This window comes from Puma concolor, chromosome C1 (genome assembly GCF_028749965.1).
Source record: "Puma concolor isolate L17-30 chromosome C1, mPumCon1.1.hap2, whole genome shotgun sequence".
In the NCBI taxonomy this organism is placed as follows: Eukaryota; Metazoa; Chordata; class Mammalia; order Carnivora; family Felidae; genus Puma; species Puma concolor.
Genome location: NC_141674.1, coordinates 49380848 through 49452936, shown reverse-complemented (window position 1 = coordinate 49452936; position 72089 = coordinate 49380848). Strand labels below are relative to the sequence as shown.

The window sequence follows — 72089 nt, the reverse complement described above, 5'->3', positions numbered from 1 at the left end:
AGTTTTGGAAGATACTATGTTCCTAGTATTTTACCCATTTCTTTTAGATTGTCCAATTTGTTATCGTAGGGTTTTTCATAGTATTTTCTTATAATCCTTTGTATTTATGTGGTGTCAGTTAATTCTCTTTCGTTTCTGATTTTACTAACTTGGATCATACTCCTTTTTCTTTTTTTAAAATTTTTATTTAAATCTAAGTTAACCTATAGTGTAATAATGGTTTCAGGAGTAACTTCCTTCAGAAGTTAGTGATTCGTTGTTTCCACATAATACCCAGGGCTCATCCCAACAAGTGCCCTCCTTAATACTGTATTTACATTTTAACATATTTCTTCTTTAATTTTTACAAAAGACTGCCATGAAGTTATATGGGTGCATCTGTCAGCTTACAATGGCTATTGTATGTCAGCTAGAGAGAGAGACTACTGTCTTAGGAGGATAGAGATGTGTTTTCTAGTCCTTGGCCTATTCTGATTAGTTTTGTACTTCAGTCAAGTCACAACATTTACCTAATGACGAGCATGAATCCAGGACAGCTTTTTTCCTCAAAGCTGTGAGGTTTTGAACAAGAAACATCCATCCTCACTTATTCGAAGAGGCTTCAAAGTAAAAGACCAGAAGAAGGAAAGACTATGAAAGCAGTGGTAATTCAAAAAGCAACCAGTTGGCCTCATTTGATGATAAATTACTCAAAGGAGGTACCATATCAACCAATCATTAATCTGATTCTAAGTTTTCCCTTTTGACGTTGAGCTCTTTTTTTCTTTTTTTTTTTAAATAAATTTTTGACGTAGTATGGTGAAATGGAAAAGGCACTAAAATAGAAATCAGAAGGTACACTTCCTTGTTGGACTCAAGTTTATCATTTCCTTCAGCAAGTGTCTCTCTGATTTTTTAAAGTCTGACTTTTTTTTTTTATACATGAAAATAATATTCAGCCCTAATTTATGTGTCTTTTGTGAAAACCTAATTTAATTGGACTTAACAAGTATTTGTTTGCTGCTATTGGGTACCAGGTACTGTTCCTTTATGCATTTTCTTACATTCAACAACAAATTCTTGAGCAACCACCATTTATTAGATGCTCTGCTGAGTTCTACCCTACTGTCATAGAAGCTACAATCTTGTGAGGGATGATGCATGAAATCTGTTGATGTGTTTAATACTGTGCAAAAAGAATGACTATATTACTATAGGAAAACAGAAGGGGATGATTAACTCTGCCTTGGGTAGTGGCAAGGTCACAAAAAGCCTTAGAGAGGGAGTAACAAATGAGTTTGGTCTTGAAGCATAAACAGGATTTCTCTAGGTGAAAGGATTAGCAAAATGGAGAATAGATATAGAAATACTTGGCAAAATGGAAAATTATGACAGATTACTGCTATTATTTGTAGCACCCTTATATAGTATGCTGCTGCAGACGTTGCAAATAACAGAGACTGTAAATATATCTTAATTAATCAACTGGTCAGGAACACAAATGAGACAAGCCAGCTCCTGTGGCTATTTCTTCTATCTTCTCTGTTGAGTGTCCATGTGTGATCACTAGTTTATAATTTGTTAAACTGATGGCTTCACCACTGCTTGTACCAACTGATTGCACCATTGTTTCCTTAACATTTATGAAGCACCTACTACAGGCTATATGCCAAGTGCTTTGCATACATCTTTTTACTTACCCAGTGATAAGTCATGACCTAATGATAGAGATATTGTTATTACATTCACAGAAATAAAATCGGACACCATGTGGATTGATGTGACATGTCTGGTGACAAAGAATTCATCAGTGGTGGGATTTCAAAACTGATGTGTCTGAGTTCAGTTCTCATGCAGCTTCCATATGCTGATTCCCTAATGTATAAGTTATATGGGATTACAGCATAAAACCTTGGATATATTTAAATCCACATGTATATTTATATATATATATATAAATATGACCTATAAAGTCTGGTGCATTAGATACCTCTTTAGTAGCTGATTGGTATGCAATGATTCCTCTATTCTCTTAGAGTAGTTCCATTCACAGAAGTGGGACCCATGGTCATATTTGCGTTGTATGATTATGTCCCTTTGCTCAAGGCTGACAGTCTTGGAATGGACTCCTGATCAAATATGGGGCAGTAATACTTTCTTCTCCCTTTAGATGTGTTTTGCGCCGTTGGAACTGGATATGGATGAGTCAGCTTTTGGTTGTGAGAACCACAATATGACACTTGGAAGTTGCCAGAGGCTATTTACCTCAACCTGGAAAGGAAACTATTGTCTTTTTTTTTTTTAATAACAGCTTTATTTTTAATTCACATACCATAAATTCCACATTTTAAAGTATACAATTCAGGGGGTTTTTGGTAGATTCAGCATTATACAGCCATCACCATGAATTCTAGAATATTTTTATCACTCCAAAATGAAAACTCATATGCATTAGCAGTCCATTTCTTTTCCATGTAAACCACTAATGTACTTTCTGCCTCTGTGATTTGGCTTATTCTAGACATTTCATGTAAGTAGAATCATACGAAGTAGCCAATCTTTAGTAGAAGTGACTAAAATCAGCACATAAATAGAAGACAAGATAAGAAATAGGTTGGGAATATATATAACTAAACATCTCATATATTCTTTTATATATACATATATAATATATATGTAATGAGAGAAATATAAATGAGAGAGAGAATCTTAAAAGAATTTGTATTCTTAAATTTCAGTTCTAAATTACAGTTTCATTCCTGTCCTTTCTACAATTTTGTTGTTAAAACATTTCTTTGCATTTAACTCAGATGTGTAGATAGTTATTTTGTCTATAAGTAATTTAAACATCTTCCCTAGAGTCTCACCCACTAATCAGGAGGGAAAAAACCTGTCCAGTATATTTTATTTTTTTAATTTATTTATTTTGAGACAGAACGCATGCATGCAAGCAGGGGAGGGGCAGAGAGAGAGGGAGAGAGAGAATCCCAAGCAGGCTCCACATTGTCAGCACAGAGCCTGATATGAGACTCGAACCCATGAACCATGAGATCATGACCTGAGCTGAAACTAAGACTCAGATGCTTAAGTGACTGAGCCACCCAGGTGCCCTCCAATATATTTTAAAGCACAATACAATCCAATAATGTAAAGCTTCAATTCAACTACAACTCAGATTTTTTCGACGACATAGGCAAATCCTAGCAATGTAAATTCTCCTTTGGTTCAATGGATAGAGGGTGTGCTTTGTAATCAGACTGTACTAGATTTAAATCTATGTTCTGTCAAACCAACCAGCTACATCACCTTGGGCTAGTCCTATCCACACCCACCCCCCACCCCCCCGCCCCAACTCAATTTCTTTTTCTAATAAGTCAGGATAATAATTCACAGAGCTTTCAGAGAGATTAAGTGGGATAACATATGAGAAGAATATAATACAATTCTTGGAACAGGTGGTAACTTCAACTGTCCCTTTGGAGTCTAGATATATGCAGGGAATATAGGACTGGAGAGTCTACCAGAAATTAGTATTTCCCCTTCGGTAGTTTGGAGTTATTATTAGGGAAGCTTCCTGTCTCCCCCCTTCTCCAGCAGGGACTATATTTTTTCAACTTTCCTTGTGTGACCTGGCCATGATCTATATCTGTCTAGTGGTATGTGAGTGAAAAGGATGTGTATTGCTCTGAGCCAGGGTTTTAAAGAAGCTTTAAAGGTTTATCTTTCCTCTCACTCTTCCTCATCTGACCCTGAAGCCATTTTGGGGGCCAGAGCTGCAAAACTATAGGGACTGTGTCCTTGAACTACTACATGGAGGAAAACTGTACATTGAACAGGAGGAGAGGTGCTGGACTCTTACACAAATGAGGAGTAAACTTTTATTGGGTTAAGTTATTGAAATTTGGAATGTATTGATTACAGCAGCTAGCATTACTCTAATACAATATACAATAAGGCTCTATCCTTGGGATCTCACTGAGAAAACACAAATTATACTATAGTGGGGTTCATTGCTTTGTTTCTTTGAAGAATATCAAATCTCATTCATTTGAATCCAATGCCATTTATGTTGCCTTTATGAGAGTATTTTTCAAAAAGATCAATGAAATAAAACTGTGAAATACATGAGGCTATTCCATGACCCCTGAATTATTTTTTTCTACCCTCATTCAACATTCATTCAACAAATATTTATTGAGTGCCTTGGTTGGAAGAGAGGGACTAGTGAAGATATATTTTAAAAATAGATAGAAATACCGGACTGGGTAATTGGAAGGTAGTGCTCAAGGCAAGCTGTAGATCATGGGTGTATTACAACAGCCTTCATGAAAACCTGCTGACTTTTCAAAGCATGTTTGATGATTGTGTCTACCTTTAATTCTTTAGCTGTTGCTTATCAGATATAATATACCTAATTTAAAAAAATGTTTTTCTCTCCTACATTTTAAGCCTATGAAAGCCTATTGCCAGAGGAACTTCTAAGCATTACAACTGATACTGTTGTTACAGAGTCTCTGGTACAGAGACTGTACCCAGTAGCGGGGTTTTGTAGAAAAAGTGAGGCTTTGGGGCCATTGAAATTTACATTCAAATCCTGTCTTCAACCTCTGAGACTCATTTTCTTTAAAGTGAGAAATTTAATGGCTTTTTCTCAGGGTTTTAAAGAGAATTTTAAGTCATTTATATATAGTGAGTAGTAGCCTAGTAATTGACTAATAAAACATAACAGATATGACAATTGCCCCTTAAAGTTTCCATGTAATTAACAAATTCCGATATCTTATGACCTTTGGACTGATAAGCACACTGTGTGATTACAGAGTGATTTAGCTCCTCTCCCTCTTTAACATACACAAAGAGCTCTCTGACCAAGTCTGACTTCAGTATGTGGATGCATCCATTCATATATGCATGATCACACATGTATACCCACATGTGCGTTGCTAACATGAATGCTCACATGCATACATGTACTTACACATTTTTCTTCTGTCCAAGCATTTGTGATGGGCAGCCCAATTTCCTCAGCCTGAAGATTCTAGAGATTTTTTAAATTTCTGCTTACATTTTAAAGTCTCTGATCCATGAATGAAATTTGTTAATTTATATCACGATTACATGCTTTAGGTTGCCTTTTACTATTGTCCAGTCCCACCAAAGAGTGAAAACTCAGGGCATCACACCCACTGCATCCACTGCATCCACTGATGCACCCGGTGCATCAGGAACAAATGAAATCCTAGAATTTTTAAAAAGTCATCCTGAGAAATAATCTTACAAATAAGCTAAATTAGAATTCTAAAATGATTTGATGTTTCTGGAAATTTTAAAAGCCCTAGTGCGAATTGAATGTGATGAAGTGTTTTTCTTTGTGGGGAGGGGTTATTCATGTTTTGTTTTTGTTTTTTGTGTTTTTTTTTTGTTTTGTTTTGTTTTGTTTTTTGGTAAAAACATTTGACCTGTGAAGTACTTTGCAGGGGAACCCTCTTGCACTGTTGGTGGCAATGCAGACTGGTGCAGCCACTCTGGAAAACAGTATGGAAGTACCTCAAAAAGTTAAAAATAGAACTAGACTGCAATCCACTACAATTGCACTATTAGGTATTTGCCCAAAGGATACTAAAATACTGATTTGAAGGGGCACATGCATGCCAATGTTTATAGCAGCATTATCAACAATAGCCAAACTATGGAGAGAGCCCAAATGTCCATCAAATGATGAGTGGATAAAAAGATGTGGTGTAAGTATGTGATGGAATATTACTCAGCCATCAAAAAGAATGCTTGCTATTTGCAACAAAGTGGATGGAGCTATAATGTATTATGCTAAACGAAATAAGTCAATGGAGAAAGACAAATACCATATGATTTCATTCATATGTGGAATTTAAGAAACAAAACAGATGAACATATGGGAAAGGGGGAAGGAGGAGAGAGGGAAACAAACCATAAGAGACTCTTAGTGATAGAGAATAAACTGAGGGTTGATAGAGGGAAGTAGGTGGAAGATGGGCTAGATGGGTGATGGGTACTAAGGAGGGCACTTGTGATGAGCACCGGGTGTTGTATGTAAATGATGAGTCACTGAATTTTTTCTACTCCTGAAAACAATACTGTGTGGTGTGTTAACTACAATTTAAATTTGAAAAAAAAGAATATGCCTAAATTTTTTTGTAAAATCACTTGACCTCGTGAGGTGCTTAATAAACTGACAGTATGTATCTGCCCAGGTGTGCTCATTACTGAGAGTGAAAACCAAACATGGAGTAGATTTAGTGGGAATTTTTTTTTAGTGGTTTTTAGGTGGGAAGGACAGATTTTAGTCACAAAATGGTAGGGACAGCACTAATTGACTCTCTCCCTAACTGCTTCTATAAACTGAGTCTGATGTTCCTTTCAGATTTAGGAAGGTTAATAATTCAGTCCCTGAGACATGCAGGAAAGAAAACATCTTCTCTATTCTGGTTTTTACCCCTGCCAACAGGGCCATCACCAAAACCTGTTTCAAAGAAGTGAAAAATCATTGCCCCAAGAAACAGGTCTAGCATTTACTAAGTGAGTATCTAGATATTCTGAGCATTTTGTTAATTCATGATATTCTCAACAGTGCTCTGAGTAAGGTACTATTATTATTATCCGTGTTTGTGGGGAAAGAAACAGAGACACAGGCTAAATACATTGTCAAGTAGCAGGGGCAAGACTTGAACCCAGGCAATCTGGCTTTTGACATCTTGGCTCTGTTGGCCCAGTAGAGCATGTGCCCAGAGGTAGTCTGTGATGGGACACTGTGTAATCCTAGCTAAACATGTGGGTTATTGTGTTGCATATCTATAAATTTTGATCCTACGTGTGAGCTGTGTGTGACTTTGAGCAAATTATCCAATCTACTTGAGGTTTCTCATTGTTAGATAATACCATCTATCTGATAAGATTCCTTAGGTGTTTAATGGAGTTCAGATGCTGAGCGCTCAATACATGTTAGCTATTAGGATTATTTCTCTCCCAATAGCTTGCAAGGGAGGGCATATTGTCCTGGTCACCACTAGATTTCTCAGTGCCCAGCACTATGTCTGGTAAATGATCAAGAGAGGTGGAGTGATTGAAGAAAAAAGCACTTCTGTTTTGAAGGGCATTCACTGTTATCTGAATGTGTGCCTCCTGTCCCAGAGGGTCTCCTGTGTTTGTCTTTGAGAACAAGGCCATTGTGAACCTGAAGATATAGGAGGCTGCAGGCAAAAATAGGCCCTTTGCATAAGTAGCTCAGGTTATTTTCCCTCCATTATACCCCACACACTGACAAAGTTCCTTTCAGCCAGATTCTCACGAAAAGTGGTACCCTGCTTAGGAACAGAGTCATCAGACAAAAATATACATGGATCTCTGTGGGTCATTCATTCATTCAACAAGTATGCATGGCATAACTTATGTGTTGCTGGCTCTGTAAACACAAGGAGTCTGAAATCAAGTGACGTCAGTTCTCTGCCACAAGCCTGGAAACTGGGTTAAAAATGGCGAATGTGTGTTCCCCATGCCCTTAGTAACCATGCCCACAACAAGGAATGATAGCTTGCCTTCATGCTGCTATGCCAGGACAAGCAGTTACTAAAATGAAGCTCCTTAGCAGCAGGTTCTCTGGTTTATGCACTGTGCCATTCCCAGGGTGTGGTCATAATAGATGTTCATTATATATTTGTTGAATGAAGGGATTAAACATAATTGGCACCAAGGGTGTAATCTGTTAGATTTCTCAGACTTTGGGAAGATGTATTTCTTATTCTAGGAATTAACAGCTTAGTCAGGGAAAGCTAGTCTTACCCTCTGGACTTGTAATTGGTAAACCCTTCCAATGAAGTACTTCACATGGTTTAGAAAGGGCATATCCTTTTCCCCTTTCCACATGCTCCTAGGGACATATATTACAGATGGTGTATGCTACTGCCCTTGAACAGAAAAGCGTCTCAGTGTGTGACAAGCATAGAAACTTCAAGGAAAATTTGAATATAATCTGGCACCTATAGTCGCTAAGTGGTCACTAAAGTGGCAGAGACCCCATAGACTATGCTAGGTGAGCAATGGCCCACAAGTAGATTGTTGTAAAATGGAATGACTCTGAGAAACTGGAAAGAAGAAGCTTCAGAGTCAGACTGAGGTGTGTGTCCAGCTGTTGGTATGTGGTCTTGAGGAAGTTACTGAACCTCTCTGGGTTTTGCTTTCTTAAGTTGAAAAATACCCATGTGATCCAGCAATCCCAATTCTGGGTTTATATCCACAGGAAATAAAATCAGTATTTTGAAGAGATATCTACACTCCCATATTCATCGAAGCATTATTCACAACTAGAAAGACATGGAAACAACCTAAATGTCCATCAGCAGATAAATGGATAAACATATGCATACATACAATGGAATATTATTCAGTTATAAAAAAAGAAATTCTGCCATTTGTGACAGCATGATGAATCTGGAGGACATTATGCTAAGTGAAATAATTCAGACACAGAAAGACAACTGCATTTTTTCCTTACATGTAGAATCTAAAAAAAAAAAAAAAAAATTACACTCACAGAAGCAGAGAGTAGAATGGTGGTCACCAGGGTCTGAGGAGTGAAGGAAATGGGGAGAAGTTAGTCAAAAGATATAAACTTTCAGTAAAAGACGAATAAGTTCTGGGAGTCTAATGTAAGGCATTCTGACTATTACTATATACTTAAAATTTGCTGAGAGTAAATATTAAGTGTTCTCACCACACACCCATGAAAAGATCACTATGTAAGGTGATAGAAGTAGTTAGCTTGATTGTGGTAATTATTTCACAATGTACAGGTAGATCAAATCGTCACATTGTGTGTCATAATGTTTGTCAATTATATCTCAATGTAGCTGGAAAAAAATGGAAAGCTGAAAAAAAAATAGGATTAATACTACATACTTCATAAAGTTCTTGTGATATTTATGAGATCATGCAAACTGAGAGACTAATTTAGCGAAAGCCAAAATTATTAACCTTTAGTCATAGCCATTGTTGATTCCTCTTTTACATCACAATGCAGCCAGTAAAGGACAATGTGCTTAATGTATGTACCACTTTTCTAATTGTCTGCTGGTATGTGATGCCAGTCAAAGGAGTTTCGATTATGCTGCACTTGAATTAAAGGAGGGTTGGAGGACTGAATTCTAATCAGTGAAAGTCCATTCCAACAAGTGTGTGTGTGTCCTGTGATCCCCTGTGCTTGTTATTTTAGGTGTTTCAACTGGCCAGAGTTGATTTCCTTTGCTTTGAACCCCTTGAGCTAAAACTTAGCCATCTTAGTATTCTTTCAGCCATGGGGTAAAAGACATCGTAATATAATGAAAGAGCCCAGGTTTTTAAAAAAATTTTTAAACGTTTATTTATTTTTGAGACAGAGAAAGCATGAGTGGGGGAGGGGTAGACACAGAATCCGAAGCAGGCTCCAGGCTCTGAGCTGTCGGCACAGAGCCTGACGTGGGGCTCGAACTCACTAACTGTGATATCATGACCCAAGTCGAAGTCAGATGCTTAACCGACTTGAGCCACCCAGGCATTCTAAGCCCAGGTTTTGAAATGAGAAAGACCTTCTTTTAAATTCTGCCTCTGTAACCAGCTATACTGATTTGGGGAAGTCACTTAACCTCTCTAAACATCAGTTTCTCATCACAAATGTATAGTAATAAATGATTACTTAAGAGGATATCCTTGGCTTCAGTCCATCCTCTTTCAAATTTGTATTCTAGCTTATTACTGGAATGATCTATCTAAAATCTAAATCAGACCATGTTCCTTCCTTGCTAAAACTCTTTAAAAGACCTGCTACATCTGTATTAGCTGGAGGTAGGGGGTGTTTTTGAAAATATAGGTTCTCTGCTTCCACCCCAGACTTAGTAAATTATAATATACTGGCATGAGGTTCTCCTGTGAATCACAAGGTTTACATTCATTGGCCTAACCTTTCTATGATTTGACCCCAGCCTCTTTTTAGCATTATGTCACACCCGACATGTCACAGGCTATCTGTAGCTACACCAATTGCTGATAGCTTTCCTAACGTGTTATGTGTCTGCACTTGCTCATGTAGCTTTCTCTGCTGGAATGACTTTCATATCCCATTTTTCTACTAGGTAATCTCATCCACATTTAATAACATTCAGATAAACCATACCTCCTCTCTGAACATTTTTCCTGCCCCACTTCCAGAAAGAACTGAATACTCTGTTTAGGCACCCAAATGTGCGATACCAACTTGAAAATCAAGTGGATGACTAGGATGAACATTAATTTCCTTGCCTGTAAGCCTCTAAATGGCTAGATAGGAGTTGTCTTATTTGTCTTTGTATCATCAGCACATAGGACATGGGCAGCAAGAATATTTGATAAAGAAAGGAAGCCCATCTTTTGAAAATATGAACTCTGGTACAGAGATGTGTAGCTTTGATGAATGAGGGCATAGAGCTACAAGTTGTAAGTGATTTCTTTGCCTTTGATATTGTTAGAAACAAATCAGTCTCTCTCTTTGGATCATTAAACTGGGACCATTTCATTTGGAGCTTTGGAGAAGCTGTTCCTCCTGAAGACTGCCTTCTATTTTTTAGAGCAGTGAGTGGTTTCAGTGGTTTCAGACGTTGGTCTGCAGCTGTGGGATTAATACAGATGCTGACATGTCAGTACACCCAAGGAGCAAAGCTTTTTGGGTGTAAAGATTACCAAAGATTTTCATTTCAGTCCAACTCAGAAGTTCAGGGATGATATAAACAGCATGCTGTTTTATCCATCCGTGATTACCCAGGGAAGTATGCTGTATTTTATGGGCAACCTGGTGGCAGGAGATATATTGTCCAGTGGGTTTTCTACCTGCTGTTTGATTTATGATTGAAGGTCAGCTATATTATGGCTCACCTGCCAATGCTAACTACCTTTTATAAAATTATGGTCCTTCTGAATGGATGAATGCCTCTTAGTTCACACTTTCCATCAGAGTTTTTTAGGTAACAGTTACTGATGCCAGTTGGTTCTTGGCAATAGCATTAAACTTCAAGCCATAGACAGTGAGGACCCTTGGACCTTCTGATGTGTGGCGCAGGCCTTAAAATCTTTACAGGGAATACAAATGGTGATTCTAAATCAGGTTGATCTTTCTCCTGCTCTCCTTAAACTTCCTTTCCTCTCTAGTGTCATGTCCTGCCGCTGTAAAGAAGTTAAAGGTCTGTCAAACTGGTATTTATTCTCTGCTGAGTCAGGAACTCACTTTATAGCTGCATATTTTTTATTCCTTTCCATCTAAGAGCAGTGATTTTGGGCTCCAGTCAGGTGATGAATTCTGTTGAGAAATCCTTATAGGAAGAGGGTACATCCACATAATATTCTGAAGTACCCAGTTGGCTATTACTCAGAAAATGAGGTTTATAGGTTTGCAGCCTGACAACTCTTATATTCCTACAGTTCTTGACCTCCGATAAGATATTCCCACTTACAGTCTCAAGGTGGTGCAGTAGAATGTTGAGAGAATGTACTCCAAAGCTAGATAGAACAATGTTTGAGTCCTGCTGATATCATTATGTGATTGGCCTTGAGTTTTTCTCTGTGCTCTCCAGAGATAATGATGACAAAGTGTCATATACAGCATGTAGTAAGCATCCAGTAAATATTTTATAGTTTTTATTCGCATTTTCAGCTAGTGACTTCATCAAGGCCCATCTTCTCTTGTGATCATTAATAATATTAACCTCAGTGTATGTCTCTGCTTCAACTTTATAACAAGGTAAGAATTCTCTAAAGGGCATTTCATCCACAGTTCTCCAAAAATATTTGTATTGGGATTTTATAAAAAATATTTACCTTTTAATACCTTTAATATATTAATATATTTAATACCTTTAATATATTTTGAGAACTACAAATTTCCTAGAAATGGTTTCTCCAGACATGTTATCTGAAAAAGTATGTCATTTTAATAATTTAATAATTTCCTACTAAAAAGACTTTGTACTGAGCATAAGGTATAGTAGGAGAGATTGAAAGCATGTGTATAGGGAAAGCAAGACATAACAAGGCCATACTTTAACTCCTTAGATTACATGCTATGTAAATTCGCATCAATTCCCTACCTTAGTTTTCCTTCTTTTTCTTCCTTTCTTTCTCTCTCTCTCCTTTCTTTATCTTTCTTTCTTTCATAAAATGATAGTAACAAAATATATGAATATGAACAGCAAAATTCATAGGAATTTTATGGCAATAGATTAAGATGACAAACACAGGTAAAACACTTAGAATAGTGTTGGGCCCATACTTAGCACTTAGAAATGCAAGCTCCCATCCCAATAGCAGACTTTACCTGAATATGTCCAAAATCTAGTACCTACAGTGATAGACAAAATAGGAACAAAAACATTCTTAGCAACAAGTAGGGATTTATAGTAAGTACTCCCTATGTCTGCTATAATTTCAATGAACTTCTGTTCACCAAACAGTGATACTGGGAAATGCCATTTGGAGGATGTCCAGGAAACTGTATCCATAATACAATATACAACCTTTTGAAACATTTTTTGTTCATAGCCTCCCTAATAGTGACACCCAGGGGGAAAGTGAGGCAGCACAGCTCAACACTACAGTCATCTGATCTCCATGGTCACTGCTGACTGAGAAAGAAACAAGAACTATACTGTCATAACTGACAGAAGTTCTTTCCAAGGCATATTGAAAAAAAAAAAAAAGGTTGTCTGGTTGAGACTTTTTGACATAACCAAGTTGCAATATTGAGAATAAGTAGTCCCACATTTTTAGTCTAGTGAGACTAACGATTGAGTCCCGTAGTACAGAGATGATCTCTTCTTTGGCTTTGCATAGCAGAACACAGGCTCAAGATCTCAAAAACTGCTGTTGAATTAACAGATAGATAAATGAATGAAGTTTGAAGATATTTAATAAAAGCTGCATTTACCACTTGCCTTGCATAAGATTGGAGCCCAAGAAATAGTTAGTTAATTGGAAATATAGTAGGAGGGTAGGTGACTCTTGAGCCCCTGTGACTCAGGCATAATTGTAATTTTTCTTCAACATCTCAAAGCATTTTAAGTAGCATCTGCTTTTCCTAATGAATGATTTTGAAATTTTTCCAAATACTTACTAGCCAAAACCAGTCAGCATATTTTCTATAACTTGGCCAGAATTATAATGTGTAGAAAAAAAGACAGGCTAATTTTTAAATGGAGTAGAAGAGGTTCTGTGTGGGGGACTGGGTTGCCCCCAAAGCTCTTAACTCTTAGTGATTGGTCTAAAAAGCATTTGAAAATAAATAACACTTCATTTATTTTATGGTTCTCACTCAAGCTACTAACCACAGCAATATGCCTAATTCTCTCCTACTTATAAGCCAGTAAGAAAAGTTTTCTTATCTGAAATAGACCAATAATATATTGACTCATTACTCGTCCCCTTTATAGCTCTCTATTGTATTGAAGATTGGAGCTTCACTGTACAGACCTTAGGCCAACTTTAAGACATGATATTCTTTCAGCTATTAGAAATGGTCATGAAACTTTTGAGTTATATTCAAATATAAGTCCAAATGAAAACATGGACTATTTCATCTCAAAGTGAAGTCCAAATTTTACCAAAGTCTCATCTATCTATCTCATCAGTAGTCTGAAAATAATTAAAGGAACACAACATAGAACTAAAATACTGGCCATCCCATGGACACTAACTCCCAAAGAAGCCTATTTTTTTTTCAGTTAAAATCACTGTAATCATAAAGCCATCTGAGTCTAATTGATTTCCATACAATAGGCAGTAATACTTTCTAAGAGATTATTCTATTACTAAATGAAAACTGCTGAAACTTTAGCTTGGTTTGTTATTGGATTTTGGTATATATTCTTGATTCAATTAGGTTTATCCAACCTTATTAAGACAGTTCTATGGGCTAAGTTTTTTAATGCTAGGGATTTATCCATGCTGCATGATAAAGGTCCTATATATTTTAATAGTTAACTAAAACACAAAGCATGCTATAGCTGTTTCATCACTGTAGGATCTAGAGCTGCACTGTCCAATGTAGTGGCCACTAACCAAATGTAGCTATTCAAATTTAAAATTTAGTTAAAACTAAACAAAATTGAAAATTCCATTTATCTGTCACTGTAGTCATGTTTCAAGTACTCTTATAGCTGCATATGGCTAGTGTATTGAGCAGCACATATATATAGGACATTCCCATCATTGCTGAATGTTCTACTGGACAGCACTGATCTAGGGCAACCAACAAAGATATCCCAATTACAGCAGCCTTAATTAATGTCTGCAGGGTAAGCCACACGGTATTGCACTTATCTCTATTAGCTCTGTAAATCAGAAGGAAATGTGTTTATCCTGGGTGACATGGAGTCCTCCATTGTCAATTATTTGATTTGAGTTTCAGGATTCTGAAATTCCATGTCACTATTTTTTTTTTTTTTTTGTCTGCTGTTCTCCTACCATTTTTCCACTTAACTCTTTGTTTCTCACATATTTCTTTAAGAATGGCGGCACAGTGTCTGGCAAGGGGTAAGGAGAGAAAGGAAAAAGGATTAGAGGGCACACTGATGTCTAAGCAATAAAACCCTGGTGTTCTGGGTTTAGACGTTTTCACATTGTAAGAAGTTCTAAAGTTTCACTTTAGAAAAAGAAGGAGCCTTTAAAGGGTTGATTTCTGCTTTTTCTGGCAAACCTTAACTTCCTGGTTCAAAGAAAAGACATGTATAAATGAGACCCACAAGGCTTCTTTGACATCAAATCACTCCTACAGCACAACATTTTGATGAGTTAAGTGTAAATGAACCAGAAACATATGGATTAAATTTCTCCCATGATAGTAAGAGGTTAGAAAAATGGAAGGGGAAATATGCCTGGGAAAATGCATTTGGGGGCTTGCTGGGCCTTCAGTGCTTAAAACTCAGAGCATATTCTTTTGCTGAAAGCAAAATGTAAAGTGGAAGCCGTCATCTCAGCTATGTTTCTTATGCAAACTTCCAGGGGACATTGGAAAAGACATTTGGGTTTCCCTTCAAGTTGATAAGACTATAGTCTAGATTGAGAGAAGACTGTGGCCATATGTGGCACCATGGTGGGAAAAAAGGAAGTGTGTGTGCATTGGGGTGGGGTGGTGATGCTCCCTTCCCTATACCAGTGTGCAGAGTCAGCTGATTCAGTGGGATGGCCCTGGTCCATCAAGGTGTCTTAGAAGAAACAGCATTTTGTGGAAGGCAGGCCTCTTTGTATTTGAATATACCAAGAGACACTAATCTGCCTTTTTGGGAGTCACTGAAAGATATGAAGTGGAAGAAGATACATGATCAAATCATTCTGGCAGCCCTGTGCAGGGTGGATGCAAAGGAAGAATGATATAGCTGGAGGAGAGTAGATGAGAGATGATGAGGCCCAGAACTCAAAGGAAAATGTAAGTATTTATGAGAAAGAACGTTAGGGCTTGGTGATCCACTTGATAGGGAAGATGAAATGAGGTAATTAGGTAGGAGTGAAATAATTTGTCCAAGGTCACATAAGTTTTTTCATATCCAGCTCCTTTTTTTACCCCAAAGTTGATGAAAACATACACCAGGCAACCAAGGGTATTAACCCAATCACTGATAAGTATTTATTGAGCACATGTCCTGGCAAGACATTATTAGATGCTTGAGATAATGATGCTGAGTTTAGAGACAATTACTGCTGTATCAGGGAATTAGCTCACTAGTATCTTAGATTATTCTCCAAAATCATTCCTGGAAACAGACCAGATAATCCAAGGAAAACTAAATCATTCATACTCCAGCTGGATTCCTTCAGAATGGTTGCTGTCATACTTTGGTGTAAAGGTTTTGAAACAATTTTGAGTTAAGGGAGAGCTGCCTGCTTTCTCTAAATCAGTTTGTCTGTAACAAGCCCTTGGCCAGTCTTACTTGGCAGGCAGCAATATGCTGCATTAGAGAAAATTGCCACTATTAATACTTACGGGCATTATAAATCACTACCTCCATCCAGGGTTTTAGACTAAGATGCACCTTAGGCCATTTCCCCAAAGAAGCAACCCATTCCTTCAAAAGAACAATACATACCCTTATATTGTCAATGGAAGTGATAGCCTTTCTGTCCACGGCTGGTCGTGGTCAAGAAACAAAGCATCTCTGTTTTTCCTTCACTCAAGACTATACGGTTCTATGAGTTCCCACTTGATGAATCCTTGTGTAACATAAGGGATGAAAGAGGGAAATGGTAGGATCACTTCCCAGAACTCATTGCACTGACCAGTGCACATCTACAGCAAGAAAAGTAGTAGAGCTGAGATTTAGATGGGGTCTGTCCACCTCCTAACCCATGTTCTTTCCACACCACCACCAGATGTAGAGTTGAAGGTAAGCAAATTGAATGAATCAAGTTAATCATCTCTCCCCCAAATTGCCTCTACTAACAGATGCCACAGAGAAAAAGGATAGGGAGAGGGCACACTGCAGACCAAGGAATAAATAAGCCAAACTTTGTCACCCCCACCCACATTCACTATAGTATTTCTAACATAAGCTTAGATGTAAAAGACACGATGGTCTCCAAATACACAATATAGTGACTGATAAATACATGATGATGTGGAGATACATGTATTCTTGACTGGGACTTACCATATTTGCTGTGCTTTGTGAAAGATTATTACTTTCATGTTATTGTCAACTATCAATTGCTGAGTTCAACTATGCCAGTTCAAGTTTACCTATATGCCTTCTGTGAAAAGAATAAACTTTTTTCTTTACACACACTAAAAGGAATGTAGTGAACATTAAACATTTATTTACTTTAATGAGGATTTGATACTTCTAAAACTTCAAAGGACCGTCTATTGTTTTCAGAAAAAAAAGTTTAAGCCCCTTAGAGTGGCATGGCTTCTCATGAATGGCCCATATAAAGTAGACCCTAGTGGTTAAGAGAACGATCTGAAAATAGTGTGAGTTTGAGCCTGGGCTCTACCAGTTCCCTGCTGTGTAAACTTGGCCAAGTCATATGATCTCTCTCCATGTCAGTTTTTTCATCTTGATCATGAAAAGAGTAATTCTACCACTTAAGGTTGTTGGAAAATTATTATATGTAAGGTCTTAGAACAGTGCCTGACATATAATTAATACTCAATAAATATCAGCTATTAATTGTTTTGCTCTTGTATTAACTCAGAGCTGTCTTACCTAGTATTTGTGTCTAAGCCTAAAGTGATTGAATTAATGCTAGTCATTTCTAGAAATTGCCATTTATTTTTGATAACATGTGAATTACTTTTAGACTCAAAGTATAGACTTTTTTCAAGAAAAGGTTTGGTTACATCTTCCTGTCTGTAAGAGAAATGTTCTTGTATTTTTGGAGCGTTGTGTCTTTTCTATACTTTTAACCTTTTGGAATAAAATAAAATTTTCTGATACTGCTCTTTGCTCCATTACTATTATCTCTACTCTCATAACATTGTTGCTGCTGTTGGCTACCATTTCTTGGCACCTTATTATGTTAGGCACTGTACCAAGTGCGTTCTCTGCATTGTCCACTTTAAGTCTCACATTAAACAAAAAAAGAAAACCTGAAGAGTAAGAACTATTAATTCATTCAATTCATATTGGCTTTCTTTGTGCATGTTAACATTCTAGGCACTGAGAATGCAATATTTTAGTAAAAAACAAATAAAAATTCCTGCCTTCACGGAGCCTACATTCTGATAACTTCTGATCCCTCATTTTAAGAAGGTATCTGTTTCCTCCACCGTTCAGAGTAAGCAACCAGACCCAAGGTAATTGGATTCTAAATCCTGTGCAAAGCCCCTTTTCAAGGCGCCATTGAGAGTTTTTGGTTTTCCTTCAGTTTCTATTTCTTCCTTTTCCCTTCCTAATACCCTCCATTTCCTGCTTAGAGATCCCTAGAATCTATGCTTTCAGCTTTTCAGACTGGAGAGATTGGTTCAGGACTGGGGAGGTGATCCAAACTGGTCAAATAGGAGTGAATTCTGGCATCTTTCCTTTATATGCAGGAATAAAATTCCTCTCTCTCTTTGTGGACAGCATAATGTGTATACATGAAGCCTGAAAATGCTTTAGCCATTTTTGCCTCCATGAGAGAATTAAGGGTGAGAATGAAATCAACTGCTCAATCAGTTGAAATCAATTCCAAGAGAAATTTAGAGAAAAACTGGAGTCCCAATGAGCCACGAGCCTCTAGTTGAAACTATGCCTGATGCTGCCTTATTTCAGAACCCATAAGATTTGCAAGGCAAGGAATTCTCTTTATTTTTTACCAGTTTGATTTTGGTCATACATGTTTTTACTGCTGTTTTGTTTACTCTGAAAGAATCTCAAACAATAGATAAAGCAAAGTGCCAGTTCTTCTCCATCCCCACCCTTATCACTTTCATCTCTCATCATCTTATCCTTTTTTTTTTAACTCTTCCTTTTTAACTTCTCTTTCTTACTTCCCTGCTATTTCGCCCTCCCAAAATTCATATGGCTCCTATCAACACTACTGGTGGAAACATTAACAGACATAATAATGAACTCCTGAAATATTTATTTCATAGAAAAATATGTTAGGACTGGAAGGGACTTTGAGAGATAATGTGTTCCAGCCCCTTCCTTCAGGCAGATAAGCTATTATTATTCTCAGGAGGCAAATGAAGTCCAGAAATACTAACTGACTTGCTCAAGCTAGTTTATGTCAGACTAGGGAATAAACTCCAAATCAAAGGGATCAGAGAATCTCAGCACTCAGTAGCTATAAGGATTTTAGACATCATCTGGATCCAACTCACTTATTTTGCAACTGGGGAAACTGAGTATTGATGAGGGCTAGTGACATGCCCAAGGTCACCTTGCTAATCTGTAGCAGACCTAGGACAAACACATAAACTTGCTGAATTTCTCTCTAGTGCTATTTCCACTAAGTTAAACTGCTTCTGCCTTCTTAATTTGTTTTTTAAAGTGTTGGCTAATTATTGAAAATAATATGCAAATACATGAGGTTCAATGCTCATTCCAATTGGCTTGTTAAGTGCTCTATATTTCCTTGATCTCTGTGGGAACTGCATCTATTGATAACAGTGGACCCCAGGACTCAGAAACAACTTCAGTCACAAATTCATAAATACTTTCTTCCTCTTTGCTTACACATAAAGTATCCCTAGTTATTTTTTAATACAATATTTTCTTTTCTTCCTCTCAAAGTTAATTCTCCAGCATTCATGGTGGGAGGGGTGTTAGACACTAAAAGCTTGCCTCTCCACCACTGCACTTACATGGAGCAGAGTGGATTTTTATTATAAGCATACTTCTCTATCAACAACTACTTGGATGAGATTGTCTCTGGACTTTAAAGCTAAAAGAAACTGAGGCAGGGTTTTAATTTCTATAATGACAGGAAATTTCCCACGTTGCTCATCCAAACAAGTATTGTTTTTCAGCCCAGTGGGCTAGAGCTGGTGCCACCAACCTGAAGATGTCTTGAAGTGCTTACATTGTTTAAGTTCAGACTTAAAGGCTCTTCTCTCCACTCTTCATCAGAGACTAACACAGCCAGAGGTCAAAGACCTATCCAATCTTACTCCTAAGTCCACAATTCACAATACTCTGGTCAGAGTGGGAGGGAGAATGCTTCCCTCCCTAGCCTTCCTAAATTTTTTTCGTACTTAACAATGTTCCCTAAGGAAGCAAGTTTTAATATCTACAATTGTATCAGCCAGGATCTTTATATTTAAAACAACTCCAAACTCTCAATTGGATAAAACAAAGTTTTTTTGGTCTTTCATTCCCCTCCCCGAGCCCCAATTATTCATGCGGCATGTGTGATGTGGGTCACCCAGAGATACCCCTTTGTGTCCTCATTGTACTTATTCACTACCCAGGCAAAAATGGGAAACTTAGTATCGCTGTGACAGAAAGGAAAGAGAGTTCCAGAGGGTTTAACACAGCAAATAGATACTCTAGTCCCAAAGTGATACATATATTGTGTTCAAAGTCATTGGTCAAGAAATGGCCACATCTAATTACTGGCAGAGCTAAAGAAAAAGATACAGTATGTGTGCATAGTCCTAAAGACCACCACTACACCATTTAAATTATATCATCTCTTGAAATACTAAGTTTAACTGAGGAAGAAGGAGGAGGAGGAAGTTGAGAAGGACAAAGGGGAAGGGCATAAGGGCTAGTGAACTTTAATCATTTACTTACAAGGCTTAGATGTTGGTGTTTTCTTTACCTTGTTAATAGAATATAGACTTTTTTCTTTTTCATTGGGAGATGGAGAGAGTCTGGGAACGCACAGGATACGTTCCCCAAACATCATTAAGTAGCCAGTAAGGATATGTATGACATATGTCCTGCCGATCTCTTTTTTCTATTCTTTGCTATATTCTATCCAAATAAAAATTCTTGAGTTCTTTATTCTTCATTACTATTCAATATTTTCAATAGCAATTTTACTTAATAAGCTTAGTTAATATTTTTACATCAACTGAACGATTACATTAAAATCAGCCTACAAATTCTACTGAAGTTGTCTTTTCTAATCTAATGCTTTCTTGCTTCATAAGGCTACAACTAATGAAACACTTTAGACCTTGCTAGATTATTTTTAATCTATCAAATATACTGTTTGGAATAATTTTGGAATATTATTATTTTGAATTAGAACAGACCTAAAGCTTATAGATAAAACCTGATACCTTTCCATCTGCAGTAAGGCTAACAATTTTAAAAAAGCTTTTTTTCTGGCACTTTCTTGCCCTAATATAGACCTTTTCATCTTTGGAGATCTGTTAAAAATTAAAAATAGCTGCACAAATCATAACTTTAGAGACAAATGATCTTATGTCAGTGAGTTATTCTCTTTAGGTGGTGCTTGGTTTTCTTGTCTATGATTACGGTTGGTGTCCAACTTTTCTAGTAGAATTACTGCTTTTATTTTATCTGAGCTTTAACACTGAAAATTTATTCATGAGTTCAATTCTTAGTTTTAAAAACTAGAAGCCATTTGATATGGAGTCATGGATTGGAAGCAAACTTGTTACTTACCTCTTTCAATGTCTCATTCATGCAGAAACAACCTCTCTAGTATGAAAGAGAAATAAACACCCAGCCTCTTTAAAACTCTTGTAGTAACAGAGAACTTACTACATGAAGCATCCAGCCCATTCTTTTTAGGAAGCACTAGGGTAGGGGTGGATTGGGGTCGATCATAGTGTTGGAATGGGTTGAAATGCCATAATACTTACATTTAAACAAACCCATGTTTATGTGCTTCCATGCATTTATCTTATTTCTGTTGTTTTTGTACATATAGAACAAATCTGAAGCCCTCTTTTTGTATCAGTCTTCGCATATTTGAAGTTAGCTGCCATAGCTCCTAAGCTTTTTATTTTCTTAAGCTTGTGTCAGATGTTCTTTATATGAGATGGGTCACAGTTTTTATTATTCTCCTTTGGGCACGGTCATTTGTCACTGTCACTCCTTAGGGCACAGTGCTGCATGTGTGAATCTTCTTTTATTGGGATCTCTTAAGGTGCTGCATGATGAGTTACTCCCTGTCATGTTTGGAGTAAATGTGCCTTAGATAAGCGAAGTAAATGTACCTTAGGTAAATTTTTATGGCCAATTAGGAAATAGTCTCGTTTGTTTTAAAAGTTGGTGTGAATGTAGAATCATTTTGTGTATAAGTACACAAATGGAATATAGATAATAAGAATCAGTCCTATGGTCAAGCCTCATAAAGATGGGACCATTTTTAAAACAGAATAATAACTTCAGTAGTCAAAGGACACCTCTGGTAATTCAATGGGCCCTTAAAAGCAGGCATTCATTCACTCTTACGTTGAGGCTCTCTGTCACCAATGTAACTCAGTTCTTCTCCTGGGTCTACTCTTCATGATGTATTCCCTTTTCTTCTACCAGAATCAACTAAACAACCATCACCTCATATCTACAGTTCATGTCCCCAAAGGGATCTATTTGGTCTATGAAATCATCATTCTCTATTGGATAGAGCTCTTGTACCAGTGTATATTATAAGCTATGGTTTAACCTATCAATTGTCTTTCTTTAGGTTAGATGGCCACCCCTGGACCAATAAGGCATGGTCAGGAAAGAATTGGAACATGTGATATAAAATGTGACTTCCTTTTAATAAGGAAATACCTATGGTTGTCACCTTGTCAAGAGCACCGGGCACTGTGACATGGAGAGCCTTATGGATTCCTTTTGGGGATCAAAGGAGAATGAGAAGAAAAGAACACAACTCTACACCTGGATCAACTCATTGACTGTAAGTGAGATTAAGACAACTCTTCAGGGTCTTTTCTGAGGACAACCTCCTTAGGTCTTAAAATTCAGGAACATACTGTTGGTAACTAATTTCTAATCAATTAGAAATGCTCCAGATAAGGGAAGAGAAGGTGAAACCACTGCAGGGTATATGAAAAGCTTCATGAAGGCAGGTACACCTAGATACTTACCTTTAAAAGAAACCAAACCTAATACTAAGCAGACAGTAGGTCTCAATAAATGTAGATTGGTAAAAATCCCTTAAATGAACATGCAAGGACACCCCAGGATTGCCTTAAATATATATCTCTTAAAGGGGAAGTCTCTTCATTGTCCAAATGGATAGCAGGAGATAAAATTCTATGGTGCCTGATTACTAAATCAACATTTTGATTACATAATGATTTCCTATGTTTTGAAAGAGAAAAGTCAGATAATTCAATTACTTCTGAGCATATTCTATGGATATTATTTCACCTTAAAGATTTAGCTTTTTCTGTATCATCAAAACAACTTGAGACAATAGACTAAGGTTAAAATAAGTCTGCTTTCCCCTTAGTTTAAAGAAGAATTTTCTAATGATAGTTGTTCAAATATGAAATCAGCTTTTTAAGAGAAACACCTTTATTTTCAGAGGACTCTAGGGGATGTCCATCTGACATGCATGTTGTGAAATGAATCCCACCATCAAATGACTTATAAGATCCTTCCTGAGTTTCAGTGATTGATTTGATTCTATCTATATTTATATTGTTTTTCTCCACATCAGCAACGGCAAATATGTGACCCAAGTACTATCAATCGCTCTCCCATGCCCATGGCAGACATCACTAATCAATACAGCTACTGCTAGCAAAGTGGAGTTAGCACTGTAGATGAAACTTCTTTGATGATGACCTTAGACTTCGCTTGTATTTGATTCTGTAGCCTCATTGTCTTAAACTGAGAATGTGGTGGCAATGTGGTTGAGTATTTGTCAGGTTTGCTGTAGATTCCAATACCCCTACTTACAGCTTTTCCTGAGTACAACTCAAATTAACATTTAACATGAAATCATCAGTCTTGGTCAGTTTCCAAATGCATTTATTTTGCTTTTTGCCCTGTTTTTCCCTACCTATGCAAGGAAATTTTTTTTTTGTTTTTTTTATCCCTTTCAGGACTAACTTAGAACTTTCCTGAAGTAAATTAAAATTCATGTCCAAACCTCTGAAACCGAGATTTATTTCCCAGATTGTAGAGTTTTTCATAGAGCAGGAATCTAAGCAGTATAGTTGAAAATCTCTTTTAGTCAATGTACTAAAGGAGTATTTCTGTCTAGAAATCAACTAAGCGGGGGAAAAGAAAATTCACTTGACCAATGAGGAATTGCGTTCTGATTTCAGTGATCATCAGTAAAGAACAGATCTACCTATATAAAAGGTATCTACTTATTGGAGAATTTTAATTAATTCTGACCTGCTCCTCCCTGTTGACCACATACATGCACACCTGCTATTATCCCCATCTGCATATTTCATAGGAATTTGCAATCCTGTATGAGTAATCCTCCCAATATGAGTTTCATCATTTTCCTCTCTTTAAACCATCTCATCATCCTGCATTTTATATTATTCACTAACTTAGCAAACAGTGAGCATCCATACATGCTAGGAATTGTGAAATGCTGTAAATAGCAAGGGATGAGCATATCTAGTTCCTGCTATTATGAAGTTTATGATAGAGTAGATCTAGAATAAGTAATTACATAAGTGATTGGGCACTAAAGCTAGAAACAGAAATGTGCACACTCCTGTCTTTTGCTCAATCCTAACATTTAATAACTCACTATATTCCTCCAGATTATATTGTCTAAATGTCCTTTGAATTAGAATCTTCTGATGCATTCCTACTTTGACTGCCAGCATTCTCTCTCTTATCTCTCTCATTCTGCACCAATAAAATAACCACTGCTGTGTTCTTCCTCAAATGCACTTTTCACATAACCATCACCAAATAATCTTTCTAAAGTGCAAAACCCACTTATTAAAAAGCTGTATTTTTATTTTATTGAAAAAAATTTTAAGTTTATTTTTGAAGAAGAGACAGTGTGAGCAGGGGAGGAACAGAGAGAGAGGGAGACAGAATCCAAAGCAGGCTCCAGGCTCTGAGCTGTCAGCACACAGCCTGATGCGGGGCTCCAACTCATGGACCCTGAGATCATGATTGAGTTGAAGTCAGACACTTAACTGACTGAGCCACCCAGGCACCCCTAAAAAGCTGTATTTTTAGAATCTAGTTTCCAAGATCCTTTGCCCAGTCTGTAAAGCCCTCTGAGATTGCCTGATAGAACTACTCCTGTACCTATCACTCTTTACCCCTTATATTTATGTTCTCACAACAACAAACATTTTCCACACACACATATTATATGCCACTGTGATTTTGCTCACAGTGTCCTCTCTGCCGGGAATGCCTTTTCTCTCTGTTTGGCTTCCCTAACTCTTTACTATCTTCTGACTCAAGATTTAGTTTTGAAATTTTTTACAACCCACCAAGAATTGAATCAGGAATTACATTATGCTGCCAAAATACCTGGACATGTCTCATCATTGCCCCCACCTTTTTGTAGTGCACTTGTATGTTTATAAATCTGACACTCAAGGTAAATGTGTGGCTCAATCCGTTAAGCGTCTGACAGGCTCAGGTCATGATCTCATGGTTCAAAAGTTCGAGCCCCACTTTGGGCTCTGTGCTGACAGCTCACAGCCTGGAGGCTGCTTCAGGTTCTGTGTCTCCCTCTCTCTCTGCCCCTCCCCTGCTTGCACTCTGTCTCTCCTTCAAAAATAAATAAACGTTAAAAAAAATTTTTTTTAAGTCTCTTTATAAAAAAAAATAAAAAATAAGTCTGACACTCTGACATGACTGTGGGATCCTTCATGACAAGGACTCCATCTTCTTTATCTTGGGGCCCTCAGAACTCATTTTAGAGTTTAACACAGACACCCTAGAAATACTTGTTTGATGTATGAATGAATTAATAATCTACAAACAAGACATCCACGTCTGCAGAATACAGTATTTGTTCATAAAAATCTATACACTTTTTATATAATATCTGTCCTGCATAATGAACCAAGACTTGATAGTTAGATTGCATCTAATTCAACCAATAGTAGCTATGCAGGCAGGGCTGCTTTTTGGTTAATGCAAACACTATCTGGCTAAATAATTCTGGTTGATGTTTTTTAAAACAGAAAAGAAAAACCCACTTTTACAGCTGTTTTAATGTACCATCAAAGCTCCAGGCTATCCTACATGTTGCACTGACTGACTTGATCCATCCTGCACCCTGCTTTAAGTCCAAACCCTGTCCTGCTTTGCATGTCTTCACTAACCAGTCCAAGCTGCTCTCCACTCCTGAGTTGACTTTAAGATCTATTTTGCCAGGGCGCCTGGGTGGTGCAGTCGGTTAAGTGGCCGACTTCAGCCAGGTCACGATCTCACGCTCCGTGAGTTTGAGCCCCGCGTCAGGCTCTGGGCTGATGGCTCAGAGCCTGGAGCCTGTTTCCGATTCTGTGTCTCCCTCTCTCTCTGCCCCTCCCCCGTTCAAGCTCTGTCTCTCCCTGTCCCCCCCAAAAAATAAATAAACGTTAAAAAAAAAATTAAAAAAAAAAAGATCTATTTTGCCACTGACACATACACTATTTTGCTATTTATATATAAATCAATCTATCATAGGTGGAATAGACCAAGTAAGAAGATCAGAGACAGCTGTTAGTGTCCGCTTTATTCCAGGTTCTTCACAAGGATTATTTCCAAATTTCCCAACAACACTAGAAAATAGGCTCACATTAAGTCCCATTAAGAGATAATGAATCTAAGAGTTAGCCAAGTGAAACCAATTTCTTAGTAATCTGAGGCTGGTAATGTGGTGCCAGGATTTGAACACACATATATCTGACTAGGAAGTTCCCATCTTTGCCCATTTCATTGTGTGTATGTGGTTTGGTTTCCTTTTTTATAGCACACAGGTATACAGTAGAGGTGTGGGACCAGGTATAAAGCTGAGTTGCTAGGAGCCAGATTATTGGAAGCTAAAGGCAATTTGATGTGTGTGAATGAAAGGAGATAGTAGTTTCTTCCCTTAAACTAATCCTATCAAGTCAGCCACTATGTGCAGGAGACCATATATATTTTAATGTATATCTTATCAAATGAATCTTCATGAAATTGAACAGTGTTATCTCCCTTTTTTAGATGAGGAAAGTATCTTGATTTAAATCAAAAAGAACATAGCGGAAGGGGAGGAAAAATAAGATAAACAGAGGGAGAGAAAAACCATAAGGGACTCTTACATATAGAGAACAAACAGAGGATTGCTAGAGGTGAGGTGAGGTGGGTGGGAGGATGGACTAAATGAGTGATGGGCATTAAGGAGGGCACTTGTTGGGATGAGCACTGGGTTATATGGAAGTGATGACTCACTAAATTCTCCTGAAATCATTATTACACTAAATGTTAACCAACTTGGATTTAAATAAAATTTAAAAGTGAAAAAAAGATCAAACAGGTAATATGGTATAATGAACTAAGATTTGTACCCAAGTTACTCTGACCCAAATTCCATGTTGTTCAGCACTTATGACCCTCAGTAAACACTCTGTACATGTAGCCATAGAGATTTTGGTTGACAAACTGTACATAAACACAAACGGCAGTGTTAGCTCATTTTTCCTCCTGAGAATCACTCTGCAACCCACCTAATTGCCTTTGGATCTTTCCACCTCTAATTGTGCCTTTAGAAGATTGATCTTTAGACCAGTACATAAGCCTTTTATTTTTTTTAATGTTTTGTTTATTTTGAGGGAGGGAGGGAGGGAGGGAGGGAATATCTCAAACAGGATCCACACTGTCAGCACAGAGCCTGACCCAGGGCTTGATCTCACATATCATGAGATCATGACCTGAACCAAAATCAAGAGGACCCTCAACCAACCATGTGCCCCAATAAGTAGCCCTTTTAAAGACAAAATTAAAAAAAAAAAACTATGCAGAGGAGTCACTAGACCGCCCCCTAGTATCCACTCACCTTTAACTTTGAGATGTAAATATATTCTTATTTACATTTTCCTAAGTAAACAGCAAAATGATTGAAATGATTGGAACCAAACTATTTGCTTAAAGAAAACAATAGTTTCCATTTCATTCACTTTTTAAAATTTTGCTTATTAGTGTGATCAGAATTTCACATGGATTATCTCATAACCACTTAAATGTTATGTTTTTTTTAATTTTTAAAGTATAATTGATATAATAGTTTGAGGAATACAACACATTGATTAAATAATTTTACATTATGGTACCCACCATCTGTCAGATTATAATATTATCAACTATATTTGTGCTGTACTTTTCATCTCCACAGTTTATTTTATAACTAGAAGCTTGTAACTCTTAATCCCTGTCATTGATTTTGCCCATCCCATTCCCCTCTGGCAACCATCAGTTCTGTGTACTTAAGGGTCTATTTGTTTGTTTGTTCATTTTATTTTTATATTCCACACATAAGTGAAGTCACATGGTATTTGGTTTTGTCTGATTTATTTCACTTAGCATAATATCCTCAGGGTCCATCCGTGTTGTCACAAATGACAAAATCTCATTCCTCTTTATGGGTAATATTCTATTGTGTATATATTTATATGTACACATATATATGTACACAAAACATACACATTTATACACATATATACATATAGGTGCACATACATACATATGTATACACACATATATATAATCTTTTATCCATTCATCTGTTGATGGAAACTTGGGTTGCTTCCATATCTTGGCTATTGTTGTTAATTCTACAAAGGATAGGGGTACATATATCTTTTCCAAATAGTGGTTTTTATTTTCTTTGGGTAAATACTGACTATTAAATTTACTGGATCATATCGTATTTCTATTTTTAATTTTTTGAGAAATGTCTATACTATGTTCTACAATGGTTGCATCAATTTACATTCCCAACAAAAGTGCATGAGGGTCCCCTTTTCTCCACTTCCTTATCAACACTTGTTATTTCTTGTATTTTTTTTAATGTTTATTTTTGACAGAGACAAAGCACCAGTGGAGGAGGGGCAGAGAGAAGGAGACAGAATCTGAAGCAGGCTCTGAACTGCTAGCAAAGATCCCAATGCAGGGCTAGAACTCATGAACCATGAGATCATGACCTGAGCCAGAGTTGGACACTTAACTGACTGAGCAGCCCAGGTGCCGCTCTTGTATTTCTTACACTAAGGATTGTGAATGGGGTGAGGTGATATCACATTGTGGTTTTGATTTGCCTTTTCTCAATGATTAGTGATGTTGGGCATCTTTTGTGTGTCTGTTTGTCATCTATATGCCTTCTTTGGAAAAATGTCTTTTCAGGTCCTCTGCCCGTTTTAATGAGATTATTTGGGGATGTTCTTTTTGGTATTGGGCTTAAAGTTATTTATATATATATATATATATATATATATATATATATATATATATATATATATATATATACATATATTTATATATATATATACACACACACATATACACACATATATATGTATATATATAATATATATATTACATATGTATATTTTATATATAATATATATAATATATAATATATATTTTTTAACCCTTTTTTGGATATATCAGTTGCACATACTTTTGCCATTCAGTGCATTGCCTTCTGGTTTTGTTGATGATTTCCTTTGCTGGGCAAAACTTTTGATGTAATCCCAATAATTTATTTTTGTTTCCCTTGCCTGAGGAAACATATCCATAAATATGCTGCCAATGCTTGTGTCTAAGAGATTACGGTCTATGTTTTCTTTTAGGAGTTTGACGGTGTCAGGTCTGACATACAGGTCTTTGACCCATTTTGAGGTTTTGAGGTGTGTGTGTGTGTGTGTGTGTGTGTGTGTGCACGTGCTGTAAGAAAGTTGTCTAGTTTCATTTTTACATAGCTCTCCAGTTTTCCCAATACTATTTGTTAAAAAGACTTTCTTCATTGCATGTTCATGCCTCCTTTATCATATATTAATTGACTGTATAAATTTATTTCTAGGCTCTCTATCCTGTTCCATTGATCCTTGTGTCTGTTTTGGTGCCAGTACCATACATACCATTTTGATAACTGTAGCTTTGTAGTGTATCTTCAAATCTGGGAAGGTGATGCCTCCAGCTTTGCTGTTCTTTCTCAAAATTGCTTTTTGAGAAAGACCTTATTTAGGGTCTTTGGTAGTTCTATACAAATTTTAAGATTTGTTCTGGTTCTATAAAAGTGGCACTGGCATTTTGATAGGGATTACATTGAATTTCCTTTTTTGCAAATGTTTTTGAGAGGGAGCATGAGCAGAGGAGTGGAAGGAGAAGGAGAGAAAGAATCTTAAGCAGTCTCCATAATCAGTTGGAGGCTGACACAGGGCTCTATCCCACGACCTGGGGTCATGACCTGAGCTTAAATCAAGAGTTGGGCACTCAACCATCTGAGCCACCCAGGAACCCCTGAATTGATTTTCTAAAAGGCCTGGGGTGGTATGAACATTTTAATAATATTAATTCTCCCAATCGGTGTGGATGGTACATCTTTCCATGTGCATTTTCCTCAATTTCTTTCATCAGCATCTTACAGTTTTCAGAGTATAGGTCTTTCACCTACTTGGTTAAAATTATCCCAGTATTTTATTCGTTTTGGTGCAATTGTAAATGGGATTGTTTTCTCAATTTATCTTTCAGCTACTGTGTTATTAGTGTATATAAATGAAACAGATTTCTGTATGTACTAATTTTTTATCCTACAGTTTTACTGAATTCATTTATTACTTCTAATAGTGTTTTGGTAGAGTCTTTAGGATTTTCTATATATATAGCATGATGTCACCTGCAAATAGGGACAGTTTTTCTTCCTTACAAATTTGGATGTTTTTCTTTCTTCTTGTCTGATTCCTACAGCTGGGACTTTGAGTACTATGTTGAATAAAAGTGGTGAAAGAGAACATACTTGGGGCACCTGTGAGGCTCATTTGGTCACGTGTCCGACTTCAGCTCAGGTCATGGTCTCAGTTTGTGAGTTCAAACCCCACTTTGGGCTCTGTGTTGACAGCTCAGAACCCGGAGCCTGCTTCAGATTCTGTGTCTCCCTCTCTCTCTCTGCCCCTCCCTTGCTCATGCTGTCTCTCTCTCTCTCTTTAAACATTAAAAAAAACAAAAAACAAAAAAACAAAACAGAGAACATACTTGTCTTGTTCCTGGTGTTAGAAGTAAACCTTCAGTTTTTAATCATTGAGTATGATGTTAGGTGTAGTTTTGTTGTTATATGACCTTTATTATGTTGAAGTAGGTTCCCTCTAAACTTTGAGTTTTTATCATGAATGAACACTGTATTTGTCAAATGCTTTTTCTGCATCTATTGAGATAGTTATATGGTTTCTATCCCCCCCCCATCTTTTTTTTGTTTGTTTTTTGGTTAATGTGTTGTATCACCATAGATGTGTGAATATTGAACCACACTTACATTCCCTGGAATACATCCCACTTGATCATGGTGAATGATTTTTTTAATGTATTGTTCAGTTTGGTTCGTTAATATTTTGTTGAGAATTTTTGCTTCTATGTTCATCAGGCATATTGGCCTGTAGCTTCCTTTTTCTGAAGTGTCTTTGTCTGGTTTTGACATCTGAATAATGTCCTTATAGAATGAAGTTGGAAATTTTTCTTCCATTTTTGGGGAATTGTTTGCAAAGAATATGGATTAACTATTCATTAAATGTTTTATAGAATTCATCTACCTGTGAAACCATCTGGTCCTGGACTTGTATTTGTTGGGAACTTTTTGATTAATGATACAATTATGTTAGTAGTAAGCAGTCTCTTAATTCTTCCTAGTTCAGTTTCTAGGAATTTATCCATTTCTTCTAGATTGTCCAATTTATTAACATATAATTTGTCATAATGGTCTCATAATTCTTTGTATTTCTATGGTATTAGTTATTCCTCCATCTCTGATTTGATTCTTGTTTTTAAGTCTAGCTAAAGATGTATTAATTTTATCTTTTCAAATAACTAGTACTTGGTTTCATTGATCTCATCTTGTTAATTTTTTCTCCAATATTCATTATTTCATTCCTCTACCAACTTTGGGTTGCTTGTTCTTTTTCCAGTTCATTTAGGTGTAAGGTTGGTCTGATACAGATTATTCTTTTTTCTTATAATAGGTCTGCATCACTACAAATCTCCCTCTAAGAACTGCTTTTGCTGGGTCCTGTAGATTGTGAAACATTGTTGTTTTGTTTTTTAATATTTATTTTTGGGAGGGGGAGGGGCAGAGAGAGAGAGAGGGAAACAGAGGATCCAAAGTGGGCTCCACGCTGATAGCTGAGAGCCAGATGCAGGGCTCAAATTCATGAACCGTGACATCATGACCTAAGCCAAAGTTGGACGCTTAACCAACTGAGCCACCAAGGTAACTCTGTTGTTTTTTTTAATGTTCTTTGGTCTCCGTGTATTCTAAAATCCTATAGAACATGTGGTTTAGCCTCCTCATGTTTGTGTTTTTTTCCATTTTCTTTCTTGTAATTGATTTTTAGTTTCATGCCATTGTGCTTGGAAAAGATGCTTGATGTGGTTTCAGTCTTGTTAAATTTATTGAGATTTGTTCCATGGCCTAACATGTGATCTATCCTGGAAAATGTTACATGTGCACTTGAAAAGATGTGTATTTTGCTGGTTTTGATGGAATATTGCATCTGTTAGTCTATCTGGTCTGATGTGTCATTCAAGGCCACGGTTTCCTTGTTGATTTTTCTGTCTGGAAGATCTATTGATAGTGGGATATTAAATTCCTCTAATGGTCATTGTATTACTGTCAATTTCTTCTTTTGTTAATATTTTATGTATTTAGGTGTTCTTATGTTGGGTACATAAATATTTACAATTGTTACATCCTCTTACAATGATCCATCTACCATTTCTGTGGTATCAGTTATTTCTCCTCCATCTCTGATTTGAGTCCTTTGAGTCTGGCTAAAGGTTTATCAAAGAACCAGCTCTTGGTTTCACTGATCTTTTCTACCGTTTGTTTTTAGTCTATTTTATTGTTTTGTTTCTTTACTAACTTTGGGGTTTGTGGTTCTTTTTCTAGTTCATTTAGATGTGAAGTACCCTTCTTTGTCTCTCGCTGCAATCTTTGCTTTAAAGTATGTTGTGTCTGGGGGCACCTGGGTGGCTCAGTCAGTTGAATGTCCAACTCCTGATTTCAGTTCATGATCCAGGGTCGTGGGATGGAGCCCCACATTGGGCTCCATGCTGAGCATGGAGCCTGCTTAATATTCTCTCTTTTCTCTGCCACTTGTGTGTTCATTCGTGCTCTCTAAAATAAAAAATAAAAAATTTAAAAATAAAGCATATTTTTTTCTGATACAGGTATTGCTAACCTGTTACCCACCCCCCCACTTCCATTGGCATAGACTATCTTTTTCCATCCCTTCACTTTGTGTCTTATGTCTAAAGTGAGTCTTTTTTTTTTTTTTTTAATCCATTCTGCTACCCTGTGTCTTTTGATTGGAGCATTTAGTCCATTTACAGTTAAAGTAATTATTGATACATATATGCTTAGGACATTTTGTTAATTGTTTTCTGGTTGGCTTTGTATTTCTTCTTTCTTCTCTTGTGGTTTGATGGCTTTAATGGTATTTTTTAAACTTCTTGTGGATCTATTAAAGGTTTTTGATTTGTGATTACTGTTGGGTTTGTATGTGGCATCTTAATCACTTAATTCAAACACATTCTGAAAGCATTAAATTTTTACCCACTTGTTTTATGTGTATAATCTCGTATTTTACATCCTTTTATTTTGTGTATTAGTTTTGTAGATATAATTGATTTTAGCACTTTAGTGTTTTCACCTCTGTACTGTAATAAATCTACTACATTTAGTGTATGTTTGCTTTTACCTCTGAAATTTTTTCCTTTAATAATTTTCTTCTAGTTATAACCTCTTTGTATTTAAAGAATTCCCTTTAGGGGTGCCTCATTCGGTTAAGTCTCTGACTTCATCTCAGGTCATGATCTCTCACTGCTGGTGAGTTCGAGCCCATGTTGGGCTCTGTGCTGACAGCTCAGAGCCTGGAGCCTGCTTCAGATTCTGTGTCTCCCTCTCTCTGCCCCCTCCCCTGCTTGCACTTTGTCTCCCTCCAAAAAATAAACATTAAAAAAGAATTCCTTTTAATATTGTTTAAAAGGCTGGTCTAATTGTGATAAAAATCCTTTAACTTTTGTCTGCAAAATTCTTTGTTTCAGTTCTGAATGATAACCTTGCCAGGTAGGGTATTCTTGGTTGTGGGTTTGTTAGTTCTCCCATCACTTTGAATATATCATGCTACTCCCAATTTGGCCTAAAAAAATTCTGCTGAAAAAGCAGCTGATAGCTTTTTGGGGTATCAGTGTATGTAATGGTTTCCCTTTATCTTTCTGCATTTAAAATGCACTCTTTGTCATGAATCCTGGTGTGGACCTCCTTGGTATCATCTTATTTGGGCCTCTCTTGACTTCCTGGACCTAGGTGTCTATTTTCCTTTCCCACATTAATTTCTTCAAATACGTTTTCTGCTGCTCTTCTATTTCTGGAATCCCTGTAATGTAAATGTTATTATGTTTGATGTATCAAAGTTCTTAATTTTATTATTGTTCTTTTTGCTATTCAGCTTTGTTGCTCTTTATTACCCTTTCTCCAAGATTGCTGATCTTTTCTTCTACAACTCCTAATCCACTGATTCCCTTTAGTCTGTTTTTCATTTTGGTTACTGTAGTCTTCAGTTCTGACTAGTTCTTTTGTTATTTTCTATTGCTTTGTTGAAGTTCTCACTGAGTTCATTTACTCTTTATTTATTTCTGATGAGTATCTCTATGACCACTCCTTTGAGTTCTTTATCAGGCATATTGCTGATCCTTGTTTCATTTAGCTCCTTTACTGTGATTTTGCCTTATTCTTTCATTTGGGGCATATTCCTGTCTCCTCATTTTGTGTTTGTTTCTGTGTAGGTCAACTATGTCTTTGCCCTCCTACCCTTTTTGATGTGGCTGTCTACACATCAGCTGCAGAAGATCTGTTCCGTGTATTCAGGTAATTTTCAGATGTAGCTGTTATCTCAGTGTATCCTTTGGATGATTTTACTATCGGCCATGTTCCTGCTTTCAATGCTATATTTTATATATTATTTATGTACTCATTTTATGAATGAGAAAACTAAGCCTTTGCATAGTTAATATATTTTGCAGCTGGTATACAGCTGATGAATCAGAGGCTTAGCTAAAGAGAAACAGTACAACCCTAGTCATGTTAAATGAAAAAGAAACAAATATGAATCAAACATCTACTTGTTCAATAGACATTTTTAAAACCAGGTTAATATCTAGCATCTATAAGAATTTGGACACTAAATGGGTAAGTGGCATTAATGAAGACACTTGTTGGGATGAGCACTGGGTGTTCTACATAAGGGATGAATCACTGGAAACTACTCCTGAAATCATTATTGCACGAATAGGCATATATATAAAATAAAAGCAAACTTTGGGATTAAAAAAAAAAAAGAATTCAGACATAGACAAGGAAAATGTAATAAATAGAAAATATTCTCTGATACAGCAAAATGAATGGATTATTATAATCTAGTTTAGCAAAACATTACATTCTAGCCATTGAGACTTCCCAAGTTGGTGTGGCAGGGGATCTGCCTCTGTGAAAATCAAATGAGTTTTTATGTTAAAGCACATTGTAATAGGTTGTAACCTGACACAAATTAAAAAAAATTGTCAGATATATATGTGCACCATAGTTGACCTGATGAGACCTTGAATTTCCTTTTTTTTTATTTCTTTTTATGAAAGATTATATTTAGAAAAGCTATCAGACATTTGGAAAATAGAAGTTATATAATTGATATAAAAATGTATTAAGTAATTGATTCTAGTAGGAATTTTATGAACGATCAGGCAGTGAGCAGAGAATCTTACCAAAATTACCTAACTTATTATGATTTTACTTTAAGCCTGTTACTGATCTGTCAAAGAAAATCACTTCAATCATATATGTCTATACATCCCTTTCTCTATTACACATCAATCTATCAGCTAGTGGTATTTACATATTAGGGGAGCCTTCTAATATTATTTAACAACAGATAGAGAAGTATCATATTTGTATTTAGTATTTTTGTTATTACTAATAATACCTTTCCAACAGAATTTTACCAATTATGGTCTTAAGTGCAATTTCCTTTTGAGTAGTAATAGGTTTATCATATTGTTTCAATACAAGTACTGCTCTACCCAGGTCAGCCATGGAAGATGAGGAAACAAGATGGGATTTAAAGACTCAAAGCCAGGTTGACAGAAGTATCAGAAACTATGGTCATGAACCAGAGAGTTTCTAGTTTTAGTCTAGTCTCAAATTGACACAATTGAGACCAGCTTTTCTTTTATTCCCCAGTTTGAGATAAAATTGACATAAATTTATACAGCATTAAGGCTTTTCCAAAATATGTTCTCTATTTGAAGTCTATTATATATAGTAGACTCATATATAACATTAATACATTGCACACAGACACTAGATACCATATTATAAATTCTACATGGACAAAGACTATATTTTGTTCACTTTTTTACTTATTCACTCAACAAAGCTTTGTTATCTTCTCTGCATCAGGCTTCAAATGATTTGCACTCTAGTGGGAGAATGCTTAAAAGTAAATAGACCCAATACAAAGTGATCCATGCTCAGGTCAGAGCAGCATGGTGGAGAGGGCACACAGGAGACAAAGTCAGTATGAAAACTGTGCTGAAGAAAGGGCTTTCCAGGCAGGCAAGAGTACGATATTGGGAAATGAGGTTTAAATATTTCAGTAGAACCCAAAGGATAGGGTGTATATAAGAAAATGTGGTCAGAAATTAGACTGGAGAGTCAGCAGCTAGACCCTGAACAGATATAGATGTCATATTAAGAGTTTGTGCTTTATCCTAGATGAGCTAGAGAAATAGAAAATAGAAGTCAGAGACTGACAAAGTTTTATTATGGTCTCTTTTATAATGGAAGGCATATTAGAAACATACAAAACAAAGAATGAGGGTTTATGGTAGGGATTTAAGAGGGGAGGAATAAAATCTTAAAATATTTAGGATTAGAACTGATGTACCTTGGATGTAGTAGTAGGTTGAAAGAAGAGGATGAATAATTCAATTACTTGCTCAAGGTCTAACCTCATGCTTGACACATTGAAATCACTCAATAAGATGTTCACGGAATGAATGAGTAGAAAAGTAAATGAAGCCTAAACACCATCATTACTATCTCATTATCATCAATATCATTGACTGGATGCTTATTAGGCACCATGCTCTTGTTAACTTATTCAGCTATATTAACACAGTGGATACTCACAATAACCCTAAGTGATGGGTTCTATTAGATTTCCATTTTATAGATGGGAGAACTGAAGTTTGCTGAAGTTAGTAAGGAGAGAGTTCATGCCTTGGGTCTCATAAGTCTAAGTGGATAATTTTATCTCCTATAGTATTTTAGAAAGTTGACCTATAGCCACTGTTTTTTTAATTTAACCATGCTATTAAAAAAAATAGTCTTAAATTTTTAAGAAGATTGCCTTCTATATTTTATAGAATATTCCAGACTTCGTCATGGAAAATGGATGGAACTGTATTCCAAGCCTAGAAACTTGGGAATATACAACCTGCCTGAAAGAGAGCAAGGTTTCTTTTCATCACAGAAACAAAAACTAGGAGAAAGGTAACATGGTGCTTTGCATTCACTTGCTTCACTGTCACTAAAAATAACAGAAGTGATGCTGCATTTTTCTTCTCTCTATAATGAATGGCCTAATTGCATTTGGTAATTGCATATGACTGAGAATAATTTAATTGAAAATGAACTGTGGCTTTGCTTTTTGCAAATGCAGGCATCTTGAGTTTCTCACTGGTTTATTATGTCTTACCAGGCCTTGCCCCTATGAAGAGAGGAAGTCCCCCCTCAACACTGGAGACCCCATGGATTTTCATGGAGGGCATCTTGATTGACACCATAAATGTCGATAAGTCAGGGGCAATTTGATGTTATCCCTTGAGCTTTTTCACCTCCCTGTTACTGAAAAACATCTCATCATCATTATCATTACCATATTATCATTATCACAATTCCTGTATGTGTATGTTTGAGAATCAACAAAGCAGTTTCATTTACAGGTGGAAAAAAAAAAACCAGGTATTTCTTTATTGCTTATGAAAAACCAAAATTCAGAGAAGAGACTTGCCTAGATCACATACTTGAGGAACCACAGTTTGTACCTAAGAATCTAAACAAAGTGTTTTCCTACTATTAAGTGCCTACCTAAAGACCTAAAAAAAAAAAAATCACAATATACATGACTTTAAAACACCTGAGGAAGGGAGCCAACAGGAATGTGATTTTAATTCAAGAATATTTTAAATTAAATAAGAATGTTTAATATGTAATGCCTAATAAGTCAGCAGCAAGCAATAATACGAAGAAGAAACTACAAATCAAAAGGTGGTGGGACGGGTGCCTGGGTGGCTCCTTCAGTTAAACATAAACATGTGACTCTTGATATCAGCTCAGGTCTTGATCTCAGGGTTGTGAGTTCAAGCCCTGCACTGGGTGTGAAGCCTACTTAAAAAAAAAAAAAAGTGGTGGTGGGCAAGGGAAGATACAGAGGATTCACCACAGCAGGCTAACTGGTATGGCTTCTTACCTGTACCCAGACATTAGGAGCAGTACTGAAGACAGAAGCTGAGCAGATTCAATCCCAAGGATTAACACTATATGCCTCCAAACTGGAAAGAGTGCTGATCAGGAACTGGTGATCAGGCAGTCCTAGAAGATGTAAAGTAATATTCCATTAAGGTATAGTATATAGGTTTTCCTTTCCAATTTTTTATTGTGGTAAATAAACACAACAAAATTTACCATCATAACCATTAAATACAAAGGTCAGTAGTGTTAAGTACATTCATATCGTAGTGTAACCATCACTACCCTCCATCTCCAGATTGCTTTTCATCTTGTAAAACTGAAGCTCTGTACCCATTAAATAATAACTCCCAGTTCCCCCTCTCCCATCTCCTGAAACCACCTTCTGTCTCAATGATTTTGACTAATCTAGGTACCTCCTTAAAATTTAATCCTAGTTTGTCTTTTTGTGACTGACTTGTTTCACTTAGCACTATGTCCTCCAGTTTTAGCCTATTGTAGTATATTCCAGAATTTTCTTTTCAAGGCTGAGTAATATTTCATTGTACATATATACCACATTTTGCTTCTCTGTCAAATGGACACTTGGGTTTCTTCCACATTTTAGCTATTGTGAATAATACTGCTATGAATGTGGGTACCTTAGCTTGGGTTGCTGCAACAAAATACCACAAACTGAGGGGCGCCTGGGTGGCGCAGTCGGTTAAGCGTCCGACTTCAGCCAGGTCACGATCTCGCGGTCCGGGAGTTCGAGCCCCGCGTCAGGCTCTGGGCTGATGGCTCGGAGCCTGGAGCCTGTTTCCGATTCTGTGTCTCCCTCTCTCTCTGCCCCTCCCCCGTTCATGCTCTGTCTCTCTCTGTCCCAAAAATAAATAAAAACGTTGAAAAAAAAATTAAAAAAAAAAAAATACCACAAACTGGGTGGTTTAAACAATGGAAGTTTATTTTTCACAGTGCTAGACGTGGGAAAGTCAGAAATCAAGGTGCTTGGGAACCTCTTCCTTGCATGCTATAAGCTCACATGACCTTTCCTTATTACATGTGCAGGGACAAAGTCTTGTCTCCTCCTCTTCATATAAGGGCATAAATTCCATCATGAAGTCACCACCCACCTGACCTCATCTAAACCTAGACACTGATTTTACTTCTTTTGAGTATATACACAGAAGTAAAAATGCTGAATTTTTTTCCACAGGGGCTGTACCATTTTACATTCCCACTGAATTCTCCACATCCTTCCAACATTTGTTTTCAGTTTCTTTGACAGTATCCATTCTAATGGGTATGAAGTGGTATTTCATCAAAGTTTTGATTTGCTTTGTCCTGATGATTAGTGATGTTGAATACCTTCATGTGCTTAGTGGCCATCCCTATACTTTTTTTGGAGCAATGTCTATTCCTTTGCCCATTTTTAAATTGGGTTGTTTTTAAGATTTCTATGTATTCTGGATATCAATCCCTTCTTGGATATATTATTTGTAAACAGTTGATCCTATTCTATATGTTGTCTGTTCACTGTTGGTAGTGTCCATTGATGCACATAATTTCCAAGAATCCAAATTTTCGTTATCTGTGCTTTTGGTGTCATATAGAAATAATTACTGGTCATGAAGCTTTGCCCTGTTGTCTTCTAAGAATTGCTAGATTTTGAGTTAATTTTTATATATGATGCTAGGTAAGGATCCAACTTCATCCTTTTATTGTGAATACCTAATTTTCCTAGCACCATTTATTAGAGACCATCCTTTCCCCCATTAAATGTGCCTTGGCACCTTTGTCAAAAGTTATTTATTTCTAGGCTCTCCATTCTTTTCCATTGGCTTTTATACCACTATAACACTGTTTTCATTACTAGTTTTGAAATCAAGACATACAAGCTTGCTTTGTTCTTAGGATATAAGGGGAGAAGGTTGCAAAAATGTCTGCCTGTTTCTGTGTCTGATCAGAAGCAGCAATCAGTGATCAGTACATAGATCCCTGATTTTTGGAGAATGTGACCCTTCTTGCCCGCCCTGGCTCCCACAGGTTGCATGCAATGTACTCCTGGAACATGTACATTGCCTACTACAGGGCTGGAGCACTGCTGCTGAGCCAAGAGCTGAATTTGGCTGAAACTAATCACAATTTACTGGCTCAAGCCTTTTCCTGGAAGTTACAAGCCTTCAACAGACTACAAAGTCCCCAAATAGTTACATCATTTCTTCTAGTACAATTATTGTTTAGGTGGGAAGGCAGAGTCCTCGAGCTTCTTATTCTGCCATCTTCCTAGAATACTTCTATAACATAGTTTTGTTAATGGTCATGTTGATGGTTTACAAATTTATAGCTATCAGGGATAAGACTGTTATGAATATTCTTGGATACAACTTCATAAGAGGCCCTATTTTCATTTATCTTGGTTAAACAACTAGGAGCATAATTATTGCATTAGGTCTTGTGCATTTAACTCTGTGATTGTATATACTCACCAATAGAGTATAAGAAGTCTACTTGCTCCAAAAATTGGTATGTTTTAATTTTCATTCATTCAAAAATATTTTCTATTTTATCTTGTGATGTTTTGACTTAAGATATCTTACTGCTAATCTTTAATTTAAATTCCAGTTAACGTACAATGTAATACTCATTTCAGGTATGCAATATAGTGACTCAACACTGCCATACAACATCCAGTGCAATCCTTAATCCCTTCACCCATTCTCCCCTCTCCCTCCATTCTGGAAACCATCAGTTTGTTCTCTAAGGTTAAGAGTCTGTTTCTTGGTTTGCTTCTCTCTTTTTTCCCCCTTTGCTCATTTATTTTTTTCTTAAATCCATATATAAGGGAGAATTGATGCTGCAAATAACTCAGCTTCATATCTGTACCTCCAGTAAGTTGGAGGATTGTGACCTAACCTAGAAACCCAATCTTACTAGTAATGCCAGGGAGTTCAGGAGAGTGAAACAGGACCTATATTCCCTTTTAAATGCAGTGACTTCAGTGTGATTCAATGAATGTCAGGTTCTCACCTAATGTCTTGTCTGATGTGATGTGTTCCCAGTCAGATCTATTTCTCCCCTTTTCTTACAGAGAAGCAAATAAGGAGTAGAGAGCCCCAGACTGAGATTTGAACTAAAATAAGATTCTCCTCCAGTGTGTTCTAGTGCTGTTAATTGTCTAGGTTTTTTGTGTTTGTTTGTTTTTAATGCTCAGTTAAAACCCTGTCTCCTTCATAAATCTTACATTGCACAACCCAATGATTTTCTTCCTTTGTTGTTTAATGTACTTTAAATACAAGGTCTAGAAAGCAACAAAAGGCGAGGGAACTGACTATATTCAGTAAAAGATATTCTTCTAAAATAAAGGCAAGAATAAAAAGTCATTTCAAGACAAGTCAAAGTTGAAGGAATTTGTCTTTTAAGACCTGCACTAAAAGAAAATCTCAAAGATATTTATTAGGCAGAGAAGAAATAACACCAAGTAGATGTCCCAAACTTCAGGGAGAATGGTAAGAAATATATTTTAAATTTCTGTAAGAGAACTTGTAACCTAAGGTAATAATACTAACAAATGGTATTGTTTACAGTCCATGCAAAAGTGAAATACATGATAAAACTAGCACAAATGGTAAAGCATTGTTGGAAATAAATGACATAATACTGTAGATCTTTAATTAGGAAGAAACATACCTCAAAACAGATAAGCTAAAATTTTGTAATGAATCTATAAGGCATTACCAAAAAAAGTATAAATGCAAGAAAAAAGATAAATTGAAATGCTAAAAATATATGATTTGACCACAAGCAGATGGACATAAAATAGGCCAACAGAAAAACAAAATTCCCAAGCACTAGACTCAAACTCAGCCATACAGATAATTATACTGAGTGTAAAAATACTAAACATTAAAAAGAGATGGTCAGTTTGAATAGAAAAAAAGACCCAAATATTTGCTTCCTTTAAATCACAGATCAGTTGAAAATTAAAGGGCAGGGAACAATATACATTACAAGCATTATAGGTAAAATGGTTGATGTGGGTTTGAAGTAGAATGGTAAGGGTTGCTTTTTTTGGCTTCACTACTTAATCCACTTCTACCAGGAACCAATGGAGACAAAAAGTGATCAATTTCTCTATAAGGGTGATAATTTGTTTTCTATTTCCCTCTTAACATCTCTCTACTTGTTGTAATTCAATTTACAGGTGAGAGATTGAGAGGTATAGTTTTACCCCCCAACATCTATGGAAAAGTACAAGAGAAGAAAGAGACCCACACATTTCATAGATAGCAATGCAGAAAGATGAAGGACAGGTGAGAGGAATTTCAGGCCCTACATATATCTGATCTCTTATATATTGAAAGGTAAAGTGGTTTCATAATGTAAGACCATAAAAAACATAGAACCTCCTTGGCTACTATTCTTTGGTGTCATTCAGTGAGAAGCAAGGTACCTGCAAGGATGTTCTGCATTCTTCCCACCCTCCCCACCCCCCCGTAGAAATGCAGAGCTCTCTAATGAATAATGTTACATCCTCTGGAATTACACTTCCAAACTTTGAATATGAGCTCAACCACTTGCTATATAAATTTCAGTTTATTTCTCCTTTATAGTTTAGTTCATATATATAATGAGATAATCCATATAAAATACTTGGCCTAGATGGTGTTAAATAAATGGTAACTTAAATAAAAATAAGATTGACCATTCATTCCTTTATTCTGTTGAACTTCTGCAATACAGCATATAAAATGTGAGAATTATAAGGAGGATCAGACTTCCACAAAATTACAGGGCAAGCTACTGGCAGAGCTGGCTAGAGGACTATGGTATACACTGGGAGGAGCCAATATGAAGTTATTATGTTTTATATCAGTGACCAATCCAAAAGTCTGGTACATGGTAACTGTTGAATAAGTGATTGCAAAAGTAGACATAAGAGTGGAGTGTTCAGAATACAAATAGAATATAAATAAGACACAAAAACTAGACACAGTGGTGTCATTCCTGAAATGAAGAGAGCCCCTTTTGAGAAGTTTTATCGTTGACTGTATACTTTCAACTCTGGTTGTACTACCCAGGATTTATGAAGAGAGGAACAACTAACTCAGACTTCATTCAGTGAAAAAGGTCATTCAATTTCAAAAATCCTAAGTTATCCAGCTGGCTACTCAGGAACCATGAACTGAATCAAAAACCATTTTGAGAAGAGTCAAGAGGTAGTCATGCCAACAGAGGGTGCATCCAAATTGGTAAAAAAAAAAAAAAGACCAAGGACAACTACATGCAAAAGAATATGATACTGGACTATTTTGTTTTACCAAATGCAAAAAATAAACTCTAAATGGTTAAAGTCCTAAATATGAGACATAAAGCCAGAAAACTTCTAAAAGAAAACATAGGCAACAATTTCTTTGATATTAGCCATAGAAACGTTTTTCTGCATATGTATCCTCAGGCAAGGGAAACAAAAGCAAAATTAAACTATTAAGAAGATTTTTCTTTTGGTATAGTCCTCACAGTAAACTAACCAAAAAGGCAGCATAGCGAATGGGAGAATATATTTGTAAATGATGTACCCAATAAGGGGTAATAGCCAAAATATATTAACTACTCAACAAAAATAAGCCGATTATTCAGGTCCTCTGACCGTTTTAAAAACACTTTTCCAAAGAGGACATACAAATGGCTAATACACACATTAAAAAAAAATGCTCTACATTATCAAGAAAAATGCAAAATGAAGCCACGAGATATCACCTTATACCTGTGAGAATAGCGAGAATAAAAAAGATGAGAAATAACACATGTTGGCAAGAATGAGGACAAAAAAGAATCCTAGTGCATTGTCGGTGGGAATGTAAATTGGTGTAGCTACTGTGGAAAAGAGTATGGAGGTTTCTTTAAAATAGAAATGCCATTTGATCCATTCATTCTACCTCTGGGTATTTACCCAAAGAAAATTAAAACACTAATTTGAGATGATATATGCATCCCCATATTTATTGCAGCATTGTTTATAATATGCAAGATAAGGAATCAACTCAAGTGTCCATCTGTAGATCTATGGTTCGAGAAGATGTGATATGTATAAAAAATAGAATATTACTCAACCATAAAAAAAAATGAGATTCTGCTATTTGAAACCATGGGGATGGGCCTCTAGAAAGTATGATGTTAAGTGAAATAAATCAGACAAACACCATACAATTTCAATCAACTGTGAATTTAAGAAACAAAAATGAACAAAGACCTAAATACAGAGAACTGAAGATTGCCAGAGGGAAGGTGTGTGGGTGATAAAGGGGATTTTTTTGCTGAGTAATGTACAGAATTACTGAAACCTATTATACACCTAAAAGTAATACAATAGTATTAGAATAGAAAGTAATACAACTGTTACATATACTACAATTAAAAAGTTTTAAAAATATTGTCACTTTTTGCAGATGGCATTATTTACATATAGAAAACCCTAAGACTCCATCAAAAACTCTAGGAAGTAATAACTTTCTAATCTGAAAATTCAGTACAGGGGCACCTGGGTGGCTCAGTCAGTTAAGTGACTGACTTAACTGTTAAGTGTTAACTCAACTAGCAGCAGTTCCTGAGTTGAATCCCCATATGAGGCTCTGTGCTGACAGCTCAGAGCCTGGAGCCTGCCTCTGATTCTTTGTCTCCCTCTTTCTCTGCTCCTTTCCCCACCTGCTGTCTCTGTCTATCAAAAATAAATAAACATTAAAAAAATTAATACAGAAACTGAAAGTGAGGGAAGATGGCGGTGTGAGAGGATGCTGGGCTCACTGTGTCCTGATCGCTTAGATTCCACCCACATCTGCCTAAATAGTCCAGAAAACCACCAGAAGACTAGCAGAACGGACTCTCCAGAGCCAAGCGTAGACAAGAGGCCCACGGAAGAGGGTAGGAAGGGCGGTGTGCACTACACAGACTGGCGGGAGGGAGCTGGGGCAGTGGAGGGGCAGCCTCCTAACAAGGCAGAGTCTCCAAGTCTGACTTGCAAAAGCAGAGGGGCTGAATGGAGTGTGTTCTGACAGCCAGAGGGACTTAACATCTGGAATGTTGTAAGTCAACACCTCTGTTTAGAGAATGGGAGGGCTAGAGGACAATGGGAAAGAGAGTTGTCGAGCCCCAGAAGACAGAGCTCAGCTTGGCAGGGAACAAAGGAGCTGGTCAGCGCCATCTCCCTCTTCCATACACCGGCTGAAATCCCAAAGGGAACCAGTTCCTGTCACCAAACTTGCTTGCACAAACACCCAATGCTGTGCTTCTGTGGATCCATCCCTCCGACGGGTTGGCCTCCCTCCTGGTGCTGCAGGGACCCTCCTGCAGGGGACCACTGATGGCAAAGTGAGTTAAGCCTGCCCCTCCCACCACTGTGCCCCTTGCAGATCCACCCCGGCTAATATGCCAGATCCCATCAAAGCAGCACCACACCACTCCACAGTGAGTCCTGCCCCTGGGAGAGGGGAAGATAAGGTACACACCAATCTGACTGTGGCCCCGCCCACCAACACGTTACTCCAGACAGCACAGGGGAAGTGCCCTGCAGTTGGGAGCCACCCCAGGGACACCCCAAAATGACAAAACAGAAGTACTCTCCTCAAAAGAAACTCCAGGAAGTAGTGACAGCTAATGAATTGATCAAAAACAATTTAAGCAATATAAAGGAACAAGAATTTAGAATAATAGTCATAACATTAATCACTGGGCTTGAAAAAAGCATAAAGGATAGCAGAGAATATCCTGCTATAGAGATTAAGGGACTAAGAAACAGGAGGAGTATGGCCAACTAATCTTTGACAAAGCAGGAAAGAATATACAATGGAAAAAAGACAGTCTCTTTAATAAATGGTGCTGGGAGAATTGGACAGCAACATGCAGAAGGATGAAACTAGACCACTTTCTTACACCATTCACAAAAATAAACTCAAAATAGATGACCTGAAAGTGAGACAGGAAACCATCAAAACCCTAGAGGAGACAGCAGGAAAAAACCTCTCTGACTTCAGCCACAGCAATTGCTTCTTTGACACATCTCCAAAGGCAAGAGAATTAAAAGCAAAAATGAACTATTGGGACCTCATGAAGACAAAAAGCTTCTGCTCTGCAAAGGAAACAGTCAACAAAACTAAAAGGCAACCAACAGAATGGGAAAAGATATTTGCAAATGACATATCAGACAAAGGGTAGTATCCAAAATCTATAAAAAGCTCACCAAACTCCACACCTGAAAAACAAATAATCCAGTGAAGAAATGGGCAGAAAACATGAATAGACACTTCTCTAAAGAAGACATCCAGATGGCCAATAGGCACATGAAAAGATGCTCAACGTCGCTCCTCATCAGGGAAATACAAATCAAAACCACACTCAGTTACCACCTCACGCCAGTCAGAGTGGCTAAAATGAACAAGTCAGGAGACTATAGATGCTGGAGAGGATGTGGAGAAACAGGAACCCTCTTGCACTGTTGGTAGGAATGCAAACTGGTGCAGCCGCTCTGGAAAACAGTGTGGAGGTTCCTCAAAAAATTAAAAATAGATCTACCCTATTACCCAGCAATGGCACTGCTAGGAATTTACCCAAGAGATACAGGAGTGCTGATGCATAGGGGCACTTGTACCCCAATGTTTATAGCAGCACTCTTAACAATAGCTAAAATATGAAAAGAGCCTAAATGTCCATCCACTGATGAACGGATAAAGAAATTGTGGTTTATATACACAATGGAATACTATGTGGCAATGAAAAAGAATGAAATATGGCCTTTTGTAGCAACATGGATGGAACTGGAGAGTGTTATGCTAAGTGAAGTAAGTCATACAGAGAAGGACAGATTCCATGTTTTGACTGCTATGTGGATCCTGAGAAACTTAACAGAAGACCATGGGGGTGGGGGGGGGGAGAGGAAAAAAACTGGTTAGAGATGGAGGGAGCCAAAACATAAGAGACTCCTAAAAACTGAGAACAAACTGAGGGTTTATGGGGGGTGAGAGGGAGGGGTGGGTGGGTGATGGGTATTGAGGAGGGCACCTTTTGGGATGAGCACTGGGTGCTGTATGGAAACCAATTTGACAATAAATTTCATATTAAAAAAAAAAAACAGGAGGAGCTAAAAATGCTATAAATGAGCTGCAAAATAAAATGGAGGCAACCACAGCTCAGATGGAAGAGGCAGAGGAGAGAATAGGTGAATTAGAAGATAAAATTATGGAAAAAGAGGAAGCTGAGTAAAACAGAGAGCAAAAAACATCCAGGAGTATGAGGGGAGAATTAGAGACTAAGTGATGCAATCAAATGGAACAATCTCTGTATCATAGGAATTCCAGAAGAAGAAGAAGAGAGAAAGGGGCTGAAGGTATACTTGAACAAATCATAGCTGAGAACTTCCCTGATATGGAGAAGGAAAAAGGCATTGAAATCCAAGAGGCACAGAGAACTCCCTTCAGATGTAACTTAAATCGATCTTCTACCCAACATATCACAGTGAAACTGGAAAAATACAAGGATAAAGAGAAAATTCTAAAAGCAGCTAGGGATAAACAGGCTCTAACTTACAAAGGGAGACCCATTAAACTAGTGGCAGACCTATCTACTGAAACTTGGCAGGCCAGAAAGGAATGGCAGGAAATCTTCAATGTGATGAACAGAAAAAATATGCAGCCGAGAAACCTTAATCCAGCAAGTCTGTCATTCAGAATAGAGATAAAGGTTTGCCCAAACAAAAACTGAAGGAATTCATCACCACTGAACCAGCCCTACAAGAGATCCTAAGGGGTATTCTGTGAGTGAAATGTTGCAAGGACCACAAAGGACCAGAGACATCACTACAAGCATGAAACCTATAGATAACACAATGACTCTAAACCCATATCTTTCAATAATAACACTCAATGTTAATAGACTAAATGCTCCAACCAAAAGACATAGGGTATCAAAATGGATAAAAAAACAAGACCCATCTATTTGCTGTCTACAAGAGATTCATTTTAGACCTGAGGGCACCTTCAGATTGAAAGTGAGGGGAAGGAGAACTATCACCCTACTGGAAGTCAAAAGAAAGCTGGAGTAGCCATGCTTATATCAGACAAACTAGACTTTAAATTAAAGGCTGTAACAAGAGATGAAGAAGGGCATTATATAATAATTACAGGGTGTATCCATCAGGAAGAGCTAACAATTATAAAACAATCACAAACATAAGCAACCTTATTGATAAGAATGTGGTAATTGCAGGGGACTTTAATACCCCACTTACAACAATGGATAGATCATCTGGACACAGGATCAATAAAGAAGGGCCCAAAATGATACATTGGATCAGATGGACTTGACAGATATATATAGAACTCTACATCCCAAAGATGCAGAATATACTTTCTTCTCGAGTGCACATGGAACATTCTCCAAGATCACATATTGGGTCACAAAACAGCCCTTAATAAGTATAAAAGAATTGAGATCATACCATACACACTTTCAGACCATAATGCTATGGAGCTTGAAAAAGTCAGGAAAAAGTCTGGAAAACCTCCAAAAGCATGGAGGTTAAAGAACACCCTACTAAAGAGTGAATGGGTCAACCATGCAATTAGAGAAGACATTTAAAAATATATGGAAACAAATGAAAATGAAAACACAACAATCCAAGTGCTTTGGGATGCAGCAAAGGCAGTCCTGAGAGGAAAATACATTGCAATCCAGGCCTATCTCAAGAAACAAGAAAAATCCCAAATACAAAATCTAACAGCACACCTAAAGGAAATAGAAGCAGAACAGCAAAGACACCCCAAAGCCAGCAGAAGAGAAATAATAAAGATCAGAGCAGAAATAAACAATAAAGAATCTAAAAAAACTGTAGAGCAGATCAATAAAGCCAATTGTTGGTGTTTTGAAAAAATAAAATTGATAAACCTCTAGCCAGCCTTCTCAAAAAGAAAAGATGACCCAAATAGATAAAATCATGAGTGAAAATGGAATATTACAACCAATCCCTCAGAAATACAAGCAATTATCAGGGAATACTATGAAAAATTATATGCCAACAAACTGGACATCCTGGAAGAAATGGACAAATTCCTAAGCACCCCCACACTTCCAAAACCCAAACAGGATGAAATAGAAAACTTTAACAGACCCATAACCAGTGAAGAAATTGAATCAGTTATCAAAAATCTCCCAACAAATAAGAGTCCAGGACCAGATGGCTTCCCCAGGAAATTCTATGAGAGACATTTAAAGCAAAGATAATACCTATATTTCTCAAGCTATTCCAAAAAATAGAAAGGGAAGGAAAACTTCCAGACTCATTCTATGAAGTCAGCATTACTTTGATTCCTAAACCAGACAGAGACCCAGTAAAAAAAAAAAAAAGAGAACTACAGGCCAATATCCCTGATGAACATGAATGCAAAAATTCTCAATAAGATGCTAGCAAATCGAATTCAACAGCATATAAAAAGAATTATTCAGTATGATCAAGTGGGATTCATTCCTGGGCTGCAGGGCTGCTTCGACATTCACAAAGCAATCACTGTGATACATCACATTAATAAAAGAAAAGAACCATATGATCCTGTCAATTGATGCAGAAAAAGCATTTGACAAAATTCAGCATCATTTCTTAATGAAAACCCTCGAGAAAGTCAGGATAGAAGGAACATAAACATCATAAAAGCCATTTATGAAAAGCCCACAGCTAATATCATCCTCAATGGGGAAACACTGAGAGCTTTCCCCCTGAGATCAGGAACACGACAGGGATGTCCACTCTCAATGTTGCTGTTTAACATAGTGTTGGAAGTTCTAGCATCAGCAATCAGACAACAAAAGGAAATCAAAGGCATCAAAATTGGCAAAGATGAAGTCAAGCTTTCACTTTGTTGCAGATGACATGATATTATACATGGAAAACCCGATAGACTCCACCAAAAGTCTGCTAGAAATGATACATGAATTCAGCAAAGTCGCAGGATACAAAATTTGTGTACAGAAATCGGTTGCATTTTTATACACCAATAATGAAGCAACAGAAAGAGAAATAGAGAAACTGATCCCATTCACAACTGCACCGAGAATCATAAAATACCTAGGAATAAATGTAACCAAAGATGTAAAAGATCTGTATGCTGAAAACTATAGACAGCTTATGAAGGTAGTTGAAGAAGATATAAAAAAATGGAAAAACATTCCATGCTCATGGATTGGAAGAATAAATATCGTTAAAATGTCAATACTACTCAAAGCTATCTACACATTCAATGCAATCCCAATCAAAATTGCACCAGCATTCTTCTCGAAGCTAGAACAGCAATCCTAAAATTTGTATGAAACCACAAAAGATCCCAAATAGCCAAAGTAATTTTGAAGAAGAAGACCAAAGCCGGAGGCATCACAATCCCGGACTTTAGCCTCTACTACAAAGCTGTAATCATCAAGACAGCATGGTATTGGCACAAAAACAGACACATAGACCAATGGAATAGAATAGAGACTCCAGAATTGGTCCCAAAAAAGTATGGCCAGCTAATCTTTGACAAAGCAGGAAAGAATATACAATGGAAAAAGTCTTTAAGAAATGGTGCTGGGAGAACTGGACAGCAACATAGAGAAGAAGGATACTAGACCACTTTCTGACACCATTCACAAAAATAAACTCAAAATGTATGAAGGACCTGAATGTGAGACAGGAAACCATCAAAACTCTAGAGGAGAAAGCAGGAAAAGACCTCTCTGACCTCAGCCGCAGCAATTTCTTACTTGACACATCTCCAAAGGCAAGGGAATTAAAAGCAAAAATGAACTATTGGGACCTCATGATGACAAAAAGCTTCTGCTCTGCAAAGGAAACAGTCAACAAAACTAAAAGGCAACCAACAGAATGGGAAAAGATATTTGCAAATGACATATCAGACAAAGGGTAGTATCCAAAACTATAAAGAGCTCACCAAACTCCACACCTGAAAAACAAATAATCCAGTGAAGAAATGGGCAGAAAACATGAATAGACACTTCTCTAAAGAAGACATCCAGATGGCCAATAGGCACATGAAAAGATGCTCAACGTCGCTCCTCATCAGGGAAATACAAATCAAAACCACACTCAGTTACCACCTCACGCCAGTCAGAGTGGCTAAAATGAACAAGTCAGGAGACTATAGATGCTGGAGAGGATGTGGAGAAACAGGAACCCTCTTGCACTGTTGGTAGGAATGCAAACTGGTGCAGCCGCTCTGGAAAACAGTGTGGAGGTTCCTCAAAAAATTAAAAATAGATCTACCCTATTACCCAGCAATGGCACTGCTAGGAATTTACCCAAGAGATACAGGAGTGCTGAGGCATAGGGGCACTTGTACCCCAATGTTTATAGCAGCACTCTCAACAATAGCCAAATGATGGAAAGAGCCTAAATGTCCATCAACTGATGAATGGATAAAGAAATTGTGGTTTATATACACAATGGAATACTACTTGGCAATGAAAAAGAATGAAATATGGCCTTTTGTAGCAACGAGGATGGAACTGGAGAGTGTGATGCTAAGTGAAATAAGTCATGCAGAGAAAGACATACCATATGTTTTCACTCTTATGTGGATCCTGAGAAACTTAACAGAAGACCATAGGAGAGGGGAAGGAAAACAAAAGTTAGGGAGAGAGCCAAAGAATAAGACACTCCTAAAAACTGAGAATAAACTGAGGGTCAATGGGGAGGTGGGAGAGAGGGGAGGGTGGGTGATGGGTATTGAGGAGGGCACCTTTTGGGATGAGCACTGGGTGTTGTATGGATACCAATTTGACAATAAATTTCATATTAAAAAAATTAATACAAAGAAGTCAGTTGTGCTTCTATACACTAATAACAAGTAGACATTTAAAAAATTCCATTTATAATTCTGTCAAAAATAAAATACTCAGGAGTAACTTACCAAGGAGGTAATATACCTGTACTCCAAAAACTATAAAATATGGAAAAAATTAAAGATGACACAAATGGAAAGGTGTTCCATGTGCTTACAGATTGGAAGGATTAATATTAGAAGAATTAAAATGTCCATACTACTCAAAGCAATCTACAGATTCAGTGCAATTCCTATCAGCATTCCAACATTTTCACAGACCTAGAAGAAACAACCCAAAAGTTCATGTGGAAGCACAAAAGACCCCAAATAGCCAAGACATCCTTAGAAAAACAAAACCAAACAAAGCTTGAGGTAGCATAATCCAAGATTGAAGATGTACTACAAAGCTCTAGTAATCAGGATACAATGGTACTGCACAGCAATAGACACATAGATCAATGCAAGAGAACAGTGATCCCAGAAATAAACCCATACTTACATGGTCCATTAATCTACAACAAAGGAGGCAAGAATATTTAGCAGGGAAAAGACCATCTTTTCAATAAATAGTGCTAGGAAAGATGGACACCCACATGCAAAAAAAATGAAATTGGACCACTTTATTAGACCATACACAAAAATAAACTCAAAAGGGATTAAAGACCTAAATAGACACGAAACCATAAACTCCTAGAAGAAACATAGGCAGGAATTAGACATTGGTCACAGAAATATTATTCTACATGTCTCTTCAGTCAAGGAAAAGCAAAATTAAACTACTGGGACTAAACCAAAATAAAAAGCTTTCACAGAGCAAATGAAACCATCAATAAAACCTAAAGGCAGTGTACTGAATGGGAAAAGTTATTCACAAATAATATATACAATAAGGGGTTATTTTCTAAAATATAAAAGCAAATTACTCAACACCAAAAAATAATCTGACTAAAAAGTGGGCCAAAGACCAGAATAGACATTTTTCCAAAGATGATCTACAGATGCTTAACAGACACATGCGAAGTTGCTCAACATCACTAATCATCAGGGAAATGAAAATTAAAACCACAATGAGTTACCACCACACACCTGGCAGAATGGTCAGAAAAAAAGACAAGATATAGCATGTGTTGGCAAGGATGTGGAGACAAAATAACCTTCATGCACCATCAATGGGAATGTAAAATGGTACAACCACTGTGGAAAATAGCATGGAGTTTCTTCAAAAAAAATTTATAATAGAAAAACCATATGATTCAGTAATTCCACTCCTAGCTATTTACTCGAAACAAAAAACACTAATTCAAAGTGATACATGTTCATTGCAGGATTATGTACAATAAGCAAGATATAGAAGCAACCCAAGTGTCCCTTGATGAATGGAGATGATATGGTATGCACACACACTGGAATATTACTCAGCTATAAAAACAACAACAATAACAAAAAGAATGAGATCTTGCCTTTTACAACAACCCTATAGATGTACCTACAGAGTATTACACTAAGTGAAATAAGTCAGATAGAGGAAGTCAAACATACATGAAATCTAAAAACAAACTGCAGCAACAGACCTATAAATACAGAGGAAAAACTTGGTTACCAGAAGGTTGGGGGATGGGCAAATCGGTAAAGGAGAGTGGGAGATACAGGCTTTCAGTCATAGAATGAATATGTCAAGGCAATAAAAGTTACAGCATAGAGAATATAGCCAATAGTATTTTAATAGGGTTATATATTTACATGTAGTAGTTACACTTGCTGTGAGTATAGCTTAACATTTAGACTTGTCAAATCACTGTATTGCATACCTGAAACTAATGTAACATTGTGTGTCAACCCTACTTTAATAAAAAATTATCTTTAAAACGTTCCAACCATTGGACTTATAAAACTTCAAATAAGCTATTTTAAATGTGTTAAATATGTTAGACATAGATTGCCTTAACTTTAAGTATTAGAATCATATGTAACCAACTAAAGAATGTGAAAGGTATACAAATTATTTTTTTAAGAATCATAGAAATTCTGAAGTTGAAAAATAGAATAATTGAAATAAAATTATTAACAGAACTCAACAGTTTTGGGCTGGCCAAGGTAGGAATCCATGAATTAAAAAAAAAAACAAAAAACAACCAAAATTATCCAGCCAAAAATAAAAAGAAATATGAATGAATAAGGAACAGAGCTTCAGAGACCTGGGGAACACCATCAAGCAAACCAACATACATGTAAATAAGACTCCCAGAAAGGAGAGGTGAGAAAGAGGCAGCAAGAATATTTTAAGAACTAATGGCTCCAAACTTTCTCAATTTGATGAGACATTTACCTAGATACATCATAAGCAAACTGCTGGGAGACAAAACAGAGACTTGGAAGCAGCAAGAGGAAAGAGAGAAAAAAATGAGAGCTCTTCAAATAATATTAACACCTGACTTCTGAAGACCTACCATGATATATTCAAAGTGTGGAAAAGAGGGGCGCCTGGGTGGCGCAGTCGGTTAAGCGTCCGACTTCAGCCAGGTCACGATCTCGCGGTCCGTGAGTTCAAGCCCCGCGTCGGGCTCTGGGCTGATGGCTCAGAGCCTGGAGCCTGTTTCCGATTCTGTGTCTCCCTCTCTCTCTGCCCCTCCCCTGTTCATGCTCTGTCTCTCTCTGTCCCAAAAATAAATAAACGTTGAAAAAAAAAATTTCAAAAAAAAACCAAAGTGTGGAAAAGATAAAAACTTACAACTAAGAATATTTTATGTGTCCTGTTGTGAATGATAACCTTGCTGGGCAAAGAGTTTCTCAAACAAATGTTAAGGGATTTCATCATGACTAATAGAGGCTTATAAAAAAATGTTAAAGTGAATCCTTTAAATGGTTAAAAAAACCCTAATTGGAATAAAATTATTAAAGGAAAAAGTTTACAGATAAGAGCAAACACATAGTACAAGTAGACCAATCACTTATAAAGGTAGTATGGAAGTTAAAAGACAATAGTAGTAAAATATGACAACATATATATAAAACAGGAAGCATGGAGTAAAATTTTAGAAGGTATGAGAAGTGCTTTTAGAAGATATTAGAACTTAAGCAACCAAAAACTTGATACAGACTGCTATACACATAAGATGCTATCATAACCAAATGGTAACCACAGACCAAAAACCTATAATACACACAAAAAAGGGAAAGAGAATAAGAGACTAAAGAACAGAGAAAAACAACAAAAATAACCAGAAATCTTAACAAAATGGCAATTGTACATACCTATCAATAATTGCTTTAAATGTAAATGGTCTAAATAATCCAATCAAAAGACAGAGTGATTAAATGGATTTAAAAAGAAAAAAGATCATTTCTGTGCTGCCTGAGAGAGATTGATTTCAGGGCCACCTGGGTGGCTCAGTAGGTTTAACATCTGACTTTGGCTGAGGGTCATGATCATGAGTTTGAGCCCCACATCAGGTTACATGCTGACAGTATGGAGCCTGCTTGGATTTTCTCTCTCTCTCTCTCTCAAAACTAAAAATAAATTTTTAAAAAGAGAGAAAGAGATGCATTTCACTCCTATAGTCACACACAGACTGAAAATTAAGGGTGTAAACATATATACCAGGCAAGTGGAAGAGAAAAAAGTTGAAGTATCACAACTTATAGCAGATAAACAAAGACTCTAAGAAGAGACCAGGGATGGTGCTACCTTTACCTAATGATAAAGGGATCATTCCAAGAATAGGATATAAAAATTGTAAATATGCATCCAACATGAAGCGAATATTAGCACACAGAGAAATTGACAGTAATACAGTAATAGAAGATTTTAACAATTCACTAATATCCATGTATATGTCAGCCAGATTATCAGGAAAATAGTGGCTTTGAATGACAGACCAGATGGACTTAATAGTTTTATATAGAACATTTGATTTAAAAACAGAATACACATTCTTTTCAAGTGCACATAGGGAACATTCTCCAAAAGAAATGACATGTTGGACCACAAAATGAATCTGAATAGAAATATAATGTGATAAGCTTGGGAAGACAGTGGAGGAAGAGGATCCTAAGTTCATACCATCCCATGTTTACAACTCAGTATCACTCACATCCAAGTCAATAACCAGAGAGTGATCTAAAGACTGCCAGAATAAACTCCACAACTAAATGTAAAGAGGGCAGGGAAGGGTTGGGAGGTTGGGAAGGGCAGAAACAGTGGTTAGGAGCTGCCTACAGAAAGAAGTGAGCTGCAGGTGGAGAGAGAGGAAAGTACCAGGAAGCCCACACAGGGATACCAAATCCCCATAACATCTGGCTTTGAAAACCAGAGGGGCAGAATTTCATGAGTTTGTATATCCAGCAGTACTTGGAGCCTGGAGCTTTACAAATCAATGGACTCAGCACTGAGTGAATTGGAAGGGCTAGTGATAGCTGGGTCCCTGCCCTTAAAAAGACAGCAGCACACAGAGAAGCAATATGGAAGCAACAGTTTGCACAACACTTGGGTCAAACAGAAGGGAAACCTGTTTATTTGAATTTCAGAGCATGTTAGAGGACCTTCTCTGGGAACAAAGAAGCAGGCAGGTGCCATTTTCCTCCCTGGCCTCTCATCATAAACACACAGCTACTTTCAGAATGCAGCACTGCACAGACACTTGCTACCTAAATGGCTAGCAGGGCACTCCACCCATGAGTTCTGAGAATTCATCCACTCCAAGCCCACTGGCCTGGCCCTGACCTCAGCACAAACTTTGTTAATACTGTGCGTGCCCCACCTAGCCACCCCTCAGTCACATGCTGGGTGCCCCAGGCACTGGTACTGCACATCATGCCCGGCCCACTGCCATGTGCCAAACCCCTGTTGGCCACTGCACTCTGGGGGGATCTGACCTAGAACTAGCAGCTCAGCACAAATTTTGCTAACACTGCTGCCCTGCCCTCAAGCTTTCCTGCTGTTACACCCCCTTAGAGTTTGTCTGCCTGGGTCTCACTAACAGCACAGAGAGCAAGCACAGCTCACAACAGGCAGAGTCAGTGCAAATGTCTAAATTGAAAGAAAAAGCAACTCAAACAACAGCAGGATGCAAGCAACATACACAGGAGATTGCCCTAAAGTGCCAGGTTCTGGTGAACAGGGGGCACTGTATTACAGGTCACTGCAAGGCACTACAGGACCTCTTCTTCATAAAGCCACTATTTTTAAGAGTAGAAGACATTGCTGACTTTTCTAACACACAGAAACAGACACAGACAGGGAGACACAACAGGAAGACAGAGGAGTATGTCCCAAATGAAAGAACAGGACAAAATCAGAGCATGAGATCTAAGCGAAACAGAAATAATATCTGACAGAAAATTTAAAGTAATGATTATAAAAGATAGTCACTAGACTTGAGAAAAGGGTGGAGGACATCAGTGAAAACCTTGACAAAGAGAAGAAAAAAGAACATGAGAGATGAAGTCAGTAAATGAAATTAAAAATATAAATTATGGAAAGAACTCAAATGTCCATCGACTGATGAATGGATAAAGATGTGTCCATCGACTGATGAATGGATAAAGATGTGGTGTGTGTGTGTATACACACACACACACAATGGAATATTACTTGTCTATCAAAAAATTAAATCTTGCCATTTGAAACAATATGGATGGAACTAGAGTGTATTATGTTAAGCAGAATAAGAGAAAGACAAATATATGATTTCACTCATATGTAGAATTTAAGAAATACAACAGATGAACACAGCAGAAGGGAAGGAAAAATAAGAAACAGAGAGGAAGACAAACCATAAGAGATTCTTAAATACAGAGAACAAACTGAGGGTTGCTGGAGGGGAGGTGGTTGGGGGGATGGGCTAAATGAGTGGTAAGCATTTTGGAGGGATGAACATTTGGAGGCATTGTTGGATTGAACATGGACTGTTATGTGGAAGTGATGAATCACTGGGTTCTACTCCTGAAACCAAAGCTACACAGTATGTTAACTAACTTGAATTTAAATAAATTATAAATATATACATAAATAATAAAAATACAATAGATGGAATAAATAGTATGATACAGGAAGCCAAGGAACATGTAAGTGAACTGGAGGATAGAGTAATGGAAAGCAATCAAGCTGAAGAGGCGAGAGAGAAATACGTCATAATGAGAATAGGCTTACAAAACTCAGTGACACCATCAAACTTAATAACATTCATATAATAGGGATCCCAGAAAGATGAGAGGGACAACGGGAGGCAGAAAATGTATTTGAAGAAGAAAGAGCTGTAAACTTCCCAAATCCAGAGAGGGAAAGAGAGATCCAGATTCAGGAGGCACAAAGATTCCCCAACAAAATCAACTCAAGGAGACCCACACCAAGACACATAGACATTAAAACTACAAAAAATAAATAAATAAATAAATAAATAAATAAATAAATAAATAAATAAATAAATAAATAAAAGTATTTAAATATTGCAGAGAAGACAGTTACATACAAAGGAAACTCCATAAGTCCATCAGCGGATTTTTCAGCAGAAACTTTGCAGGCCACCAAGGAGTGGTATGATATATTCAAAGTACTGAAAGGAAAAAATCTGCAGCCAAGACTATTCTATTCAACAAGGTTATCACTCAGAATAGAAGGAAAGATAGGGTTTCTCAGGCAAACAAAAGTTAAAAGAATTTATGACCACTAAACCAGCCCTACAAGAAATGTTAACAGAGACTCTATGAATAGAAAATAAAAGAGTAAGAAAAATGGGAAGCACAAAAGCACGCGTGTGTGCGCGCGCACACACACACACACACACACATATATATATATATCCATAAAAATCAGTCAAAAGCAGCATGAAATTAAAGTATGTATAATCTGATACCAAATATCTGAAATGTGGAGGGGAAAAGAATAAACAATGACTTCAAAATTAAGTGATCATCCACTTAATATATTGACTGCTATACGCAGAAGAGGTTATATAAAAAACAAATGGTAACCATAAATCAAAAAACAGTAATAAATATGCAAAAAATAAAGGTAAGGAATCCATGTATTTTGCTAAAAAAGCCAAATAATCATGAGAAGAGAGCAAAATAAGGAACAAAGAACTATAAAGATAAGCATAAAACAAATAACACAATGGCAAAAAAAAAAAAACCCTATCAATAATTACTTTGAATGCAAATGGACAAATGCTCCAAAGACAGAGTGATAGATAAAAACAAACAAAAAACAAAAAACAAACAAAAAAATAAGAGGTATCTCCCTACAAGAGACTCATTTCAGACCTAAAGACACATACAGGCTATACTTGAAGGGATAAAGAAACATTTACCAGGGAAATGGAAGGGAGAAGAAAGCCAGAGTGACAGTACTTAGACCAAATAGACTTTTAAAAAAAAGGCTGTAACAAGAGACAAAGAAGGACATTATATAATCATAAACAGTACAATCCAACAAGAATATATAACAACTGTAAATGTTTATGCACCCAACATGAGAACCAAGAAATACATAAAGCAGTTAATAATAGTCATAAAGGAAATATTTGATAGTAATACAATAATAGTAATACAATAATAGTATTAATAATACTATTAATAATAATAGCAATGAACAGTTCAACCCAACAGAAAATCAACAAGGAAACAATGGCTTTCAATGACACATTGGACCAGACGGATCTGAAAAGAATGTGTATCTGTTCTAATAGATACATTGAAAACATTCCATCCAAAAACAGGAGAATATACATTCAAGTGTATATGGAACATTCTCCAGAAAAGATCACATATTAAGCCACAAAATAAGGCTCAATAAATTCAAAATGATTGAAATCAGACTATGCATGTTTTCTGACCACAGTGCTAAGACACTAGAAATCAATCACAAGATCTGGAAATACTACAAATACATGGAGGTTAAATAACAATAATATTAAATAATGAATGGGTCAACCAAGAAATCAAAGACAAAAATGAAAAAAAAAAATACATGGAGAAAATGAAAATGAAAACACAAGAGTCCAAAATCTTTAGGATGCAGCAAAAACTCAACTAAGAAGGTAGTTCATAGTAATACATCCCTACCTAAAGCAGAACATTCCCAAATAAACAACCTAATCTTACATATAAAGGAGCTAGAAAAAGAGCAAACAAAACCCAAAATTAGTAGAAGGAAGGAAATAAAGATTAGAGAAATATACAGAATAGAAACTAAAACAAATAAACAAACAAACAATAGAACAGATCAATGAAACAAGGAATTGTTTCTTTGAAGAGATCAACAAAATTTTAACAAACCTTTAGCAAGACTCATGGGAGAGAGAGAGAGAGAGAGAGAGGACTCAAAATCAGAAATGAAAGGGAAGAAATACTGACACCACAGAAATACAAATGACTGTAAGAGAATATTATGAAAAATTATATGCCGACAAGTTGGACAACCAAAAAGAAATGGATACATTCTTAGAAACATAATCTCCAAAAATCAAATCAGGATGAAATAGAAAATTTGAAAAGACCAATCATGAGCAATGAAATTAAATCAATACTCAAAATCTCCCAACAAACAAAAGTCCAGGGCCAGACGGTTTTACAGGTGGATTGTACTAAACATTTACGAAGGAGTTAAGGCCAATTGTACTCAAACTATTCCAAAAAATGGAAAAGGAAGAAAAACCTCCAAATTCAGTCTGTGAGGCCAGCATGACTCTGATACCAAAACCAGATACAGACACTACAAAACAAACAAACCAAAAAGGACAATATCTCTGATAACATAGATGCAAAAACCCTCAACAAAATGTTAGCAAACCAATTCCAACAATACATTAAAAGGATCATTCACCATGATCAAGAGTGATTTATCCCTGGGATGTAAGTGTGGTTCAATATTTACAAGTCAATCAATGTGATACATAACACCAATAAAAGAATGGATAAAAACCACATCTTCATTTAAATAGATGCAGAAAAAACATTTGACAAATTATATCTACTCATGATAAAAGTCCTTGACAGTGTATGTTTAGAGGGAACATACCTTCAACATAATAAAGGCCATAAACGAGAAATCCATGGTTCACATCATACTCAATGGTGATAAACTGAGAGCATTTCCCCAGGTCAGAAACAAGACAAAGTCCATGCTGACCACGGTTATTTAACAAAGTACTAGAAGTCCTAGCACAGCTATCAGACAAGACGAAGGAATAAAAGGCATTCAAGCTGATAAAGAAGTAAAACCTTTACTAATTGCAGATGACATGATACTATAAATAGAAAACCCTCAAGACTCCACCAAAAAAATACTACAACTGATAAACCCCATTAAGTTGGAGGATGAAAAATCTATATACAAAAATCTGTAGCATTTTTATATGCTAATAACGAAACAACAGAGAAATTAACAATCCCACTTACAACTTCACCAAAGATAATAAAATGCCTAGGTATAAACTTAACCAAAGAGATGGAAGACCTATACTCTGAAAACTATACAAAATTGATGAAAGACATTTAAAGATGACACAAACAAGCGGAAAGATATTCCATGCTCACAGATTAGAAGAATGAATATTGTGAAAAATGACCACACTACCTAAAGCAATCCTCAGATTTAATGCAATCCCTGTCAAAATGCCAACAACATTTTACTCAGAACTATAACAAATAATCCTAAGATTTGTATAGAACCAAAGAAGACCCTGAATACCCAAAACAATCTTGAAAAAGAAAAACAAGGGGCGCCTGGGTGGCTCAGTCAGTTAAGCATCCGACTTCAGCTCAGGTCACGATCTCACTGTCCATGAGTTCAAGCCCTGCGTCGGGCTCTGGGCTGATGGCTCGGAGCCTGGAGCCTGCTTCCGGTTCTGTGTCTCCCTCTCTCTCTGCCCCTTCCCCGTTCATGCTCTGTCTCTGTTTCAAAAATAAATAAACGTTAAAAAATTTAAAAAAAAAGAAAAAGAAAAACAAACTGCAGGTGTCACAATTCCAGATTTCAATCTATACACACAGAGCGGTAGTAATCAAAATAATATTGTACTAGCACAAAAATAAGCACATAGATCAATGGAATAGAATAGAAAGCCAAGAAATAACCCACATTTATATGGTCAATTCGTGTTTGAAAAAGGAAGAATGAATACATAATGGGAAAAAGACGGTCTCTTCAACAAATGGTGTTAGGAGAAGTGGAAGAGGTGGACAACCAAATGCAAAAGAATCATACACAAAGATATACCATACACAAAGACAAATTCAAAATATATTAAGGACTGACACACAAGACGTAACTATAAAAATCCTAGAAGAGAACACAGGCAGTAACTTTTTTCTACATATGTCTTCCGAGGCAAGGGGAAGAAAAGCAGAAATAAACTAGAGGGAGTACATCAAAATAAAAGGCTTCTACACAGCGATGAAAATAATCAACAAAACTAAAAGGCAACCTACTGAATTGGAGAAGATATTTGCAAATGGTATATCTGATGAAGGTTAGTATGTGGAACATACAAAGAACTGATACAACTTAATAACCACCCCCCCAAAAAAAACCAATCCAATTAAAAACTGGGCAGAAGACATGAACAGACATTTCTCCAAAGGAAACATACAGATGGCTAATAGGCATACAAAAAGATGCTCAACATCACTCACCATCAGGGGAATTCAAATCAAAACTACAAGGAGATATCGCCTCATATCTGTCAGAATGACTAAAATCAAAAACACAAGAAGCAAGTGTTGGGAAGGATGTGGAAAAACAGGAATCTTTGTGCACTGTTGGTGGGAATGTAAACTGGTGAAGCAACTGCAGAAAACAGTGTGAACATTCCTCAAAATGTTAAAAATGGAACTACCTTACAATCCAGTAACTGCTCTACTGGGTATTAAACCCAAAAGGGCAGGGGTGCCTGGGTGGTTCAGTTACTTAAGCTACAAACTCTTGATTTTGGCTCTTGTCCCATGGTCTCACAGTTTGTAAGTTTGAGCCCCACATCAGGCTCTGCACCAACAGCGTGGAGACTGCTTGGGATTTTCTCTCTCTTTCCCCCTCCCAAAATAAATAAACTTAAAAAAAATTAAGCCCAAAAATACAAAAATACTAATTCAAAGGATACACACATCCCTGTTTATTGCATTATTTACAATAGTCAAATATGGAAGCAGCCCAAGTGTCCATTGAAAGATGAATTAAAAAAGATGTGGGGTGTGTGTGTGTGTGTATGTATACATATACATACACACACACACACACCTTTTTTTATCTATGTGTGTGTATATATATATGTGTGTGTGTGTGTGTGTGTAGAAAATGGATCATTAGCCATATCTGTGTGTGTGTGTATGTGTGTGTGTGTGTGTATATATATATATATATATATATATATATAAAATAGATCATTAGCCATAAAAAGAATGAAATCTTGCCATTTGCAACAACATGGATAAAGCTAGAGAGTATAATGCCAAACAAAATAAGGCAGTGAGATAAAGACAAATACCATATGATTTTACTGAAATGTGAAATTTAAGAAACAAAACAAATGAGTAAAGGAAAGAAAGAAAAGAAAAGTATGCTTGTGGGTTTGTCTCTACAATAGAGAACAAACCAATAATTACCAGAGGGGAAGAGGGTTAGGGGAATGAGTGAAATAGGGAATGAGGATTAAAGCCTACCCTTATTGTGATGAATACTAAATAATATATAGAATTGTTGAATCACTATATTATACACCTAAAACTAATATAACACTGTTAAGTAAACTTTAATTAAAACTAAAAAACTGATTATAAATAAAACCAGTTTAATATTTTAAGATTAAAATCATATCAATGATCTGTTCCAATCACAATGGCATAACTTAGAAACTGATTACAAGAAAATGGTAGAAAAAACACACACGTGGAGATAAAAAAACAAACAAACATGCTATTACTTAACTGATGGGTCAAAAAAATCAAAGAGGTAATAAGGAAATAATTCATGGGACAAACGAAATGAAAACAATGTCCAAAATCTTTAGGATCCAGAAAAAGTAATAGTTATAAAAGGAAAGTTTATAGTGACACAGACCTATCTCAAGAAACAAGAAAAAAAAAACCTAATGAAGTTGAAAAAGGAGAAAAAATTGAGTAAAAGCAGAAATAATAAAGATTAGAACAGAAATAAAAATACAATAGAAGATAAAAATAGAAGGAATACAATAGAAGACAAAAAATACAATAGAAAAGATCAATGAAACCAAGAACTAGTTCTTTGAAAGACTGATATATTTTAACCAGACTCATTAAGAAAAAGGATGCAAATTTAAAAAATCATAAGAGGAGAAATAACAAGTGCTACCACAGAAATATTAAGGATTATGCAAGTACTACAAAAAATTATACATCAACAAGTTGGACAAACTAGAGGAAATGGATAAATTCCTAGAAACATACAACCCTCCAAAACTGAATGAGAAAAGAGAATTTGAATAGACTGATTACAAGTAATGTAATTGAATTGGTGAGCAAGACTCCCAACACACAAAAGTTCAGGAGCGGATGGTTTCACAGGTGAATTCTTCCAAACAGTTAAAGAAGAGTTAACATCTATTTTTGTCAAACTATTCCAAAAACTAGAAGAGGAAAAAAAGCTTCCAAATACATTCTACCAGGCCATCATTGGCCTGATACCAAAACAGACAAAGATACTGTAAAAAAAAAAAAAAAAAAAAAAAGAAAGAAAGAGAGAGAGAAAGAGAGAGAAAACTACAGACCAATACCCCTGATGGAAATAGGTGCAATAATTTTCAACAAAATATTAGCAAACCAAACTCAACAATAAATTTACAAAAATCATTCACCACATTGAGTGGTATTTATTCCAGGGATGCAAGTGTGGTTTGATATTTACAAATCAATCAGTGTGATATGTCACATTAACAAGTGGAAGGATTAACACTATATGATCATCATCTCAATACATGCAGAAAAAGCATTTGGCAAAATACAACATCTGTTCATGATAAAAATTTAGATCCAACAATTGTACTACTAGGTATTTACCAAAAGAATACAAAAATACCAATGCAAAGGGATACATGCACCCTGATGTTTATTGCAGCATTATCTACAGTAGCCAAATTATGGAAATAACCCAAGTCAACTGATGAGTCTATCAAATGATGAATAGCTAAGGAAGATGTGGTATATGTATACAATGGAATATCACTCAGCCATAAAAAGAATAAAATCTTGCCATTTGCAATGACATGGAATCAGAGAGTATTGTGCTAAGCAAAATAATTTAGAAAAAGAGACATCATATGATTTCACTTATATCTGGAATTTAAGACACAAAAGAGCAAAGGGGGGAAAAAGGAAAGAGAAGTAAACCAAGAAACAGAGAACAAACAGATGGTAATCAGAGGGAAGGGGAAAGGAGGGATATCATTGGGGGAGATGGGTGCAATAGGTGATGGGGATTAAAGAGTGCACTTGTTGTGATGAGCACTGGCTGTGTTATGGCAGTGTTGAATCACTATATTCTGTACCTGAGACATATATTACACTGTATGTTAACTGGAATTTTTTTTAAAAAATTTAAACAAACATAATAAAGGCCATATTAAACAAACCTATACCTAATATTATACAACTTTCCCATTAATGGTGAAACACTGAAAGCTTTTCCTCTAAGATCAGGAACAAGACAAGTATGTCCACTCCTGCTTTTATCCAACCTTACAATGAAGAAGCATATCTGTCACTATCAGCAGATGACATGATACTAAGTATAGAAAACCCTAAAGACTATACCAAAAACTATTAGATATAATAAATTAATTCAGTAAAGTTGCAGGATACAAAATGTATTAATGTTACATGTATGTCTGTATGTTAATACAGAAATCTGTTACTTTTCTAGACACTGTAACCAAGTACTAGAAAGAAAAATTCAGGTAACAATCTTATTTACAATTGCACAAAGAATACTTACCTAGGAATAAATTTAATGAGGTAAAAAACATATACTCTGGAAACTGTAAGACATGAGGAAAGAAATGGAAGACAACACAAAGATATACCATGCTCATGGATTGAAGAATACTGTAAAAATGTCTATACAAAGCTAACTACAAATTCAATGCAAGCTCTTTCAAAATACTAATAGTATTTTTTGCAGAACTATAATGAATAACCTGAAAATTCATATGGAACCACATAAGATCTCAAATAGCCACGACAATGTTGAGAGAGAAGAAAAAAGCTAGAGGTATCACAATCCCAGATTTTAAGATATAGTACAAAGCTATAGTAATCAAAACAGTATAGTGTTGGCACAAAAAAAGATACAGAGATCAATGGAACAGGATACAAAACCCAGAAATAAGCCCACAACTACATGGTCACTTAATCTATGACAAAGGAAATAAAAATATATACTGGGAGAAGAATCTTTTCAATAAATAGTGATGGGAAAACTGGACAACTGTAAGAAGGAAGGGAGAGAGAGGAAGGGGATCTCTTTGTGACACCATAAACAAAAATAAACCCAAAATGGTTAAAGACCTTTATGTGAGATGTGAAATCATAAAACTCCTAAAAAAGAAAACCTAGACAGTAACTTCTTGGACATTTGCTTTAGCAACATATTTGTGGATCTGTCTCCTCAGGCAAGGGAAACAAAGGCAAAAATAAACTATTAGGACTACACCAAAATAAGAAGCTTTTGCACGATGAAGGAAACCATCAACAAAACGAAAAGGCAACCTACTGAATGGGGGAAGATATTTATAGACCTTTACTTGTCTGATAAACGGTTAATATCAAAATATGCAAAATATGAGTTTCTTATACAACTGATCACCAAAGAAACCCAAACAATCTGTTTAAATAATTGGCAGAGAACCTGAAAACACATTAGTTTCCAAAGAAGACATACAGATGGCCAAAAGACATATGAAAAGATGCTCAACACCACTAATCATCTGGGAAATGCAAATCAAAACCACAATGAGATGTCACCTTATACCTGTCAGAATGGCTAGAATAAAAAAGGTGAGAAAGAACATGTTGGTGAAAATATGAAAAAGGAAACTTTGTGCACCATTGGTGAGAATGTAAATTGGTGCAACCACTGTGGACAACCATATGGAGATTCCTTGAAAAATTAAAAATAGAAGTACCTTAGGATTCACTAATTCCACTATTGATTATCCAAATGAAAACACTAGTTTAAAAAGATTTATGCACCCCTGTGTTTATTGCAGCATTATTTACAATAGCCAAAATATGGAAACAGTTCAAGTGTCTATCAATAGATGAGTGAAAAAGAAGATGTGGTATTCTTTCATAATTAAATGATTCTTTCATTATTGACACCAATAAACACACACAATGGAGTATTACTCAGCCATGAAACAAGAATGAAATCTTGCCATTTGTGACAGCATGGATGGTCTAAAGGGTTTTATACTAAGTGAAATAAGTCCTACAAAGAAAGTCAAGTGCCATATGATTTCACTTATATGTGGAATCTATTTTAAAAAAAAAAACACCACCAAAAAAAAATCTCTAACAAACAGAGTCTTAAATATAGAAAATGATCTGATGATTACTAAAGGGTAGGTGGGTAAGGGGGACGGGTGAAATAGATGAAGAGGATTAAGGGGTCCAAACTTCCAGTTACAAAATAAACAAGTCATGAGATGAAAAGCATAGCATAATGAATATAGTCAATAATACTGTAATAACGTTGTATGGAGTATACATTTATTATGGTAAGAGTTGAGTAATATGTCGAATTGTCAAATTAATATGTTGTATGCCTGAAATTAACACTGTATGTCAATTATATTTCAATTAAAAAATATAATAAATGACATGACTCCAATAATAACTCATTTTATCATGCTTTGCTTTATTACATTTCATAGGTACTGAATTTTTTAATAGATTGAAAAATCTGTGGTAGCCTGTGTTGAACAAGTCTATCAGCACCATTTTTCAAAAAGCATTTGTTAAACTTTGTCTCTGTCACATTTTGGTAACCTTGCACTACTTCAAACTTTTGCGTTATTCTATCATTATGGCGATGTGCAATCAGGGATTATGACTGCTAAAACCTGAGGTAATGTTTAGCATTTTAGCAATAAGTTATTTTTAACTACTTAGCTATGCACATTTTTTAGACATAATTCTGTTGCACACTTAATAGACTATAGTATAATGTAAGCATAACTTTTATGTGCACTGGGAACCCAAAAATTCATTGGACTTGCTTCATCGCAATATTTGCTTTATCGAGGTGATCTAGAACTGAACCCCCAATCTCCAAGGTATGCCTGTATGCATTTTAGCTTTGAAGATTCACTTTAACAGATACTATTTGATTCAAAGACACAAATAAGGTGAAAGTAAATGGATGGAAAATTGTATACCATGCAAATAGTAACAGAGATGGAATAGCTATTCTAACAGCAGAGAAAAGGCTTTATGACAAAAGTTGTCATTAGTTTAAGAGGATATTTACAATAATAAAAGGGCCAATCTATCAAAAGCATAATGATTGTAAACATAGCTGCAACTATTAATAGATCTCCAAAATACATGTAGCAAAAACTGACATAATTGAAAGGAGAAATAGACAACTCAACAATAGAATTGAGAGACTTTAGCACCTCACTTTCAATAATGATAGAAATAAGCAGAATATATACAGCAAAAACTACACTTGTGCAACATTATGTATCAAGTAAATCTAATAAACATCTGAAATTCACATCAAACAAGAACAGCAAAACACATATTTAATTAGGCAAGATAAAGGGGGGAGGGAATGCATCCAGATTGGAAAAGAATAAGTATCTCCTTCAGTAGATCTTTTACATAAATTTCTAAGGAATCCATAAGAAAACCAGTAGAAGTAATAATAGATTCAACAAGTCTACAAGAAACAAAGCCAATAACCAAAAATTAATTATAGTTCTAAACACTGGTAATGAACAACCTGAACATGAAATTAAACAATTTTATTTGTGATGGCATCACAAAGAATAAAATGCTTCAAAGCAAATTTAACCAAAGAAGTGTCAGTCACGTATACTTAAAACATTATTGAAGGAAAGTAAATAAAACCTAGATGGAATGACATCTCGTGTTCACAGATAAGATTTAATTGATCTACAGATGCAGGGCAATACCTATCAACATCCTAAATGCTTTTTCTGAAGATCCTGACAAGCCAATCTTAAAACTCACATAGAAATGCAAGGGACTCAAAGTCTAAAACAATTTAAAAAGATAAAGAGGCTGCACATTTCGTGATTTCAAAAGTTGGCAAAGGGAATGATGGAAAAGGTATTTCTCAATTTATCAAGGTAAAAGCAACAACTTTTCACTTTCCATTAAAAGAATAATTACGAAATGAAAGAAAACACTGCTCATGGTTGGTAAGCAAATCAAAGTTCACTTGCTCCTTTTTGAATTATAAAAGTAGAGGTCAGGGGCCCCTCAGTGGCTCTGTCAGTTAAGCATTCAGCTTTAGCTCAGGTCATGATCTCATGGTTCAAGAACTCAAGCCCCACATTGGGCTCTGTGCTGACAGTTTAGAGCCTGGAGCCTGCTTCAGATTCTGTGTCCCCGTCTCTCTCTGCCCCTCCCCTGCTTGCACTGTCTGTCTCTCTCTTTCTCTCTCTCAAAAATAAACATTTTTTTAAAAGTAAAGGTCAGAGATAAAGATGTGGGTAGGGAAAATGATTCATACAAACTGCAGTTGAATGGAGTGTCAAAAATATCTCCTTCAACCCCTCATTTACAAATGAGGAAGCCAAGGACCAAGTGACCTTCCACAGTGACCAGGCAAGTTACTGAGGCCTTCTGGATTTTTTTTCCAGTGCCTTTTCCCCTTTGTCTTTATGGAAAAGATGATAATTGTTCCAGTATTTACTCTCTCCCCTTTAAGAGAATTTGGGGGTTTTAAAGTCACATGGCCCACTATCAAAGATGCTCCCTTTTCCTAGTATGGGAGCTGGGAAATGTGCAATTTATGCAGCTTCTCCCTAAAAGGAAATTGCCTACTTTCAGTGTTGTTGTTGTTGTTGTTGTTTTAATCTTATTGTTACCTTGAACTCTAATAAAGAAAAACCTTCTAGAGAATGGCAAATCCACAGTTAGAGAAAATCTACACTTCTGTATGACTTTATGGGACAGAGGCTTCAACAGCCCTAGACCAGTCACCTCTAAACTGTTGCATGAAAAAAAACAAAAACAAAAACACAAGCTTCTCATATAAGCCACTGTATTTTGAAGTTTTTGTATACATCACTGTAACCTGTACCTAACAAGTGAAAACACGAAGAAAGATTTCCTAAAGACAGGGAATGTACAATGGCTATCTGTGCAGTCCAGTTTAACAGTGTGTCTGATGCATAACAAGTTCAATAAAGCACCACTCAATAAAGACAAAAGTTCAAGAGGGAAAGGCCAGGAAAAAAAAGAAGGGGGAATTATATGTGTTAGCAAAACAACAGAACTACCAGTTAGTGAAAATTAAAGTTGCTTTTAGGGGAACATTTCCACAGGATCTTTCATCTTTCTCTGCTAATTGTCACAATCTGGCATCCACAGAGTTATCTACACAAAGATACAGCGGCATTCTGTTGTAGAATTCCCCAGGGTTCCTCTGGAGGGTCCAGATTGTTTGCCTGGTCCTGATTCTGATTGGAATCTTACCCTTTAATAGAAGGGTACATTTGTAGTTAGCATTTAAGAGTTTGCAGCCAGCATTATTCCAAACCACGGAAAATGCTATCTGCTGTCCACAAAAGTCATGTTTTTCTTCAGCCTGCAAGAATAGCTGTGTTACAAACATAGATAAGTCAGACCTGGTCAATAAATGGGTGACTAGCATCAGCAAGGTATACGTCTCCTCTCTTAAGGCTTTTCAAGGGTCATGGGAGTGTGAAGATGCTTGAACCCTATTCTCCACCCCAACTAAGAGACCTATGACCGGCATAAAGGTGAGATTCCATTCTGACACTGAGGACATCTATTTTCACTCTAGAAAGTACTTTCTGTATTAATATTCAACCAGTGAATGACAGTGCCTTGAAGAAAACAAAACCAATAAAAAAATATTTAATGAAGGCAACAACATGAATGCACAGAAAGTTGTGCTATGGGAAGTAGGACTTTAAGGGACCTATCGATTCATCTTGTACATCCTTGGCCACTAATGGATTGTTCCCTAGAGTAATTTTCTAATTATTTTAACCAGGCTACTTCTAAATGACTCAGATAGAGAGGGCTTTTACAACTTCCATTGGGGGAGAGTTTTCTGCGGTCTGATACACATCGCTGTTTTGAACTGGTTGGTTTGGTACGAAAATTTCCTTTTTAAATTTATTTGTTTTGTTATTTTCCACCAAGAACTTGCTATATTGGGAAGAATTAGGCTACCACATGCTGGTTTCTTATTCATTTCAGTGTGAATTTCTGTTCTTGTAGTAAAGTTTCAATGAGACTTCTGGAAATCACAGCCTGTTATCTCAATTCTGTCCAGCTCCAAGATCCTCAGGTGAAACCCCCTGGGGGAGGGACTCCCAGTACCATTAGGAATGATTTCTATGAGCACCTGGGGGCATCCTTCTGGCTGATCCAAGCTGTTGTCCCCTTTCTGTAAGGGCTGATTTGTTCAGGTATTCCTTCTCTTCATTCACAGAAACCAAACCTTATTAACTATTCATTCTACTCTAATAGTGTGTGATAAAATTTTTGATTTTTTAAACACAATGTAAATATAAGGAATTATAAAAACACTTAACCTTTAATATATTACTTCCACTGAAGCATCTGTCATATATTGTTTACTAACTCCAATGTAAATATTGTGGACAGAAAATTATGTCCTTTTTGTATCTAACAGAGCCTAGCTTTGTGTCTGACATATAGCAGGCACTAAATTCATAGCTTTAAAAACCTAGCTGAAAGAATAATTATCTATACTTTTTCAAGATTGCTATGAAAAAACTCAAGATATATATAAAAATATAGTTGAACTATGTCACCTTAATAAAATAGCATATTCCTTATCTAAATACCACCAGTATTTTTCAATGAGATAGAAAAAACAATTCTAAAATTTGTATGGAACCACAAAATTTGTATGGAACC

The 72089-nt window shown here is 36.4% G+C and overlaps 1 long non-coding RNA gene across 1 annotated transcript; it reads left to right on the top strand.

Moving 5' to 3' along the window:
* Positions 1-34174: 34174 nt before the first annotated feature.
* LOC147578057 (uncharacterized) lies at positions 34175-38792 on the top strand. Its single transcript, XR_015254185.1, has 3 exons — positions 34175-34455; positions 37011-37137; positions 37346-38792. It is a non-coding gene; the product is annotated as an uncharacterized LOC147578057 (long non-coding RNA).
* Positions 38793-72089: the final 33297 nt, after the last annotated feature.